This window comes from Papaver somniferum, chromosome 6 (genome assembly GCF_003573695.1).
Source record: "Papaver somniferum cultivar HN1 chromosome 6, ASM357369v1, whole genome shotgun sequence".
In the NCBI taxonomy this organism is placed as follows: domain Eukaryota; kingdom Viridiplantae; phylum Streptophyta; class Magnoliopsida; order Ranunculales; family Papaveraceae; genus Papaver; species Papaver somniferum.
In genome coordinates this window covers 23,292,236-23,364,324 of record NC_039363.1, presented here as the reverse complement: position 1 = coordinate 23,364,324, position 72,089 = coordinate 23,292,236, and the positions used below count along the sequence as shown (strand labels likewise).

At 37.1% G+C, this 72,089-nt stretch overlaps 4 protein-coding genes and 1 pseudogene across 8 annotated transcripts; 2 read left to right on the top strand and 3 right to left on the bottom strand.

The window, feature by feature from the left end:
- Positions 1–107: 107 nt before the first annotated feature.
- Positions 108–1,385, bottom strand: LOC113290650. The gene is made up of 2 exons (XM_026540232.1): positions 373–1,385; positions 108–219 (listed from the first exon to the last, which is right to left on the bottom strand). The coding sequence occupies exons 1-2, from the start codon at positions 1,383–1,385 to the stop codon at positions 108–110; spliced, it is 1,125 nt and encodes a 374-aa protein (XP_026396017.1).
- A 21,552-nt stretch (positions 1,386–22,937) lies between these two features.
- Positions 22,938–23,037, top strand: LOC113292059 (annotated as a pseudogene).
- Positions 23,038–33,376: 10,339 nt separating this feature from the next.
- Positions 33,377–36,607, top strand: LOC113287177 (ubiquitin domain-containing protein 1-like). Of its 2 annotated transcripts, none has more exons than XM_026535854.1 (4): positions 33,377–33,639; positions 34,624–34,764; positions 36,005–36,124; positions 36,234–36,607. In XM_026535854.1, exons 1-4 carry the CDS (start codon positions 33,603–33,605, stop codon positions 36,296–36,298), a joined length of 363 nt encoding a protein of 120 aa, XP_026391639.1. In that variant the 5' UTR covers positions 33,377–33,602; the 3' UTR covers positions 36,299–36,607. The 2 variants fall into 2 exon arrangements, with proteins under 2 accessions (XP_026391639.1, XP_026391640.1); XM_026535855.1 differs by having other exon boundaries at positions 33,379–33,639; positions 34,642–34,764.
- Positions 36,608–37,259: 652 nt separating this feature from the next.
- Positions 37,260–38,591, bottom strand: LOC113287176 (NEP1-interacting protein-like 2). Of its 2 annotated transcripts, none has more exons than XM_026535853.1 (2): positions 38,338–38,591; positions 37,260–38,037 (listed from the first exon to the last, which is right to left on the bottom strand). In XM_026535853.1, exons 1-2 carry the CDS (start codon positions 38,440–38,442, stop codon positions 37,429–37,431), a joined length of 714 nt encoding a protein of 237 aa, XP_026391638.1. In that variant the 5' UTR covers positions 38,443–38,591; the 3' UTR covers positions 37,260–37,428. The 2 variants fall into 2 exon arrangements, with proteins under 2 accessions (XP_026391638.1, XP_026391637.1); XM_026535852.1 differs by having other exon boundaries at positions 37,260–38,079; positions 38,338–38,587.
- Positions 38,592–38,783: 192 nt separating this feature from the next.
- Positions 38,784–43,749, bottom strand: LOC113287175. Of its 3 annotated transcripts, none has more exons than XM_026535851.1 (8): positions 43,564–43,749; positions 42,719–42,774; positions 42,525–42,649; positions 42,023–42,182; positions 41,006–41,427; positions 40,293–40,802; positions 39,849–39,930; positions 38,784–39,159 (listed from the first exon to the last, which is right to left on the bottom strand). In XM_026535851.1, the coding sequence occupies exons 1-8, from the start codon at positions 43,630–43,632 to the stop codon at positions 39,015–39,017; spliced, it is 1,569 nt and encodes a 522-aa protein (XP_026391636.1). In that variant the 5' UTR covers positions 43,633–43,749; the 3' UTR covers positions 38,784–39,014. The 3 variants fall into 3 exon arrangements, with proteins under 3 accessions (XP_026391636.1, XP_026391635.1, XP_026391634.1); XM_026535850.1 differs by lacking the exon at positions 43,564–43,749 and adding an exon at positions 43,209–43,335 and having other exon boundaries at positions 40,293–40,793; XM_026535849.1 differs by lacking the exon at positions 43,564–43,749 and adding an exon at positions 43,209–43,331.
- Between the last annotated feature and the right edge of the window lie 28,340 nt (positions 43,750–72,089).

Sequence of the window (72,089 nt, the reverse complement as noted above, 5' to 3'; positions counted from 1 at the left end):
TCGATCAAGTCACGTGGTAGATTCATAGATGAATAAGCTCCTGAAAACAGCATGCTCACTGAGCTCCCTGTATCCACTAGAATATGGTGTACACGAAACATGCCAATTCAAGCAGTTATAACAATATCATCATTTTGTGGAGCATATACACCTATCATGTATACTTCAGAGAACTCGATCTTTGTGCACCCAATCTCCCGAATTTCTGCTTCATTTCCACTGGAAAAATCGATATGATTTGTCAAGTACCATTATTTTAACTTCCTGAGCTTTCTCCTGCTCTCATCTTCCGATGCCCGCCTGGTCATTGAATGGATCCTGACGTGACTGACGTTAATCACATGAGCGTTAATCACATGTGTTGTGCCAAACTGTCCAGGGCCTTTTCCAAAATCCTTCTTCACGTACTCTTGTAGCTTTCCAGCGTCTATCATCCGCTGGACCTCAATCTGTAAGGCACGACAATTCTCAGTATTGTGACCATAGTCTTTATGGAACTTGCAGTATTTTCTCTTATCATGTTTATCACGTGTCTCTGCTGGCAAGGGACGAGGGGGGCTCAAATCCTTGCTGATTTTATCATACAACTCTATAAGTTGTATGTTCAATGGTGTCAGCTTCATATCATGATATTTCTGGAATCTAGTTTCCATTCGTTCACCTTGGTTCTTCTCTCGCTCTTCACCTCGATCATTGTGATGGCCGCTCGAAAGGTTCTTCGACTTGTCCTTCCTCCCATCATTTGGATGATTGGATGATCTGTTAACATGTCTCGTCTCTCGATCTTTGGAATCATCCTTCACTCGAGCATATTCTTCCACTCGATCATACAGTCCCTCCAGAATCTTTGGTGGTCTCTTGACCAAGGAACCGTACACACCTCTTTGATCATACTGGTATGTTTGCTTGTAAGCATCGATAACGATTTGATCGTTGGCACCATCTACATCTGATAATTCTTGCTTGAAGCATCGAGTAAACTTCCTGATGCTTTCCTCCTTTCGAATTCCTAGAAGGAACAAATCGTGGCATCCCTTCCGATCGCGTCTGTTGTACTTGTAGTGGGAGCAGAATTCTTCAACCAATTCATGGTAAGTACCGATCGACTGTGCAGGGAGTTTATTGAACAACTTTATTGCTTCTCCAGCCAGTGACTGTGGAAACAGATTGCACATCAACTCATCACTGTGCTGCCACAGAGTCATGGCAGTTTCATAGTGTAAAACATGTTGATCTTGATCATCTGTTTTCTCATCGAATTCTGGCGGCTTTGGAACTAGAAAATTCATTGGCAGACGGAATTCTCTGATATTCAGCTTGAAAGGGGCTCCTGCAGACCGATGCAAACGGTTTATCTTTTCTTCTCTGAACTGCTTTTTCGACATTACTTTCTTGATCATCTTGCAAAGGCGAGCTTATGTTATTGCGCTTATGTCACAATCTGAGGAACTGTCTTCCTGCTCATAATCTCGGTCTTCTGGAATATGAGCTTTAGATCTCATTCTTTTCCTTTTGGGTCCAATAGGCTCTCTTCTAGCTCTGCTTTTCTCCGAACGAGCATAGTAATCGTGCGAAAATTATTTCCCATCGTGCCGATCTCGAACCTCATCTTCGTCATTCCTGAGATGTTTTGAATGGTTGGTAGTTCTGGCCTCACTCTACTGAGTTGCGGCTGGTCGGGTCCCTGCTCACCGAGGTTTTACACGACTTCGTTTAGGTAAGTCTCCAGTGACCAACAGATTTTTCTGTGGTCGATCAAGATCGATCACCTATTTGTTTGGGTCTCCAGCTTGTAGGCTAATTCGATTTCCAAGTCGCTGCCATACAGAATGACCCCTATGCTTGTTCAGATTACTAGTCTTAGGTCGGGACTGGTTCTCACGTTCCAATATCAAGAGAGCGTTCTCCTTCTCAACTCGTTCAGTTGATTGCGCAACAGTTCTTCCTCTGTATTAGGAGTCGCGGTACGCCCATCTCGCAGGTCCTGTTGATCACCATTCCTCCTAGACGGGCTACCGAACACATGCCCTCTGTTTCCTCGAACTTGTGGGTTTTCCCCCATCAACATTCATTCCTTCGTCACCGATCATTGGTTGTTTCTCCCTTCTCCGATTCAGATCTGGAGTTCTGTCACGGAAACGATCTCGATCTCGTCCATGATCCAGGGATCTGTTATGAGCATGATATCGACCCTGCCTGTTTCCAGTGGGTATTGTTGGGGCTGAATGAACCTCAATTTCGTGCCTTTCAGCTTCGTCTCTCCTGTGTTGTTGGGAACGGATGTCAGAATCGTCCCTCCGTGCAGTCTGTCTGATTACTGCCATAACTCGATTTGGTAAAACACGATTATCTTTTCTCGAAAACCTTGGTCGGCGCTAATGTTTGTATGGTAAAATTACTTCTACCCCCAAACACGAATTTCTATGATAATTCTATTGAAGATTGGCCCGCTGCTTTGATTTCCAATTGAATTGTATGGGGGGAGGGGGTACCTGCAAAAAACCCTCCGATGCTAAAGTCAGTTTTCGGATTTTTCACAGGAGTTTTTTGTGAAAAGAATTGCATACCTTATTTGGTTGTAAAACATCCATTTATATGATTGGAAATTTCCGTTTCATTTCCTTAATTTCGATATTGGCATGAATGGCCATAATTGTCCCTGCATGCCTTCTATCATAACTATCCCAACATGCCTCCCTGCTATAATTCTCCTGCATGTCTGCATGACTGCATGGTTGCATGGCTATGGCATTGACATTCCCTGCATGCCTCCTAGAATATTCCTGAAACTTCTATTAGGGTTAAGGAATTAGCTAGGCAAAAGGGTGCAAAGAGTTAGCCCAATCAAGTAAGCGTTGAAATGTCGGGCCCAAAGGCAAGGCCCATACATTGGGGTGTGGATAACCTAAGGTGTAAGACAAGTGGGTGTAAGCAGACGGGGTGTAAACATCCTTAGAGTAAAAGAACTGGGCCCGAATATCTGGGGGCTACGGGATTATGCTACACCGCGATGCACTGAATAAAGAGAATGGTATTAAGTTATGACGCACTGCACCGAATAAGGATCACAGTATTATGTTATGACGCAACGCACTAGATTACTGTCAACTGGCCGGCCGGCGCCACCTGTCACCGCCGCCTGCCGCCGCCGGCAATGGTCGCCGACCACTGCTACTGCTCCGGCGACTGTGGGTTAACGCAACCTGGGAAGATGAAGTGACGGCACGCTGGCGTCACTTCTGCTGATGTCACGCTGACATCACGTGTGTGGGATCTGTCAGTGACGTCATGCCGACGTCACAGCTGCAGGTTCCTTCGCTGACGTCACTGATGCTGATGTCGGGCAATGATTGTGCAGATTTGGACATGTGGCAGCTTCGGGTTGGGTGGTGCCTTTTGACTGGGCAATGCTGTCGTGGAATCTTCCAGCCTAACTTGGAGTTCTTGCTCATGGGATTGTGAATTGAGTGCTTTCTCATAGCCCTAGTTTATTGTACATGGGTTTGCACATGGAGTATTTGTAAGGCATAGTTAACCATTCTTGGCTAGTCAAAGGAAACACCTTAAGCCCAATGAATCCTTTCTTAGCTAATGGGAGGAGATTTGTAGGTCTAAGTTAGCCCATTTTTTGTGTAGAATATTAGGGGTACAAACACCGGTGTTTGTAATTATCTCCCGTCAGTAGTAATTATTATCGTACAGTTGGTTATGCAGCAAGTTAAGGATAGTTGTTTCTATGCAATTCATATTATCCATTGTGAGAGGTAGTTGCTATCATTGGAGGTAGTCCATACTATCTAAACAAAGATGACGAACTACGACCATGCTTGATCCCTTCGAGCAACAGAGAGGGTACGTAGGCAGCCGTTATGCGGTTCAGCACATCCCTGCAAGGTTGTTCATATCATCTGGAAAGGGTTGATTGTTGTTGGCAGTTCATACCATCCATTCAGAGATGATTGCGAACTTGGAAATGTATATCGTTGGTAAGAGGTAGTTATAGTACTGGCCCTTCATACTACCTAGTGAAGGGGTGATAATAGTCTCTCCGAGATAATTCATACCATCTGATAAATGGACAACCTATAAGACAAGAGATGATTATTACTGGTCGAGATAATTCATATCATCTGTCTAGGCTTGTGAGTTAAGCAATGTTTATTGTCTGAGAGGTAACTCATATGACAAGAGAGGGATGGTTGCTGCATATAATAACAGTTCATACCATCGATTTAGTGATGATTGCTAACTCTTTGAGAAGCTCATATTATCTGAAAAAGACAGTCGGCTGAGCTTGAGAGAATACTGTGAATTGTCGGGCCATAAATGACACCTCGCCTACGGGTGGCAACCCGGAAGACCGTTTGTTTGATAACTGTGGAAAGTATAGGACTACCCGGTATTTGATTACCGTTTGTTTTATAACGGCGCGTCATGTCAGGCTTTAATTGTCACCCCACCTACGGGTGGTAACCCGTAAGACCGTTTGTTTGATAACGGTGGCTAGTATCGGACTACTCTGGCAAGAGATATTGTATTCTCACAGTAAAATGATGAATATCATTGGTTGGTTTCAGTGACTCGAATTATGAAACCATTTACGGTAGCGAAATTTGGAAGTCGTTTTTCTTTCCGAGTGGCGTATCGGGAGGTCGGATCTTGCCAAACGGGTCGGAACCCGACTCGTTGCGAGCGAAAATTTTCTGATCCATCACAATTTCTGTGGGAGACAAATTTATCTATTCAATAGACTTTTCTGTGTGAGACAGATTTGTTTATCAAGTCTTCGACTTTGGGTCGTAGCACTTAGTTGTGGGTGAGATCAGCTAGGGGAATCAAGTGTGCAGAATCCGGCATGCTTCAAGAGGCATAAGGAACGTGACTGTACCTTAATTAGTGTGAGATTGGTTAGGGCTCAACTACATTCCAGTCCGAAGTTAACTTGTAGTAGGCTAGAGCCTCTAGCGGCTTAATACAGTGTGATGTTCAAATCTGGACTAGGTCTCGGGGTTTTTATGCATCTGCGGTTTCCTCGTTAACAAAATTTCTGGTGTCTGTGTTATTTCTTTTCTGCATTATATTTTTATATAATTGAAATATCACAGGTTATGCGTAGTTCAATCAATTGGTGAATCCAACCTTTTGTTGTTGATTGAAATTGATTGACGCTTGGATATTGGTCTTTGGTACCATCCAAGTTATTTCTCACACTAATCCGGCTCACAGATTTCTATCTGTCCGATTGCAGATTGATTTGAGAAATTGAGATATAACTCTTGGATACATTTTCTTTGATTGAGTCTGACTGTTTAGTTGATTCTCTTGGAAATATATCGGAGTTAATTCATACAGATTTCCTAAACGAAATATTTGGTGTGGTTGTTAGACCCCCGGTTTTTCAATAGTAGTTTTGAATGTGAAAAAGAACTTCATCGATCAACCAAGGTCCATCAACAATCACTTCATCACGCTCAGCTTCATTATTTAATCTAACAAGCATAAGATCATGCCCCATAATCCTAATTTCTTTGTTTCTGTACTTTCCCCAAACAGAGTTAATTTCAGATCTTAGAACTCTCATTTTCATTTTACTCTTCTCCATTAATTTTCCTAGGATCCCATAAGGCCATCGATCAACATCTTCATTGATTTTTTGAGATGATCCAACTGTTCTTCTTTGAATCGTAGACATATCAATATTTGCACCCCTTAGTTGACGTGATGCTTTATTGATACGATCACCCTGAGTCGAAGACATATCTTCTATAGAGAAAAGGCTTTGAATAGTTTTTCCAATAGATATGTTTATATGATTCAGAACTATACACCTATTCTCTGAATTTATATTTTTACATATATTGAAGACTTGAATGAGTATGCTATGCACATTTATGGAGATTTTTTGATTTTGGGTAAGCACGTACAATATTTTTTGGGTACGGATATAAAAACGTATCTAGTTTGTAACCAATTTTAGAACTATAATCTTGGAGAGAAAGTCTTGAGGATTTCAAAGAATAAGGTAACTGAAAATCCAGCTGGTAACATTTGAATTGATTACTTAGATTACGGTGGTCAATTGTGTTGGAGAATTGCTCGGTCGAATTCACAAGTGTTGCTATCTCAAGCTTGTTGTCAAATTTAGTTGCCAAAACTATATCTTGATTTCTAGTCTATAATTAGTTAAGTCTCGGACTAGGATAGAAATATAGTTGAGAAACAGTGGATCACGACAGTCATCATTGCGCTCTATCGTTCGAAGGCGAAGATCAACCGAAGCTTTTAGAGAACTTCATAGACAAAAGGTAAGTGAAGACTGAACCACATATTTCTCAAGTTATATTCACTTTTCTATCATTGAGACGATGTCGCATAACTAATTAGACTATCATGCATATACAAGAATTTCGAGTCAAGTTTATCTTGATAATTAGTTCTCGAAATATAATGACTAAGCTTAATGAACATTTGTTTATACTTGAAGAATTTCGGTTAAGGACAATTTATTATTCGCGATCAAAATCATGATTCAAGTTTTATTATTCGAAAATATCCTGGAACAGTGATATATGTCATTGATGTTATTCGGGAATGTTTCGAATCGATTTAGAGAGAAATATAGAACTATTATATATTCGTATACAAGACAGTGTTATCAGTCTTACAAACTGGGAAAACTGTTACAAGTCTGAGCCATATTACATGTACTCGTACACGTAGCAGAGTAGCTATATGTCGACTTGCAGATTTGTGGTACGCATATCCTTATGCATATCATGTAAAAATCTATTCAACTCATGAACCGGATTGGTACCCATACCCGTATGCAAACCATAAGGGAACTGTGGTCACAGAACCAGTTTAGTATCCATACTGGTACACGTACCAGAAAAGTTTTGTGTTCCGTAACTCGGTTGTGTATCCAAATCGGTGCACGTACCAAAATAGTTCTGTGGACTCCGGAACCGGTCATAGTCTTAAGGTATCCATACTGGTACACGTACCTAAATAGTTCTGTAAACTTCGGAACTTGGTTTGGCTTATTAGCTTACAAACCGGTACACATACTGTGACTGACCTGACTCACGAACGGCTATGGTATTTGTACTTTGTACACCTACTAACCATGTCGATTATTTTCGAGTGCGACTAAATTATCTCTACGATATAATTAGCATTTGATCAATTCTCTAAAAAACACTACATGATTGTGACTTAAGGTTAATGTCTTAAGTGTTCATGAAAATGAATATTGAGCTTTTAAGTTCAAATCGGCTAGTTTCGGCTAATCACCTTGAACATAGTCTTTATACACGGTTCGCTTACGCGTTCACCTAGCCAGAGTGTATATCTTGTTTATATAAATCAGATTTAAAGATTTATCTAACGGTGGATATTGGTTGCTTGGTTCCAAAGCTATCTTAGCTTAAACCAAAAGCAATCTATTATGCTCTGAATGTCTACAAAAGGGTAACTTCAAGCAACTGGGATCTTTGAATCCCGAAAAAACTTTTTGGTGTGTCCTAGTTGTAACAAGAGTCATCCTCTTCCTAACCCTTTTAGGGTTTAGCGATTGCAAAGATTTCATAGGGATTCGTGAAGCCAGGTCCACTTATCTTTTCTTGATAACTCGAGTATCCTGATCTTGATCGATTGTTGAGCTGGTCACTTGATCAAGATAGATAGAAATCATCAAATTTATCTTTGTATCAAACTTTGTTGATTCCAAAAAATTTATACTTGTGAGGTGATAATAATCTAGGCTGCACTTTGGGTTGCATAAGTCCAGATTTTGAAGTTAGATAGACTTTTTCTATTGTTATCGATTTCCAAACCACCTTGATCAAAATCGTTTTGATCGTAAAGGAAATCATATATATGCTTAATTTATGGGAGGCAGGTTGGTTTAAAGTATTTTATTGAGTTGAAGCAACTCTTAGTTGGTGTGATGTCATCTAAGGGGATCAATTGCGCGGAGTCCTACTGGGATTCAAGAGAAGTAAGGAGCGCGAATGTAACTGAATTGTTGTGAGGGTTTAATGGTCTCAACTACATTCCAGTTTGAAGTTAATTGGTAGTAGGCTAGTGTCTGTAGAGGCTTAATACAGTTTGGTGTTCAATCTGGACTAGGTCTCAGGGTTTTTCTGCATTTGCGGTTTCCTCGTTAACAAAACTTATGGTGTATGTATTATTTCTTTTTCCGCATTATATACGTTATCTTTATAATTGAAATATCACAGGTTGTGCATTAATCAATCATAGTAAAATCATCCGACCTTATTTTGTTGGATACGACTTGATTGATTCTTGGACACTGATCTTCGGTACCGTCCAAGTAATATCTTCGTAATTAGGTTCACAGGCTTGGTTTTGTAAACGTTTTAATTGCAAGCGAATGAGAGATATAACTCTAGATACTATTCCTTGATTCAGTTGAACTCTCGGAGTTGTATTGGGTTTGTCCATATATATTTCCTAATAAAAAGTTGGTGGTGTATTGGTACCCTCGCATTTTCAAATTGACCGAGTTTTAGGGGCCAAAAAAATTTGAAATTTCTGGCCGAGTTGACTGATTTGGATAGGAGGTTGAAGATGAAGATCTAGAATGATATACGATTGAAAACAATTGGAAGCATGTACGGATGAAAGTTTTTTCAGAGTGATAGTCTGATTTGTTGGCTTTTTATGTTTGGTTGTAAGAAAAATACCTTCTGAACTACTAATTTGGATCATCATCGTCACGAACATGGTTAGCACCACTGTTGGCCACACCGCTGTTATTTTTCTAGATGCAATAATCATGCTTCCTTCCACCACTGGAAATCCCACAGAAAGATTGACAGATACTGCAGAATTCACAAATGCCTCGACCAAGTTAATTATGAAAATATAAAAAATTTGAGAACTATGAAAACTAGAGCAAAATTTTAAAAAGATATAAGATTAGACCATAGACAAATTCCACAACTATCTATAACATTTAGTAAAAGAAGAAAACTAAAATATCAAATAATGAAAATCGATTAATAAAAGTGGTAATTATATAAATGTCCCCTTTTTTAATGGACTTCACAATTACCCTTATCATCCAATAAATATACCCTCTCCATCTATAAGCCCATCAGGGATCCATTAAGATTTTTACTTCTTTCCATATTTGTCATTCGTTTTTTAATCCTTTTTTAGATCAATTCCAAATCCAAAATTTTTCTTTATTTTTACTCTCCTTCTCTTTCAACTCACCAGGCACCTCTGCAATTACCACCACCAGCTCTGTCGCCCTCGCCACCACCACCAAGTCCTCCACTATTAGCAGTAGATCTCACTATTATTGTGATCGATTTATCATTGATATATTATTAAGGTTTTAGAAAAAAAATATATCACCGACATAAATATCACAAATATCCTTTTAATTTCAGATTTCAAAATCAAACTACACCACCATCATCTTTATCGTAGCCACCAACACTAACACCACCATCATCTTTATCGTAGCCACCAACACTAACACCACCATCTTTATTTCTGCCGCCATCACTATTAGTTACTACCACCACCATCACCATCTCTATCTCGATCTCTACATTTACATCAAATATATCATTCTAACAAAACAAATTAATTTTTTTTCTATAAGAAAACAGAAAAACTTAGGTTTTCGGAAACCGACTTTAAAGATCCAGAATTCAAATCTTCAAGAACAAGCAAATTAAAAGATCCGGTCAAAGGTAAAACCAAATATGAGGGTGCACTAGTTTAGATTTCTTGTAACTTGTACTTTGTTAGGCTTTGATGTTTTTTGTTACTAATAGAAAAAGATCTCAAGTTGTTATTGTTGATGTGATACATGAAAAATGCTGCAAATATTGTTCCAGATCCATTTTATAGGTATGATTCTACGGTATTAACCTCCATGTTCGAAAGATCTCTGGACTTCAGTTTTTATGGGATCAACTACTGTTGTTGATGCCACCATTTATGGGATCAACTCTTGTTGTTGACCCCATTTATGGGATCAACTATTGTTGTTGACAACATTTTCTATGGGATCAACTACTGACTCCTATTTTTGACAACATTTCCTTAGATTAGTATAGTCATGTTTGTAGTTTAAATCATGTATGTTAAAAAAAATAGCTTAATTTCTTGTTGGTTTGTGTTTTGTGTATTGTTGTTCGATTGATGGTAGTGGTGGTGTTGTTGGATTGTTAAAGTTCTTCAAATGTTGAATTTGTGGTGCAATGGTAGCATAAATGACTCCACGTCGGATGATGCGCGTTCGACTCACGCCAAATTCACTCATTCATATATGTTGTTTTTTTTGCCAAACTCTGGGATCAACATCCATTGTTGGCACAACTGGATTGGAATACTTTTCAGTTAATTTGTGTTAAATTTGGTTGTTGACTCCATCCACTGGGATTAGCTTCCATTGTTGACACAAAAAAGCTGGATTATGTTTTCAGTTATTGTGTCAACTTTGGTTGTTGACCCCATTCATTGGGATCAACTTCCATTGTTGACACAACTGGCTGGAATGTATTTTTGTTATTTTGTATCAAATTGTGTTGTTGAATCCATTCACTGGGATCAACTTCGATTGTTGACACACAAAAAACTAGAATGTGTATTAGTAAAGTTTTTTTTGAACTTTTAATTTTTGGATCAACTTCGGTTATTGACACCAAATTTTGGTGGCGGTGGGTGGTGGCGGCAGCGGCAGTGGTAGTGGCAGAGGCGGTGGCGACAAATACGGTGACAGCATCGACAGTGGTGGTGGTAGTAGTGGAATATTAGTGGTGGTTGTAGCTAGTAAGTGGTGTTGGTGGTGGAGTGGTGCTGGTGGAATGGTGGTGGTGGTAGTAGTGGCTGTGAAATACTAATAGAAAAACAAATTTGTTACTGGATAAGGTTTGTAAATGAAACATAATTATAAGTGAGAGTATTAAAGTAATATATTTTTTAATTGATAAGGTTTTTAAATGATATGGGTATATTTATTGTTGTACAAGGGTATATTTGTTAGGTGTCAAAATTAGGGGTATTTATCAGAGTTGTATTGGCATTTTTTTCAGAATATACTCCGTGTAAATATACTTAACAAAGGTATCGTTATCACTCATTTTAATGTATTCTCATTCAGAAGAGAGTGAAGTCTAGCTTCTCTTTATGAATTGTTACCTTCGAGAACGGTCTCAAAAGTATCCAAAGATTCCTTAGAAGTTTCACAAGAGGAGACATGATGTTGAAGATCTTGACTCATTGCTTGTATTATGGCATTCAAGCCCTCAGAATTCTGTTTGGCAAGAGGTTTTTCTTCATTAGTATAGAACACTAAGCGTTTACACTCAGTTTCCGAATATTCCACTTTTGGTCGTTCATACCCTTCTTCGATTAATATCCAAGTATTAAAATCGCGTGATTGAAGAAAAGATCTCATAAAAAAATTCCACCACAGATAGTTTGCGCCATCAAATCTTAGGGGCAGGTTAATCATCCATATGATTCAAATCTTATAGGTTGGATCGCACCAAACACATATTGTTAGATCTTTTCGTGTTTGCCTGCTCTGATACCAATTGAAAAGACGAGGGTACCCAAATACACCACAAACTTTTAATTTCAACCTATAAGTACGAAACAAAGTATGATCCTCTATAGAGAATAGTCGATACAATACGACAACAAGGTATTCACTTGATAATAGTTACGATATAAAACCGATTGACTATAGGATCACTATCAAGTGTCTTGGATTAACGTACTGGTGTATTTACTATATTATAATAAACAATTATAATGCGGAAGTAAAGTAAATAACACACACAAGATTTTGTTAACGGGGAAACAACAAATGCAGAAAAACCCCGGGACCTAGTCCAATTTTGAATACTGGTGCATTTGAACTAAACCATTATACAAAGAACAAATCCAACTTCGAATAGTTGAGACTAAGTAAACTACCCCTATCCACTTAGTTCCCTCGGTATCCCTGCATCTTCGACCTTTTGGTCACGCACGTGAATCTCAAGAAAAAAATCACCATCTCAAGTCGCTTTAATCCTTTTGATCGTATTCCAAACAGTGAAGGAATTAATTCGGTTTGGTAACCACTCTAATCAATCTTTAAGAAAATATATGTTGCGTCACTGACAAAGGCTCTTATATTTAGTCTAATAAATTTCCTTGTCTGCTTAGATCAATCTGAATCTTAAGTACCAAAATAATCAATTTCCGGATTTACAATCAAACAATATATAAAACTCAAAGAGAAATAATAAAGTGATGCCAATCTTATCAACTAGATAATCACAAGTATATCAAAGATAAACAAGATCTAGTTGGATCGCATCCGATCAAAATGTGTGTACAAAATTCATAAGATATGAAAACTAATTAGATAAATTTCGTCTTCAAATCTTCGATTATCTTTAAAGTACCCGCACACAAAAAATTGAATCCTCTTGTGATCAATCGCGTACAGAACATAGTCCGTTAACAATGGATCATCACAATATGTCTTTAGATATAACAACAGTTCTAAAGATCCCGTCGATACTTTGATCTAGTTTGAGTGACCCTTATGTCAGAAGAGAAGGATCTCAAGAATAATTAAACTAGGTGCATTCAAAGTTTTAACAACCGTTAGTCAATCAATTCACCAATCAAAAACTAAAATAACAATGCAATTATCTGGATTCCCACCAACGATACTCGTAGAGATTCTTGATCCTACAGAAGTATTTAAACGAGCGGTCGTAAGAGATTTCGCCTAATTAGGCTACTTTCCTCTCCGGATAGACGGCTCCACCAGAAACAACACGAATGTTTGTCCGGCTCTTAAGATAATTTGCAGACTAAGGTTGTTTTAACAAGGAAATTCCAAAACCGAAAAATATTCTCAAGATATGCAATAAGTACCTTATTTCAGTTTTCTTATTTCCAATTAATGTCAAACAATATTTTCCAAATCTCTCTTAAAAAATTTCTATTATTAGTTTAGCACATTAACTAATAATCCTTTTCTGGAGCATATGCTTTAATTGCTAGTAACTAAAACATATAAAATCGAAAATCATAATTAATTGTTTTTCAATATTTCGGTTTGGGATCACCTTGAGCATCAAGGAATATATTTGAACAATTAAATGATAAGAGTTATGTACATGTTCAAATAATGTCGACATCTAGAATTTTCTTATCTTAGCAAACCTTAATTCTGATTCACACACAACATAAAGAAATATGTGAATTTTGGAAACTCGGTTTTTTTCTTGGGAGCGGTTATACCATGACTCCTAAACTAAGTTAGGACCGGTTAAACCATGACTCCCAATATAGGTTATGACCGGTTATACCTTGCATCCCAATACTAGTTAGGATCGGTTATACCATGTCACTAGTTATAGGTTATGACCGGTTATACCACGCTTCCCAAAACTAGTTAGAATATGTTATACCATGTCACACAATATAGGTTATGAGTGGCTTTACCTTGATTCTCAACATAAGTTAAGATTAGTTTTACCTTGTCATCTTGCATTGGTCATCCAAATATTATTCAATGAAAAACTGGACAAATACACATATGATTTTCTTAAACCAATGTAATAATACATAGTTTTCTATGGTGAAATCACACCTATATCCACACATAATCAAATAATTATGTACATAGATTATGTTGATGTCGTATTTACGAAGTTCAATATATAAGCATTATACTTCGTAATTCAATATAATTTCTTGATACTTTGATAATAATGCTAGGACAAAGTCTAATCACTAGAGTGTCATAAATATAGCTTCGCATGTTATGTTTTCAATATAAAGCGGCTTGAAGGATACGTTAGGAATGGAAATAAGTCATGTCAGTATTACTAACCTCAAGTGGAAGGATAACGCCTTCGTTGTAGTCGTTACTTCTTCACATTCTTCGGGTCTTCAGAGTAATACTTGTAAGTCTCAACATTCCTAGAGTTTCTAGTCTAACCTAAATGAAGTTGACTCTAGTAATTAATCAAGCGACTCTAGATAAGTTTTGATACTAAAATATGACAATTAAACTTGACATACCAACGCTTGATGGGTTCAACCGAGAAATGCTCTAACATACATGATGGCCCGTACACTAACATAGTTGGACTTGTCTGGTCCACTTGGCCACCATGACCGCCGGTTCCACCATTCTTTAACTCATATTTTGATTAATCCACTAGTTGGAAATTCCTCCATACACCTCCCAACCGGTCTTTACACCACCAATGGTCGTTCCTCATACCCATTGGTTGGTTAGTTTCTCTACCCATATTGGATAGTCCTCCATCTCTTGGATCCAAGGCTTCCTAAAATTAGGGTTTGATGATTCTAACCAAACCTGAGCATCAATAATTTTCATATTGAACACGTTATCAATATTTTAATTAAATATTTAATGCTAGGTCTTGCTACCAGCATTTTTGATGCTCGATTGTAGAAGAAACATTTTATTGGTCGACTTTCCACTTGGTTGATCATCCAATATTTCATTGGACGATTGTCCACTTGGTCGATCATCCAATATTTTAATATCTCTACTGTGTCATTCGACTACTCATGACATGATGGATCGAGGATGAGTATTCTGTAATAAATAAACAATATATTATTTCCTATCAAATACTTAACATATCAGAATACATATTGGTCCATGATCGAGAAATCTCATTAGACTGAAGTTCATCAATTTAAATCATTCGAGTATCATTGTTGCCTCAACTGGCACAATAATATGTCATAATTTATCAGACTAGACGTCTAGGCATCATTGTGGTCCCAGTAGACACCTTATGCTTAATCGATCATAAGATAAGTCACAGAGCATGTCACGTTCGACAATTATACTCGACTCATCAAAGCTAAGACTCACGGTCTAGCCAATTCAATTGACCAACTAAATACATGTCTGCCTTGCAAACTTCACATGAGATATTAATCATGTCACATACGGGATATTCACTTGGGTTTTGGTCTAGCGCGGCCTATAACATGCGTGATGTAACCATGCATCCAGATGAGAAATGTGAGTAATTCATGATGACAGTTGAATGAGTAAGTGAAGTAGTGGAGTACAATCAACCAAGTCTCCCACGTAATGCGAAACTGGTTTAACCATGATTTTCCACTTCCTTACTCTTCCGCTCTTCTTCAACTGTCAACTATGGAGATCAATGTATTGACTATTTCTGCAATAAATAGGTTAATCAAATTATGGCTTGACAATGGAACTCAATTCTAGCGATCAAGCTTAACTGATCAGAACTTACCATAATCCAATTTACAACAGTCTATCATTGTCAAACACACTGATGTGATTTGTAGATAGTGGTAAAAGTGGTTCGATTCTCAGACTTGTGAAGGATATTAATTAGACTTAAATTCTAATATTAAAATAGAAAACTCATTAAAAATTATAGCAAACTCAATCAAAGTTGATATCAATATTAAAAGAACACTGAGGCTAAGATTCCACTATTTTCCAAATTCAAAGTGATTTAATCCAATATTTATATTCATGCAATTTTCTTGTTCAATTTGATTCTTACTATTGCAACAAGTATATTTTCAAAAGCAATAATTGTAAATACCAAGCATGAAGCATCAAGAGTCTATAAACTAAGCATACTCCATCAAAATAGATCACAATCACTCAAATAAAAATCATATTCAATAATAATCCAAGGCAAATAATCATAATAATAATTGCAATAAATTAAATTAAATAGATTGTACCGCTTTTTGTTGGAAAAATAGCTTCCTCTATCGCCTCAGCAATGGGGTTTAGCTCCTCATATCAAAAACAGGTTCAAAATAATAAATCATGGCTCAAAAGGTGGTTTTATTGAAGAGAAAATATAAAATAGCAGATCTGCAACGGTGTATAGATGTTACAGAAGTCACCGTTACAGTTGGTGTTGCAATACTGAAGATATACGTTACTAATCAACTGTTACAGGATCAGAAATTTAAGACCCTAGAATACGACTGTCCTGCACAGCTTAATGTTCTTCAGCTGTTAAACAACGACACTGTTCTGCGAATGTTTCTCGTGCGTCAATGTTCTTCGCGTTCTTGAGCTGTGCAGCAGCAGCAGAAACAGAGTTTGGTAAAACTCTAATTTCTTCTTCTCTGGCTCTCCTTAGATCCCCAAACTCTCGACACCCCTTCTATATGACCCAAACAATCTATTTATATCAAAAATACCGATTAAATCTCTCCTAAATCTTCCAAAATCTCTTTCCTTCTCTTCAAGGCAAAGTTGCGGCAATTTCTTGTTTTAGAATTTCTACGCGTTTCTGAGCTTTCCTTTTTATTCTAAACTCTTCCTTAGATAGGTACAAATCTTTGGGAAGGTTTACAGCACTTTAATCTCTCTAAAATTCCCTAAAACAGGTCACACACGTGACTTTCCATATTTTCTGTTGTGATAAAAATCCGTCGATTGAGCCCAGTCTAATCGATTTCAACACCCATATCAGATTCCTAGACCCATAAGGAGTCTATCCTATGAAAATCAGAGGTTTAATCGACCTCAAACTCCTCCAAATCAGGAACCTTAAAATATGTTCTTCACTGCACCTACTTTCCCGCCAAAACTTGGTTTTTGAAATGTTGAAGATGGTTGCCCCTTATCCAGGGTAGGGGTGCGATTAGCAGCTACGTGGAAATGGGATGCCCCGTAGTAATTAAGTCACCCCTTATCCAAAGTGAGAGTCCGAATAGCAAATGTCCTCCGGGTGCTTTCCGACAACTTTTCGAGCCAATTTTTTCCAAAAATGTTTATTGGCCAAAAATACCTACAAATAAATAAAACACCATAATAAGTACAAAAATGAGCCTTCAATATATAGAATCGAGACAAATCGGACACAAAAATGTGTCTATCAAATACCCCCAAACCTATTATTTGCTAGTCCTCGAGAAAAAAAATAGAAATAAAATCCTAACTCACTGTCGCAGGCATCGTCGATTGCATTTAGCGTATGCAATAAGCCTTTAAACCCCTAGGTGTCCCTAGTGGCGGAGTGTTGTCTCCGCTTACCAGAGGTATACCCACAAAACCTTTATACTCCAGACCCTAGCTATCTACACAGAACCTTGGAAGGCACTAAAGAATCTCCTTGGTTGGCATACTTATTGACTACAGGAGGAAGTACCCTGATGCGAAATTCCAATTGTTGTACACGAGTTTGCACTCAAGCATACTAAAATTCATATGAAGTGACAGAGCTCTACTCAGATAGTCGCACTATGGACATCAATATCCGGAGTCAAAACTAATCACATGGATAGATCAAGAAGATGGATATAGAAAAACATAGATGGTTTTGATGTTTACTAGGTGAACGGTGTTTCTCATATCTGTCTGAAGGCCTCCGCCAAAATGAACCTATCCTAATGGACTGAGATATAGTCTGACTAATATCAACACACTGGCATATACAAGGGTACCAGTGGTCGATAATCCTAACTCTAGGTCAACACAACTGGCATATACAAGGGTTCCAGTGGTCGACTTTATTGAATTTATTCCAGTTGGTCTGATGGTCTGGTCTCTTTCTTTTTTTTTTTTTTTTGTATCTCAATCACTCTAATTCACCCTAGCATTGGTAACAACTTGAATCGTGAGCCCCACCTAATCACTTAGAGAAACATAGTTTAAAAACAAAAAAAATAAAAACAGAAGTGAAAAGGACTCAACGAGATATGGTGAAACTATCATGTTATTTCTAACACCTGAGCTCTGTGCTTTTATGAATAGACTCTTTAGATGTTGCCATCTAGTCAGATTGGTTCCTCAACTCCTACAACCAAAATGCTTCCATCCACTTAGATTGGTTAGTGCCATCCTTAATAGGGATAAATTTCTAGGCTCTGGAGTTTATTTATTGCAACGAAAAGGTAACAAAAAGTTCTACCCCACCCCCAAACTTAAATCTAACATTGTCCTCAATGTTTCTAATCAAAGAACAGTACCAAAAATATAAGTAACATGAGGAAATAGTAAAGAGAGAAGTCGGAAAGATAGTACCTGGGTGAAGTGTAACCAAAAACCTACAAATATATACAACATACAACAACGCCTCGAGGTCAATCAAGGTAAACAGGGTCCTCCAGAGGGACCTCCTCAACATCACCTGTAGGAAAAGGCTCTAAAAAGGGCTTCAATCGCTGACCGTTAACCTTCGAAGAACTACTACCATCTGGTGTCTCAATCTCAACAGCGCATGAGGAAAAACAGTACGGACCACAAAAGGACCGGTCCACCGAGAGCGCAACTTCCCGGGGAATAGATGCAAACGAGTGTCATACAGAAGAACTTTTTGACCTGGAGAAAATGACTTTCGTAAAATATTCCTATCATGCACAAGTTTCATTTTGTTCTTATACTCCTTAGCACTATCGTATGCATCTCTACGAATCTCGTCCAACTCATTGAGCTGGAGCTTTCTTTGAGCTCCTGCCTTGTCAAGTGAAAAGTTTAAGTTCTTAATAGCCCAATAGGCTCGATGCTCTAACTCAACAGGCAGGTGACATGCCTTGCCAAACACTAAACGATAAGGTGACATTCCAATGGGTGTCTTAAACGCAGTACGGTAAGCCCATAAGGCATCAGTAAGCCTCGACGACCAGTCTTTCCTATTTGGATTAACTGTTTTCTCTAGAATACGTTTAATTTCCCTATTGGAAACCTCTACCTGACCACTAGTCTGAGGGTGATATGGGGTTGCTACTTTATGGGTAATACCGTATTGTTTCATTAAAAGAGCAAACGGTCTATTACAAAAGTGTGAACCTCCATCACTAATTATAGCTCGCGGCGTACCAAAACGTGTAAGTATATTCTCTTTCAAAAACTGGACTACGACCCTGTGGTCATTCGTTTTACACGGAACCGCCTCAACCCACTTAGACACATCTATCTACAGCGACAAGTATGTAAAGATAACCAAACGAAATAGGAAATGGACCCATAAAATCAATGCCCCACACATCAAAGACCTCAATCACTAAAATAGGGTTCAAAGGCATCATATTTCTACGGGAAATGGTTCCTAACTTCTGGCAACGCTCACAAGAAACACAATGACTATGGGAATCTTTAAACAACGAAGGCCAGTAAAATCCACACTGCAAAATCTTAGCAGCAGTCTTCTTAGCACTAAAATGACCCCCACATGCATGTTCATGACAAAAGGAGATAATACTAGACTGGTCACTCTCAGATACACATCTCCTAATAATCTGGTCCGGACAATACTTAAACAGATAAGGATCGTCCCAAAAGAAATGCTTAACCTCGGCTAAAAACCTAGAACGATCTTGCTTACCCCAATGTTGAGGGGTTCGACCAGTAACAAGATAATTCACTATATTTGCATACCAAGGTGATTGGGAAACAGAACAATTGTTCATCAGGAAAGCTATCCCTTATAGGAAGGGAATCACTAGGGGAACTAACAACTAGCCTAGACAAGTGGTCTGCTACTACATTTTCTGCACCCTTTTTGTCTCTAATGTCTGGGGAAAATTCCTGTAACAATAGGATCCATCTAATCAATCTAGGTTTGGTATCCTTCTTAGATAAAAGGTATTTCAAAGCAGCATGATCTGTATAGATTATGATCTTAGAACCTAATAGGTAGGACCTAAACTTATCCAAGGCAAACACGATGGCTAAAAGTTCCTTCTCGGTAGTTGTGTAGTTCATTTGGGCATCATTCAGAGTTTTGCTAGCATAATAAATCACATGAAGTAATTTGTTTTCTCGTTGTCCTAAAACGACGCCTATAGCATAATCTGAAGAATCACACATAATCTCAAAGGGTAGGTTCCAGTTAGGTGCCTGGACTATCGGGGCAGTAGTGAGTAAAGTTTAAGCTTCTCAAAAGCCTCTAAACAAGCATCATCAAAGACAAACTTAACATCTTTTGCAAGCAAATTGCAAAGAGGTCTAGAAATCAAGCTAAAATCCTTAATGAATCGACGGTAAAAACCTGCATGCCCTAGGAATGACCTAATATCTTTTACGGTTTTTGGGACCTGTAAAGTCTTAATAAGGTCAACTTTGGCTTTGTCTACCTCTATACCCTTTGAAGAGACGATGTGCCCTAACACAATTCCTGATTTAACCATGAAATGGCATTTTTCCCAATTAAGCACTAAATTTTTTTCCTTACACCTAGTCAACACTAATGTCAAATGATGCAAGCACTCATCGAAAGATGAACCAAACACTGAAAAATCATCCATAAAGACCTCTAAGAACCGTTCTACCATATCAGAAAATATGCTCATCATACAACGCTGAAAAGTTGCAGGGGCATTACATAGCCCGAAAGGCATGCGTCTATACGCAAAGGTACCAAAGGGACAGGTAAAAGTGGTTTTCTCTTGGTCTTCTGGGGCAATAACGATCTGATTATAACCGGAGTAGCCATCTAAGAAGCAATAGTGACTATGTCCAGCTAATCGCTCTAGCATTTGGTCGATAAAAGGAAGGGGAAAGTGATCCTTCCTTGTGACCTTGTTCAATTTCCTATAGTCAATACACACACGCCATCCCGTGGTCACTCGGGTTGGGATTAATTCATTATTATCATTCTGGACTACAGTGATACCTGATTTCTTGGGGACAACCTGAACAGGGCTGACCCACTTACTGTCTGAAATTGGGTAAATAATACCCGCATCTAACAACTTAAGCACCTCTTTTCGAACTACCTCTTTCATGTTAGGGTTCAGTCGACGTTGCATCTCCCTAGAAGGTTTGGAGTCTTCCTCTAAATGAATCTGATGCATACACACAGTAGGACTTATACCCTTAATGTCTGCTATAGTCCACCCTAAAGCTTCCTTATTGTCTTGAAGTACATTTACTAGCCTACTTTCCTGATCACTATCCAAATCGGAAGCTACAATCACAGGTAAAGTCTCAGATGGGCCTAAAAACACATACTTTAGAGTATCGGGTAGTGGTTTAAGGTCCAACTTTGGGGGCTCTTCTAAAGAAGGAATTAGGGTAGTCTCAGAAACTGGTAACGGTTCGAACCTAGCTTTCCATCTATCAGTGTCTAACACAGGGGTAGAATCTAATAGAGCATTCACCTGTTCAATAGTGCTATCGTCGTCAAAATCTAAACCAAAATGGGATAGACAACTTTCTAATGGGTCTTCAGACAAATGTTTGGTAATGACTCCTGAACTAAGGCTTCTATCATGTTCACCTCTCAACACATGTGTCATCTAGCTCATGAGGTTGCTTACTGACATTAAAAATGTTCATCTCCATAGTCATATTACCAAAAGATAAACTCATCACACCATCACACATTTCGACAGTTAATGATCGCATTAGACGTAGCTAAAAATGGGCGACCTAAAATCACAGGTATCTGGTTCTCTGGGTCAGGGACAGGTTGGGTATCTAGGACCACGAAATCCACTGGATAAATAAACTTGTCGACCTCAATAAGAACATCCTCGATAACACCTCGAGGGATTTTAACAGACCTATCAGCTAACTGCAGTGTCATCTGAGTAGGTTTCATTTCACCAAGTCCTAGCTGTAAGTATACATGGAATGGCAGTAAGTTCACACTGGCTCCTAAGTCAAGTAAAGCTTTTTCTACCCGGAAGTTACCTATTGTGCAAGCAATGGTAGGAGAACCTGGGTCTTTGTACTTTGGAGTTGTGGTGTTCTGAATGATTGAACTTACGTGACTAGCTAAAAAGGCTTTCTTATGGACGCTAAGTTTTCGCTTTCGCGTACACATATCCTTAAGGAACTTGGCATAAGCAGGAATTTGCCTAATTGCATCTAATAAGGGAAGGTTTATGGTAACTTGCTTAAAAACCTCCACTATGTCATTAAAGTTCGATTCCTTCTTTGTTGGTACTAATAGCTGAGGAATGGGGCTCTAGGCATAAAATCAGACCTTTCAGGAACCGAATTCACATCATCAGAAACTTTATCAGTCTCTTCAGCTACTGGTCCTGAGAGGTGAGATCTGAGGGGTGAACTACAGTATGTTCACTATCGGGCATGGTTACCTTATTGTCTACAACTCTACCACTTCTAAGGGTTCTAACAACATTCAATTGATTCGATGGTTTTGCACCTAATTCATGAACTCCTCTAGGGTTGGGTTGTGTTTGACTAGGAAACTTACCTTTTTCTCTCAAAGAATCACTTATCACCAACCTGGGTTTTTAACTCGGAAATAGCCTGACTATTTTCTTGTCCTATCCTGTTACTAGCTTGTAGACTCTGTTCTACGGATAACTGAAATTTTGCAGTTTGCTGAGTTAACAAGGCGAGAGATTCCTCTAAACTTAGGATTTTCTTATCTGACTGATTCTGAAACTGAGCTAGTCCTGAAGGATTCTTAGTATAGCCAAAACCTGGGGGAGCATTAGAATTACTAAACTGACCTTGACTTTGGCCCTTAGACCACGAAAGGTTCGGATGGTTTCTCCAACCAGGATTATAGGTTTCTGAATATGGGTCAATCTTTTGACGGTTATCAAATCTAGTGTTATTATAAAGAGCATTGGCCTTCTCTTCAATATTCTGGCCTTCCCAAAAAGGCTCCACTCTACCACTAGTCTGGCCCACTTCTAAGGCTTCTAACCTTTTTGCTATAGCAGCAATTTTGGCATCTGATTCATAGCCTCCTTCTACCCTATTAACGTTTCCTCTACTTAAAAGAATTGTTTTCTGGGGTGCCCTACTATTTTCCCATTGCTGGGTTTTTTCGGCGATTTCATTAAAAAATTCCATCGCCGCATCAACAGTTTGGTTTTCAAATCCACCAGTGCATAGAGACTCAACCATGGTCGTTGTGGAATAATCTAAACCCTCATAAAGGATCTGAACTAGCCTAACCTTTTCTAAACCATGATGAGGACACTGGGATAATAAATCATTAAACCTTTCCAAATACCTATATAAAGATTCTCCCTCTTATTGTGAAAATGTGCATATTTGCGTCCTAATAGACGATGTTTTGTGCCTAGGGAAAAACTTATTGAAAAAGGCAGATGTAAGTTTTTCATATGTCTCAATTGACTCGGAGTCCAAACTATACAGCCACGACTTGGCCTTATCTTTTAGGGAAAATGGGAATAACCTAAGTTTCAAAGCATCATCATCTAAGCCTCTAATTCTTAGAGTACTACAAATTTCCTCAAAATCCCTAACATGGTAATAAGGGTTTTCATTTTCTTTCCCTAAAAAGATTGGGAGCATCTGTAAGGTCCCGGGTTTCAGTTCATAGGGTGCCTCCGTTTCAGCTAACTTAATACACGAAGGACGAGTAGTCCTAGTTGGATTCAACAAAGCTTTCAAAGTTGTCATTTCTGGCGCTATCGGAGCAACATGGATTATCTCCTCAGTCAAAGGACGTTCAAAAACAGACTCTTCAAAAGTCGTACTTTATAGATTAAGGAAATCGAGACGCTTCGAACTACTAGGTTTCTCTTTAACAAATCTACCTAGTGCGTCTCTTTTACGTTCAGGCATACAATAGAATTTTCTAAATTGGAAGGGTAATCAAACACAGATCAAGGCCGACTCAACCAAATCAAACCTATTGATTTCTAGCAAACAAAAAGCATGATGGCTCCACTTAGATTTTTTCTAGACCATCTTCTAATCCTTCGAACGGGAATTCGTTACAATTTAAGCAAACCCCTCTGGAATCAATCCTAGTTAACGTAAGTTGAATAGAGGCGACGGAAGCTCGGTGGAGCTTTGATACCCAAGGCCTCACCGGTATTACAAGGCGGCGCAGTCACGCATTTAACTTACAGAAACCGTCAAGAACTTCGAAGTATGCTTAAAAGAGTAACCAATATTTTTCGAATGACATTCCTGTTAAGCTCGTTACCCTATCGGTCTCGTTCTAGTCAAAATTTTAGGCTTAGGTTCGCGTAGGTTACGTGTTCCTAAAGCGGGCAAGAAGAGAACGGTGATGAAATCCGAACCCTTATCTTGTATGGCTAGGCCTTGCCCTTTACTAGAAAAATAAATGTCTGTATTCAGTCCTCAACATATATGCATACGAAGGAGTCCAGTAACTCGCTGACAGGGGATTCGCGAGTGTTTAGAATCTTACCTCCCGTTCCAGACAGGGGATGAATCGGTTGTAGCTGACTCGGGCCACTGACTCCGATGTCTAGTGTACGAACCCAAGGTGCAGAGACAATATCGTAATCGTCCTCTTGCAAACAGTTTATATTTAAAGTACCCTTTCGTAGGGTAATAAAAAAAAATAATGTCCCAAAGTCCAAAAGTCCAAGAAAAAGATAAAGAAAAATTACAAAAATAATAAACCCTAATACAGTTTTTTTTTTTTTAAAAAAAAAGAAAATAAACAAACTCTAAACTAAAATTATCTAAAATAAAATTGTCTTCTTTTCTGTTCTTTTTGCTTTAATCTTTAGCTCCAAGTCTTTATGAAATCACCAAACTCTTTGGCTCAATTTTCTTTATGATCCAGAACCTGTAGACACAAGATAAATACCCAAAAATATAAAAAAATAAAAATAAAATAAAATAAAAATAAAAATAGAATCTAAAACCCTAAAAACAAGTCCGCGTCGGCGCGCCAAAAATTGATGTGATTTGTAGATAGTGGTAAAAGTGGTTTGATTCTCAGACTTGTGAAGGATATTAATTAGACTTAAAAATTTTAATATTAAAATAGAAAACTCCCTAAAGATTATAGCAAACTCAATCAAAGTTGATATCAATATTAAAAGAACACTGAGGCTAAGATTCCACTATTTTTCAAATTCAAAGTGATTTAATCCAATATTTACATTCATGCAATTTTGTTGTTCAATTTGATTCTTACTATTGCAACAAGTAGATTTTCAAAAGCAATAATTGTAAATACCAAGCATGAAGCATCAAGAGTCTATAAACTAAGCATACTCCATCAAAATATATCACAATCACTCAAATAAAAATCATGTTCAATAATAATCCAAGGCAAATAATCATAATAACAATTGCAATAAATTAAATTAAATAGATTGTACCGCTTTTTGTTGGAAAAATAGCTTCCTCTATCGCCTCAGCAATGGGGTTTAGCTGTTCATATCAAAAGCAGGTTCAAAATAATAAATCATGGCTCAAAAGGTGGTTTTATTGAAGAGAATATATAAAACAGCAGATCTGCAACGGTGTATAGATGTTACAGAAGTCACCGTTACAGTTGGTGTTGCAATACTGAAGATATACGTTACTAATCAACTGTTACAGGATTAGAAATTTAAGACCCTAGAATACGAATTTCCTGCACAGTTTAATGTTCTTCAGCTGTTAAACAACGACACTGTTCTGTGACTGTTTCCCGTGCGTCAATGTTCTTCGCGTTCTTGAGCTGTGCAGCAGCAGCAGCAGTAGAAACATAGTTTGGTTAAACTCTGATTTCTTCTTCTCTAGCTCTCCTTAGGTCCCCAAACTCTCGACACCCCTTCTATATGACCCAAACAATCTATTTGTATCAAAAATACCGATTAAATCTCTCCCAAATCTTCCAAAATCTCTTTCCTTCTCTTCACGGCAAAGTTGCGGCAGTTTCTTGTTTTAGAATTTCCACGCATTTCTGAGCTTTCCTTTTTATTCTAAACTCTTCCTTAGATAGATACAAATCTTTGGCAAGGTTTACAACACTTTAATCTCTCTAAAATTCCCTAAAACAGGTCACACACGTGACTTTCCATATTTTCTGTTGTGATAAAAATCTGTTGATTGAGCCCAGTCTAATCGATTTCAAGACCCATATCAGATACCTAGACCCATAAGGAGTCTATCCTATGAAAATCATAGGTTTAATCGACCTCAAACTCCTCCAAATCAGGAACCCTAAAATATGTTCTTCACTGCACCTACTTTCCTGCCAAAACTTGGTTTTTGAAATGTTGAAGATGGTTTCCCCTTATCCAGGGTAGGGGTGCGATTAGCAGCTGCCTGGAAATGGGATGCTCCTTAGTAATTAGGTTACTTCTTATCCAAAGTGAGAGTTCGAATAGCAAATGTCCTCTGGGTGCTTTCCGACAACTTTTCGAGCCAATTTTTTCCAAAAATGTTTATTGACCAAAAATACATACAAATAAATAAAACACCATAATAAGTACAAAAATGAGCCCTATCAATATATAGAATCGAGACAAATCGGACACAAAAATGTGTCTATCACACACATAACCCTCCAACATGCAGAACTTAACGCATCTACAATCCATCAATTTGCATTGATCTCACACATTCTCAGCTTCCCTCCTACATATCGACTCTTATCCTTCCTTATGACCGAATTGACTCTGGAATGGTCATTTCCTTAGCTTAGGTCGGAGTCTTACAAATTGATCTCTCGAATTCAGGTACTCCCGTGAAGTACATCCATTAAAGGTTTAGACAATTTGGTTAATTGAGGGTTCGCCTGTCGCATAACTCTCCACTTTTACTCAAAGAACATCAAATTGTTTTTACTGATCAACAGATTGGAAACTTCAGCGGGAAATTAATCTCTCAGTTGCAATCCAATTTGTCAAAGATAGGTGAGGCTAAGTTACCAATCCCAACCCTAACCCAAACAATGCTAGCACCACCATTACTGTTGATACTCATGTCACTTATCCCATTCCAAACAATGGTACTACTGATACCACCCCTACAATCAACAATATCGGTGGCCATGTTGAAACCAATATCGGTACTATCAACAATCCTCTCTTCGCCAGAACTCTTGAATAAATAAAAAATGATCCTTCTTCATTTCCAATATCATGAAGACGCAAGAAACCCTTTCCAGTACTCAAGGAGATAAGGCTGCAACATATAACAAGCTTCTTACTTATCTGGAGACCTTGACGGAGAAATTGTCGTCTGATCAACGTCGACATGAGAAAGGAAAAGCTAAGGAAATTTTCTCAACCGTTGATCATGAAATATCCCAAACCCATGTACTGAAAGATGATAAAGTCCACAATGTTGCAGATAATCCACCAGCTAAGGATCAATCAAGTTTCATCACTCGTGAATATTTGGTGCACTTTTTGGAGGATCTTAGAAAAGATTGGACATTATCGGTCCACCGTGACCAACCTCCATATCCTTCTGATGTGCAGAGAGTTCCTCTTCCCAAAGGTTATACTTCGCTAACATTCACGCTTTATGATTGAACATTCAACGCTCGAAAACATGTTTCACGATTCCTTGAGTCACTAAGAGAACATGAATACAATCACGTCGTCCATCTAAAAGATTTGTCGAAATCTCTGACAGGCAGGAGGTACACATGGTACAACAATAACAACGCATCAGGGAGCATTGCAAATTTGTGTGAAATGGTAAATGCGTTTTACATAAAATACTTCTTCGTTTCATAACAAGCCACACTCTCTGATTTATGAAGGATTTTTAGAGGAACAATGAACACCCCAATGATTATGTGAAAAGATTCAGGGTCCAAGTCTTGGATTGTCATGATCCAAATGTCACCGAACAATAACTCATATACGAGTGTATCAATGGAATGATCTCAGTCTACAGAGCCTTATTGGAAAATCTTCGTTTCACAACCTTCTCGGAACTTCATAAAGCAAATAAGCAATCAACAACCACTGCACATGCTTTGCTGGGAAGGGAAAAACCTACAAGGACCGAAGAACCTCGTGATACTTACGGCAACATGCGCCTTGTTAACAAGAAGTACAATCTCCGATTTTCCATGAACGTTGTTATCGAAGGAAGTAGGAGGAAGAGCACCTGTCTAGAAGTACATCATCCAAAGTGTACATCCCCAGCACCCCAAGCTCCACAAACACGAAGTAATGATAACCAAGTCCAAACTGCACCAGCTCCGACTCAACGTCGTCAGCAAAAAGCAAGAGATGATCAGACAGAATCAAATTTCCCTCTTCCCATGGAAGAATTAATTGGGTTTCTAGAGGTATGGATTCAATGTGGTGCGACCAAATTGTCACCTCTCAGAAAGAAACTAACCGAAAAGGAGATGGAGAATCCTAAGTATTTCTGCTTCCATCAATTTTTCAGTCATGCCACGAGTGACTGCAAGGAGATGAAACGTATTTTTAAGGAGAAAGTTGAATCATGAGAACTACATCTGGGATTGAATGGGTACATAGGAACCCTCTTGCAATCATGGCATTCACTCTCTTCGATGAACCTGTCAGTGAAGCAGTTCAATCCTTGATGGAGCATGTAAGTAAATTTGTTAGAGCACTGTTCGGTCGAACTCACAAGCGTTGTTATCTCAAGCTTGTTTGTCAAGTTTAATTGCCAAAATTATAAGTCTTGATTTCTAGTCTACTTATATCTAAGTCTCGGATTAGGAGAGAGAGAGTAGTTGAGCATTACACTTCACGACGTTCATCGATTGAAGACGAAGAACTACTAAGGGGAGCTTGTGGAACTCATCAAAAAAGGTATATGGAGACTTGAACTCATCTATCACTCAAAAGTATATCTACTTTATCTCATATTTGAGACAAAAGTCGTATAGCTATATAGACTTCAATTATGCACATTTGATATTTCGAGTTGAGTTTAACTCCTTACATATTTCTCGAAATATGTGTTGGTAAGCTTTCGCTTTAACCAAGTTCATATTATATTCCTGACGAAAGTCAAAATATGATCATGTGAAAATCTCCTGGTAACATCTTACATGATATGTGTGAGACAGTCATTTGATGTAGACTCAGAATGTTTCGTATTGATCATTCGATCACTTGAAAATTTCTTTGAAGCTAATAGTTTGTGTGAGCCAACTATTGTCGTCTTCCGAGAATGTTTCAATGGTTAAAATGAGAGTTTATAACAATTAGATATAAGCACATATGTGTACTTGCATATGCGTAATCCAAGTCCGGGAACCATGGTATGCATACCATATACGTACTGATTGGTTTAGTAGAGGTCCGGGAACTAAGTACGCATACCGGTACGCATACTGGCGTGAGGTTCAAGTTCCGGGACTTTACGGAGTTTGGTGGTATGCGTACCCGTTCGCATACTTGCTAACCCAAACTTAGTCCGGCCACTAGGGTATGCGTACCCGTTTTCATATTTGAGTGGATTATGTTCTAAAATCGGTTTGTTCATGAACGAATACATTTATATAATAAGAAATGCAATCTTTTGCAAACCATGGCTGTAATGTTCATGACTTGATTTGAGTGAATCAAAATGGATTTTGCTTCAATTGTGTCGTGTATACTTCTATGAGAATATAAACAATTGAACAACTCTGGAACTAGTTTCATTTGAGTCATTTGAACTAGTTATGGTTAAGATGAATATAGTTGATATGAATGTGTTAATATGGCTAACTTCGGCTAACTATTGTTGAGCCAATAAAGGTGTACACATTTAGGTACGTTTACTCATATCTAAATGAAGTCACTTTTCATTTGTGTAGAACAAGCTAAGTTCAATCTAACGGTTGAAAGATATTAGCTTGAGTCTAATCGGGTTTTCATCTAACGGTGAATATTGAATATTTTGTTACCAAGGTAACATTGATTGCAAACCCTGATTTGAAGACCATATAAGGGAGAACTCTAGCAACTGGGAAACCTAATCCACACACCTCATGTGTGATACTAGTTGCGACTAGAGTCGATTCTCCATTAACCTTAGGTTTTTCCAAAACCCTGTAGGTTAACGACTTGAAGACTTCATTGGGATTGTGAAGCCATACCCAACTATTTCCTTTGTAATTGCGTGTTATGATCTTGCCCGTTTCTATCTTATTGAGTATCATCTTCTCTAAGATTTGCTCGATATTTAATCTCCGATAGGCAAGATAAAAAGTAGTCACAAACATATTCATCTCATCGTTTGTGATTTCACAATATTTTGTTTCGTTTCCATACGATTAAGATTATTATGAGGTGATTGATATTTTTCGGTTGTTCTTCGGGAATATAAGTATGGTATATCAATTGGTTCCTGTTCACCTTGATTTATCAAAAGACGGAACAGAACTCATAGGTATATATGTGGGAGACAGATTTGTCTATTCAATAAACTTTTCTGTGTGAGACAGATTGGTTTATCAAGTCTTCGACTTTGAGTCGTAGCAACTCTTAGTTGTGGGTGAGATCAGCTAAGGGAATCAAGCGCGTAGAGTCCTGCTGGATTCAGAGACGTAAGAAGCACAACTGTACCTTGATCAGTGTGAGATTGGTTAGGGCTCAACTACATTCCAGTCTGAAGTTAACTTGGAGTAGGCTAGTGTCTGTAGCGGCTTAATACAGTGTAGTGTTCAAATCTGGACTAGGTCCCGGGGTTTTTCCGCATTTGCGGTTTCCTCGTTAACAAAACTTCTGGTGTCTGTGTTATTTCTTTTCCGCATTATATTTGTTTATATAATTGAAATATCACAGGTTGTGCATAAGTTCAATCAATTGTGAATCCAACCTTTGGTTGTTGATTAAACTGATTGACACTTGGATATTGGCTTTTGATACCGTCCAAGTTATTTCTTATATTCAATCGGGCTCGCAAATTCCTATTTGTTTGATTGCAGATTGAATTGAGAAATTGAGATATAACTCTTTGATATAGTTTTCTTAAGATTTAGTCTGACTATCTAGTTGATTCTCTTGAAAGTATATTGGAGTTAGTCCATACAGATTGGTAAGCGAAATATTGGGTTTGGTTGTTAGACCCCCGCTTTTTCAGAATTACTATATTTATCGAAGGTACAAAGGAAAGACATCTTCACTGCTCTTAACCAATCTTGTCGAGAAAATGTTTATCCTCACAGAAGGTGCCTCATGAACCATCATCCACGGACAAAGAGATGTACGACTGAAGACTGCTTACTACAGCTAATCTCAAAGGAAACGAATTTGGGAGAACGTTGATTGATGTTGGTACTGCTGTCAACATTGTTCCACTGAAGACCCTCAAAGCTGCATGGATCAATGATAGGTGTACTATTTGCACTAGTTTGGGACCTTAATTCATTGCTTTATTTGTTTGAACACCTATATAAGAGAGATTTATTCACTTCAGTTTTGGATAGTACTTTTTGGAGAAGGAGAAAATCTAGGGCTTGGAGTTCCGATTGATATCACGATTTTTACTGTTTGCTATTTGATTTTTTTCATATTATTTTTCATGGGTTTTGAGAAATCCATGAGTAGTTAAACTTTCAATTGGTTAAGGATAAAACCCTAAGTCACGAACACTTTTTTCAAAATATACAATAATATAATTATTCATCCTCTCAAATAAAGTTCGAATTCTACTATGCATAACAATTGTTTGATTGTTTTCAAATAATATGATTAGTTGTTTTGATTATTTAAGTTGCATACTACATATCATATCAACTTGTCTACAACTAATTAGGATACTTAAATAATTTTATCAAGAGCCCTAATAATTAGTAGTGATTTGTGATTACTAATGGTGTGAATTGTGAAGGACATCACAAGTAAAATTTGACCTAGGTTGAATATGCCACGATTGCGTTTGTATTGTCTATGATTAACTCGTCTTATAAAACTTAAGGTAATGCTCTCCCACACTGCCGCGCAGGAAAGAACTATAAGCTAGCAAATTGGTGGACGTTGGATTATGCATCCGACGGAAAAAATTGCACATGAGTAATATTTGGTATATTCTTACAGCTGTCAAAGAATTTCTAATTACAAGCTAGTCCTTATCATATTTTACATTTAATAATAAGTATAGTTTAGTGTTAATCCAATCATTTCTGAAACTTTTGAGGAAACTGGTTTACCGCTTAAAATCACGCATCATAAAATCGTTGGTTTTAGAACCCCTTGAAGTGAATGTGAAAATTCAAACATGATTAAGGATTCCAATTTAGTAAGCGTAGTTGTTGATGGGTTTTCTTTGCCCACTTTATCATCAGTAAGCAAACTCAAACATGAGCAAGAAAAAAAAATACATGATCACAAATTTTGCACTCTAAATATTAAAATTAAAATTTGTGATTTGTTCTTCCTTAACAAGAATATATGATCATCAAAATCTTAAAATCACATAGGAACTACTTCATGTAAGTAGAAGCACCACAAAAAAACTGCCTCCTCCAACATCTCGTCGACCGTCATAATAAACTCCCTTCGCATCATCGTTACCGTTATCTTCAGTTTCACCGGCGCCAACAAAGCTCTCGTCATCATCAAATTAAAGAGACGCAGAGGAAACTAGACTAAGTTTTAAATTTATCTAAGTTTGCATATGAGGATAGAGAATTATACTTTTAAAGGATATTATGTTCCATTTTTTTTCAAATGTTTGCTTCACATTCAATTGTGAAATCGGGAAAGACGAAGATGACAAAGTGGGAGTATTCTCTGATTTATGTTTATACATGATAAGGATTTATTTGTAATTAAGTTTTATATGACAGCTAGCTTATGATCCAAGGGTTGACTTTTTATGATCCAAGGGTTGAAACGTTGTTAGGTTATAAATCTACCACGCGTTGTCGTGCGAGATAGCATTATTTCCTCAAATTGAATCTATTAGCAATTAGCACTAGGTTATTTGGTGGAAAATAATTTGTGTATCAGCGATTGCAATATGTGTTGATATTAGGAGGCGTAATGAAGTACTACACCGATTGGGGGATATTTTGGAGTTATTGGTAAGAGAGAGATTGAATGATGAAATTAGAGTTTGATTGAATAATATGTACAGTGATGGACGGTGAATTCTTTAACCAACTTTCTCCACTGGTATTTTCTTAAACATTTTATTCCTACTGTTTTAGTTTAAATTAATTTTGAACCATAAAAATTCCCTCAGTTTATTTAAGTTTTCATCCATAAAAATACTAAACAATTCTGAGGGCAGTGTCGAAAAAAGCACCTGAAGACTGTCCGTCCGGATCCTTCACCAATACGGTACAAGCTGAGCTAGAAAAATCACCATCGCTACGCACTAGTATCCCGGACTATCCACAAATGCAAGACTGCTAATAGGGATACCATTTTATTTTGGGACGTACCCAATATGCATACAGGACAAAAATTTGCCTTTAGAACCACAGTAGTACCTCCATCAGCAGCCTTGATAATTTGCAACAAATTTGGCATCGAAATTGACAGTCTAGGACTCTCTAGTGAGTTGTAATCCCTCAAAAGAATTTAAAAGTTAAAGAGCAGTGATACACGTAAAGTGAGTAAAAAGTGGTCACAGTTAGCTGTCGTTGAGCTAAGCCGTCATTACTAGTATTTACTATTTAGTGTGATAAGAGAGAGAAAAAAACATATACTGCACTCTATAAAACCATCCTTAAATATAAATTAATACTTGCCCCAGAGAATTTTCTTCTTTCATTTCATTCTCTCTTTGCTCGACTTCCAAAGACCAAAACGAAAACTTCACTTTCTCTTTCTTCTTCTTCTTCTGTACAGGATAAAGAAAAGAGTTTGCTGGATTTCTTTATGATTAAAATCCATCATTCTAGTGTCAAAATTGTTAACTCACCTCTATTTTTCATCTTGATCTTGACTGAGTTACACCAATAAACAAAATGGGTTGTGCTGGATCATCTCAAGCTAAACAAGACGGTAATTACTTTTTCATATCTCTCGTTCTTTCTATCTATCCATCCATGTTTCTACACTTACAGTCTGTGATACTTGGTTTTAGGTTTTCTCTGAAATTCTTTTTATGGTTATGAAATCTGGTTATTCAAGATTAGTGTTATTGATGCTAATTAGACAATTAGGTTAATCTTTTTTTTCATTGTATAACATGCATGGATTTTAGGGTTGTTTAATGGATTTTGTACTGAACTGGTTTCTGTAATTTGATTCTTTATTGTTCTCGAATGTGTTGAGGTTTCAGTCTAATTTTTTACATCGTTTTGTTTCTTGAACCAAACTACCATATGATGAATAATGATTGGTCCTGTGCTGTTATGTGAATGATTAGAGTTTCTGATTTAGTTGATTAGGGATTCCATTAAGAGAATTCTCACATAAGAAATGATCAATTTATTAGCATTATTTATTTTTATATGTGCCACTCATTTCGGCTAGCAGTCTTCGGAAATTAGAGGATCTTAACCCTAGTTCAGAGGATAATATATAATTCTGGTTCCGTTGATCATTAATTTGATGGAAGATGTTCTAACAATGGCTTATGGGTACTTCTAATGATATACATTCTATCTTAAGCTAATTAAAGGAAATAAATAACTCCAAGTTTACAGAAATGGTTTCATTGGTCTGCATATATGCAGGTTGTAGTGCGTCCGCATTATTATAGCTGTTTTATTCTCTTGTTAAATTATCTTATAAAAATCTTGTCTCCAAGTTCATTAATCTCGTGAGCTGTAGGCTGTAACATTTGTATGCTTATTGTTTGATGCATAATTATTATCATCCTCAACTTGAATCCTGCCCAGTTAACAGAAAGTTAAGTTGCTTTCAAAACCTAAACTGCGATGTTCTGCTTTCTCAAGCATGAAATTTCTTTTTGTGGAGGCTTTGTATGCATGGCGTGCTGGCGCCACCTATTTTCAAGTTACACTTTTCATTCATGTACAGTGTTTTTGATGATCCCAGAGGGTGTTAGAAAGATTCGCAAGCCAAAGCCTTGGAAGCATTCACAACCTATAACAATTGCACAACTTACTCAGATGCGTGATGAGTTCTGGGACACAGCTCCTCACTATGGTGGCCAGAAAGGTAGGCGCTCTTTTTTAAACGTTCTAGTAGTTGAATTTTATCTTTGTGGATCATAATTGACAGTAGGCATGGTGATATTATCACTTGATGAATCAATGTGTCCATTAGTGATGTTTCGTGTTAGTACACAACACAAGTGAGAAGACCTATAAAATAGGAAGTTTTTTGTTCTTTCAATTTCTCTTCCCTGTACTTTTTCTTAAATTAATCTTCATTAAGACGAAAGATCAATAGTTACTAGTCAGACTTTAACATGATGATCCAGATATTCATTTTATCTTCTGTTAAGAATGTGCAACAGCTTTCAAATTGTTTGGACGTCAGTGAAAGTGTAAGCATTAATTGTGTATTTACCTGTGTTACAATGATACGCCTAAAAAGTATCGATACGTATTTGCACGGATACACGTAATAATACTCCAATACTTCAAGATACAACTCAGTTAGAAAACTTTGACTAAATATTAGATATCAACAGCTGTTAAGATAAATCGCAATACCTTAATATTAGAAAATTTAGATATTTTACTAGATTCTATGAGAAGTTTTAACTATAGTGACAAAATATTAGTTCCAAATCTGTCCACTGATCTTTCTCTAGACTTTCTTCCTTCTTATCCAGACTTTTTCTCTCCAGTGTGGTTAATCATACATATTATATGCATATAATCTTTCAAATTCACTACTTATATATCTATGTTAAGCTGATATTTATATTGTGTGTGCCGTATCCACGTATTTTAGTTTTTTAAGTTGTCGTATTGAAGTAACGTACTGGATACAGGAAACCGATACCGTGTCCATATCGTTGTAAGGTATTTACGTATGTCTTTATGTATGTGTTGAAGTGTACATGCCTTTCCAACATTTGTTTGCTCTTTAATGTTCTTGAGCTACTAAAAGTAGTTTTTAACAGCCACATGTGTTTTCACTCATTGCACGCCCTAGTTAGATCGATTTGCAGTTGGTTGTGTCTAGTCTACATATATAAAAATCCCTGGCATCAACTCTAATTCTAGTGGCGACCTTAGAGCTGTTGCATGACCAAACATGTTATATACTTCGCTTGAAAGTGTTCACTTGTATTTTGGCATGCCACATGCTGGTTTTCACTGAAATCTACTGATTCACTGATAGAGTTATGATGTAGTTCGGTATCCATGAATGATGGTTCTCTTCATTCCGAAAAGTTTTATCAATGGACACAGACCTAATGGCTGTCAGCTTTGCTGTTATTTAGAGATTTGGGATGCTCTCCGAGGTGCAGCTGAAGCTGATGTGAGTCTTGCACAAGTGATTGTGGACAGTGCTGGTGTCATTGTTACAACTTCTGACTTAACAACCTGTTATGATGAAAGAGGTATTGTGTAAATCTTTCATAATCCTTTCATTTCTATTCTCAACTTTCTGCTCCTTCAAAATCGTTGTAATTCTGTACATAACCTAAAGAGATTTAATGCCTATTGCAGGTGCTAAGTATGAACTGCCGAAGTATGTTTTGAGCGAGCCATCCAATTTGATTCGGGAGAACTGAGAAAGATAATAAAAAGACATCATGCTTCAGTAAAAGATCATGTAAATCATGTAAATTGCTGCCATTCCGTTTTCATACCTTTTGCTGAAGGTGGCTAATATCTGTTTAGTACTTGCACTCCTTTGATAGGAATTCACATCTCCACATCTCAATATTGTGCCGGTAGTTATCTTTTAACATGGAATCAAGGAAAAGCAGGATCTTGTGTTCCTTGAGGTAACTAGATTCTGTTTCTTAAAGAAAACATAGTAGTTTGTATACTGTACTGAAAACATCAATGCAATCTCATTTACAAATTTTACAAGTTAAGTCCTGTGTGTTGATACTCATATTTGGCAGTACAGCGGGATAAATTACAAAAATGTTTGAATCTTGGATGAAGTTCCATTCAATCTCCCTATGCCCTTTAGTTTTTTGTAGTATCGAATCCCTTGAATGATCTTTTGGCCGAAAATACCTTCATTGTAGGCAGTGTTTAAGGTGGTGGTAGTCGGGCCGATAATTGGGTGGTGTCTGTTGGTGGTTGGAGGTATTGTTTTCAATGTTTTGAAATTGCTCACTTCCTCTACTTATTTAGTTATTTATGTGCTTTGGTGGTATAACCGGGTACAAATTTCCCACCGCTCAACTTTCTTGAGACTTCCCCTTCTTTTAAATGATATTACACCGAGAAGGGAAGTATGTTACATCAAGAGTTAACTGGTAGGCTAACCAGTTGCGTGGAGAAGTCCACCATTCACACTCTTGGACCATTTTTATTCTAGCTCTATTAGCAAGAGAAAAATGTTCACTCTTCCCTTGGATTTTTTACCATCTTGGACCATTTTTATTCTAGCTCTATTAGCAAGAGAAAAATGTTCACTCTTCCCTTGGATTTTTTACAATGGATTCTCGAATGGTGTTAAGAGTGATCTGAAATGTGGTTATCGACTTACTGTTATACCAACCAATTAGAACAAGCTAAGACACCCCAAATTATTGATATATAGATGCCTCATGAAGAGTAAGAGTTCAGTATAAAGTTGAACAACACAAGTAGCAATATCACAAGATCCATAACTTGGTACCAGTCGTAGTAAAGTTGCGATATATTCTTGGCAGTTAAGAACTTCCTCTGCTGGACGATTACATTAGTAAAGAGTAAAAGCCATCCTTTGAAATTCCACGTTTCTTAAAAGTGAGATAAGATCATCTGCACTTGTATCATCTGGAGTAACACCGCTACTGCTCTGTCTATAGGAATTGGTATTGTTATTCATGGGCAAGTTATTATCCCTGTCCGGCTTGCTGAGTGCAGATCTGCATATTGGGCACTGACCATGACTCTTAACCCAAGGAATGATGCACTCTTCATGGAACATATGATTGCAAGGAGTGACCAACACCTCCGTATTTGGAACAAAGTCTTCTATACAGATCACACATCCTTTAATACTGTCATCATCCTGCTCCTTGGAACTGAAAATACCACCACCAGTGTCTCTGTAGTATAAACACCATTTTCTTTTAGTAGGAGGATTGTAGATCATCTTCTTTAACTTATTTCGATCTTGGCGTTGTTCTTCTTGAGTTACACTGGATTCTACTTGCTGTGGAGGGAGCTCCATGGGCCACTGGTTTACCGCCCCCATCGTGGGAGGGAAGTCTTGAATGAACTGTCTTAGCCTAGGATTTAGTGTATGTGCCATCTCTCCTGGTACCAAGATCACTCGCCTATGAGATGAGGATCCACTTGGAAACTGAAATACCGCTCCATGTTGAAGAGAATGTTTAGAGAACAGCTTTTGTCCACAAAATCACCAAGGAAGATTAAATGAGGGTCTTGTACACACGCTAAATCCGTTTGTGATGGAAATTTAAAAAGAAAAAAGAAAAAAAAAACTATGTGGCACCTGGACTTCCCTTCAGGTGCGGAGGTTATAGATGGATAGACAAGGAAAAATTATCAAAATTTGGTCTATGTGATCAAAATTATCACCTGTGTACTTCTTTCAGGTGTAAATACATGCAGTTCAGGGGTTAAAGAGATGATAACTCACCGCCGGCCCGTTAAGTGATGCTTGGAACATCCTGTTATTGTTAGACATACGGCTGCTCCCAGGACTCCAGTTTCTGGAATTGAATCTATTGTCCGAGCTACTCATTTTCTTTCTCGGAAGAGATGATCACCAGCAGCAGTATACCCGCTTAAATTATCACCAGCTTCATCATGGCCAGATATTCGACCTGTTCCAATGGAGTGGTGGTGGCGTTGTATAAAGCCTTCACTTTGTTCTTTCCTAGTCTCAGAATAAAGCGATTCTTTCCTTTTGCTTATTCCCTTTTGTGTGCGCATCATAAAGTGGAGATTCTTATATACTCTTTGTTGGCCATAATAAAAATGATAACAAAAGAAGAAAGTAACCTAATATTATCCAAGGAAGGAATTGAATATGTCATCTCCATTAGACCATAAAAATCGGAAAAGGAATTTCAGTAACGGTAATAAAATAACCAACAAAAAAATCTGCTCATAGATTCATGTAACTTCTACACTATTTAGTTTCTCAAATTCATAATTTCGCATTTCCTCAAAGCGTTTAACTTTCACGACACTAAAAGGTTTAAAATCACATTGCCGAAATTAACTTTCACGACACTAAAAGGTTTAAAATCACATTGCCGAAATTCAATTTTACACCAGAAAGATTCTGATACACTAAACCAGACCAACTTGTCAAGCCTTTTTGAAAAAAGAGAGAATGTTGCCCTGTTTAGCATCCTTCACAGCACCCTTTCCAGTTTTCTTGGCTCCAGCTTTGCTCACTGGATTAGATTGAGCAATACTTCCCAGTGCAGGGGACTTCTTCGCAGCTAGAGGCCTGCAATCACAAAAGGCTGTTAGTCATCTAAAAGAAACAACCCAATCATATAAAAAAAAATGAAAAAAAAAAGACGCAAACTAAAAGGTCGAGGTGTCTTTCGAATACGTATTACATTCATGTTAAACTTTCAGTTGCCGAAATATAGAAACATACAGAAACACCTTGGAGTTGTAAGGGGCAGACGAGCAATACAATAATGGGAACCGGAAAATTCATGTTAAATCTCCAGTTGTCAAAATATAGAAACCATATAGCTGCTTCCAGCAATATAACTTTCGCAATCCTAAGAACCTAAAGTTGAACCATGCAGAAACAAACACCTCGGTGGCAGTACAACAAAGGGACCTGGAAAACATAGTTTCATTGACACCTAAAATAAAATGCAAATCTGGGGTACAAAAAATACAATGTCTCTCTCAGTCACATTATCAAACGTAGGAGGTTCCAGGTCAAAAATATGCGTCTTTGGTGATTTCAGTCACACAGTTGTAGGGGCATCGAAGCATTTGGACACTAAAATTCATGATAAAATACACTATTAACGCTTTAACATACCGAAACCTCATATCACAAGCCTTACATTCCAAATTGCATGGGAAGAAGCATCCCAAATATGGCGCAATATGAGAAAGTTATCTTGAAAGGCAATAAATGAATATCGTTGTATTTAGGAATAGAATAATGACCTGTTTTCGGGGCTAACAGTGGTTGTGCTCTTGTCATTGCTCTTGGTATTGTTGTCCTCCCCATCCCAAACTACCTCCGACACTGACACAAAAATCAAAGAAATCGTATGCTCATCAGAACTTTTAAATACTAGTTAACCCAATGACTCTAAACCAAGTTTAATTTTGAATAGATCAGATAACATAAATCGGTCCTTTAAGTAACAGTTACATGCTTCTCAAGATCTTCGATGAGTTAGCCATATAGATGCATCTTGAGGAAGTCCAATATCCTCGTAGATATCTCAAGGAAGCACACCACGTATAAAAAATCAGCAGTAAATACAATATTACCATCATGAATCTCCTTTTTTCTAAAAATTATATTCTCGTCATGAATCAAGTTAGAACAGAACTAAATCCCAAAAGCATAAGTGTTTTGATCCAAGAAGACTTTAGTCTCACCTTCTCTTCCACGCTCATCGATCCTTGTCTTAAGCACCTTTTTCCTTTTGGGTGAATTTGGAGTAGCTTTCGTTGCTGCATTCTTTTTATTTACACCATCCAAATCAATACAACTTTCAGTCTTGTTTGGAAATGAAATCCCAGTTGAACTGCTCTTGGTTATATTAGAATCTTGCTTTGGAAGCACGCAAGAATCTCTTTCAGCTGCTTTCTCTTGCTTAATCTCATTAAGGTCTTCTTTCTGCACGTCAAAATCCAAATGGTTTTTCTCGAGAGCCAAGTTTGCAGTTTTTTTGAAATTCGAATCCAACTGCTTTCTCGGCGGATCCGGAGAAGCTAGATTGACAGCACCTTCACAATCCTCTTCATCAGAGTAATCAAGCACAACCCGTCTTTTTCTGCTGAGTTCCCCGTTAGAGGATCGCCTACGGTTCACAATTTGATCATCATCATCATCGCTGCTTATAGCTTCAACTGCTTCACGAGGACGTACTTGAGCTTCTGAGGTAACTAAGTTTCAAATCCAGGCAGAGTCAGCAAAAAGTTAGGGACCATAAGAAGGAAAATTAATTACACATTACCTGATGAAAATTTTACACATTACCAGATGAAAATTTTAAATGAACAGAAACAAGCTTTAAGACTGCAGACTACAAGAGGATATAAGCATGTTGGGATATAAATGTGGATACATGATTCAAGCATAAACCCACCTACAGGACATGGAACAGCTTCATCAGTTGAAGGTGGTGAGCAGGGTTTTGATTTTGCCCGACCCCACAAATTAGCTAATGATCCACCAGATCCTGAAGAGGTTTTCTCACTCTGACTTTTCGTTTTATTAGCAGGAGGTACAACTTCTTTTTCTCTGCCTGAATCAGTTTTGCCAGCCAGAATATTGACGCTTGACCCAGTATTTTTAACTTCTACGACTGATGCCACGACAGTAGAAGACTGTCCAGTTTTCAGGGTTTCTTGCTTTACTAGCTGTAATTTTGAAGAGCTTATAGTTTGGTTTGATGTATTACTCCTGTCTGGTACTGTAACTGGTGCTCTCTTGGGCTGTGGGGGAGCGACACCTATAGATGATTCATTCAAATTGCGCTTGACATAGGAGTTCAAAACACCACAGAACCTGAAGAGATATAGAGTTGTAGTAATCAGGATTATAGGTGTCATGTTAGTAGAGTTAATGCGATACGTTAAAATGAACACACTGGAGCAACATAATTATTAATTATAGAAGCATGAAAATAAAAACTTGCAGTGATCTAATCTTTAGCTTAGTGTTTTTTAATGAACAAAAAAAAAATATATGTATATATAAACACAATTTTAGGGTTGCAAAGACAACCTATATCACCATTACAACTAAAATAACAGGCAACATCAGTCACAATTAAAAATATAGGGTGTGTAAACAGAACCTATGACCATTACAATTACAAACACAAGCAACAACCTGTCACCGCTCTGACTAGCCTTTCTAGTCAGAGCATGAGGAAGTTTTGAACAATGGTACTAATAATTCAGGAACTCAACGACAAAAGCAAAATGAAAAGTTCTGATTGTTTCCTAACCCTGCATTAACTTCAATAAATGAGAATCTTTATATTCCAATAAAAAAAAGAAGGAATAATCAAGAATCCAACTTAAGATGTAGGGTTCTGACAGCGGGTTCCTGATAACGTGCAGAATTACGAAAACAACAATAGGGATGAAAGTGATACCTGTTGTCTCTCAAACAATTTTCTGCAGAGTTGGGTTGGTCAAAGAGCTCTTCTGACTGTATAAATTCTGCACTCCAAATCGCAGCAGGGTCTTTTGGGATGCATGCTTGCACGCTATAGACCTGAACTGAATAACTATCTTCAAACTCATCTTTGATGTCTGCAATAGATGTTAAGGAAAACATGCATAACTGAAGGCCCAAGTAAACCGCAAATTGCTTTTCCAAAAACAAAGTAGATAAATTTGGTGATCAACAGGATTATTTAACCTTTTAAAAGTACCCTAGATTATCAATAATTTCTAGACGCAATGTATAAGTATAACTATCCTTATGCAGGTTTCTGAGGAATTAAAAAAAATCCTAAGCAGAAATCAGAAGAGCTCTATATTATTTGTAATTGATTCAATATGGATTCCTACAAAAAAATGAGATAAATAGTTGACTTCTTATGTTGTTCTAAGCACATGACTATGTTCCCAAAGTAGCACGGATTCTCTGACCTGAAAGTTTGGGTGCAGAAACAAGCCTTATACGGTAAACCGTAGGATTTTTCTTTAACCAGCCAGACAAAGTGTAAATTACTTCCATCTCATTTCCATGCTTTTCAGCGAACTCCTGAAGCAACCTAAATATAACAAGCAGTATAAGTAGCTGAACAAAAAAAAAAGTAAACTGAGATGAAATCAGTTCTTACCTCTTTGCATCATTGGATGATACTGAAAAATTCCGACTAAGCCACTTGTATGATACCTGGCCATGCAATTCATATCTTAGTTAACAAAATGATGCTAAATACCTATGAGCCCATATAGCAGAATTTCCAACAAATGATGCTTCACAACAACATAGAATGCTTACTGATGAAAGAAACACAAAATCTCATGCAAAATCCCAAGGTATGACATTTAATAGAGAATTAAAGAGAAATGTTTTATAGAGTTATCCCTAATTACAGCTATACAAATTTGATAGGATACAGAAATTTTATACAGGAATTCATTGTTAAGATAATCAAAGTCCCAAATATACTGAGTCAACCATAGAGAATTTTGTGACGTCTTTAACGCAGTGCTGTATCAGCCTATTCGTTCAGTATTATGATTACAACTGCCCATCATTCGGCTAATTAATCAAACTTTCAAAATCATGCTCAGAAACTATTGTTCATAAACTTATAATACTACCAAATGAAACCCTAATTTGATTGACATGCCCAAATAAATGATGACACCGAGATCCATCGATGTAATAACAGTGATGAGACCAAATTGGTTCATCTTGAACTGTATTCCTTGAAAGATATCATCAATTTAGTTATTTGCCCTAAATTCTCCTCTATAAAAACCCTACAACAACAAGTTGTTCAGAATCCTAAAATTATATATAAATCCACAAAATTCGCACAGAAATGATTCTGCGGCACCATCGGTATACTTAATTTAAACTTTAACATCTAACCAATAATAAAAAAAAGAAGACAAAACTTTGATAATAATAATATATAACCCTCGAAAGATATTTGAAGATTTATATTTTTACCACTTGAAGTTTATCAGAAACAAGAGCTTCGATCTCACTTAGAACATCTAGGGTTTCGCCACCCATCATCTTCCTCGACAATCAGCTAGTGATCTTCAACTGATGCTACCAAAAATGCTGCCGCGCAAAAGGAGAGCCCACAATTTAATGGGATTATCTTTCCCGCCTTTTTCTGAAATTTGGGGATTGTTTCAGGGGGTTTATTGAGTGACCTTTTAGATAATATAAAATGAATTTTATGGTAACCCGAGTTGACAGTTGGTATTGACACGTTAGCTATTTGGGTAAATTTAGTCGCCTGTTTTTTTTACCTGACTTGATTGGGGTATACACGGATTAATCGGAGTATACCGAATGTGACAAAACCTGAGTTATTTAAAAGTAAAACAGGACACTTCTTAATCATGTATTTTTTAAATGGTTAATATACCCTTGTTTAATTAATACTGAAAATTCTGATTAGGTTAATTAATTGAGTTTAGATTAAAATTTTGAAAATAAGAATTCAGTAGATTAAACCTTTTGTCTTATGAGTTCGATTTCGATCAACATTTTCAATTCTGAAAATGTGATAAAGTCGGCAAGGTCGAAGATTGAAGAAGGTGCCGACTAACTTTGGCCGGCAATGTCGACGTTTGAATAAGGTGCTAACTAAGTATAGCCGGCATGGTCTGCGGATGAAAAGACTGTCAACTATTTCTGGCCGGAAAGGTCTATGAATGAAGAATATGCCGACTACTTTGGGCCAGTTATCTTATGGTCCGCATATAAACATTTCGTACACTGCCAGCTATCATATTGTCGGCTTATAAATATTTCTTACCCTGCCGGCTGACTAATAGTCGGCACACAAATAATTTCTAACATTGCCGGTTGTCTAATAGTCGGCAATGTAATCTTGCCGACCTTTAGTTATACCCAATAGAAAACATGGTATGGGAAGATGTAATTCACTTTTTTTTTTTGGTAAAATGAAATTTTATTGTTAAATATTGTTGTGACCTGTTGCCAAGAGATCACATATATGAGGTTCAAAGTTTACATAACTTTCAAAACGTGCAGAATTTTTTCTTGCATCTTTAGCAATAATATCTGCAGCTTGATTATCTTTCCTAGGAACTGAAATAAAATCACAAAACAAAAACTTGGAGATGAGGTATTGTATCTCATTTATTAAGTTCTTATTCTCCCATTGAATAAGCAAATTACTACTCTTAATAGACTCTATTACTAGTTTGGCATCCGCTCCAGTTTGAATGCTTGAGAAGTTCTTCTCCAGTGCCCAAAATAAAGCTTCGCAAACTGCCATACACTCTGCTTCTTCTGGATTCAGTGCTCCATCTTACTAGTTCCCTTTGATTCCAAGGCATGTACCTGAATAATCATGTATTACAATACCAATACCATATTGATTAGTATTCTGATCAAAGGAGCCATCTACATTAAGTTTGAAAATACCATTAGGGGGTGGCTTCCAGTTAGAGTTAAGATTAGAAATGATATGAGTGGGTGCATTAGATATATTATAAGTGCGCAAATGAGAAGCTAAATGATAAGAAATTTTATGCAAAGAAGAGATAGAGTTGAGTTTTACTCCCAGGAATACCATATCACATCTATCCTTCCATAAAATTACATATGCTTATCATAAGCAAGAAAAGCTTACTGTCTTCTGGTGCATTGTTGTCGGGATCAAACCAACTTAATACCCGTTCAGAGATAGAATTGAAACTTTCAGAGATAGCATCAATATTAATGTTCACACCCTTCCATACTTCTTTAGCGTGCTTGCAATGAAAAATAATATGCTCCATGTTTTCCACAGTATCGATCTCCGCAAATATCACATTGAGTGTCCAAAGAAGAATTATATTGAGCTCTCTTGCTCTTTGTTATATTGAGACCCCTTATACATTTCCAAGAGAACAATTTAATTCTCTGAGCAGCTGAGCAGTTCCACAGATTCTTCCAGACTTTAGGATTAATACTAATACCATTTATCTGAATATCACTGTTATTGAGAGTTAAAAGTGTATAGGTGCTTTTAACTGATAATTTACCATCTTTAGAGGGAGGCCAAATCATTACATCTTCTTTGTTGATATCAATAAAAAGAGCTTAAATCTTCATTGAAGTAGCAGCATCAAATAACTTATTAAGGAGATCAATATTCCAAAGACTTGAATTTGGTAAGTATAGTTGTTCTACAACATCATAAAACCTGTATAGATCATTAATAAGAGTAAGAGGTTGAGACATACCAGGTATCCATCTGTCTAGCCATATTTTTGTATTCTTTCCATTATTTATCTCCACTAAGTAGTTATCTTTTATTATCTTTAATCCCTTTGTAATGCCATTCCAAGTATAAGAGCAATTTGCTGTGGAAATATTTTGATGAAGTAAGTCACCACCTTTGAAGTATTTACTACCCATAACTTGAGACATTAAGCTATTTGAATCAGTGAAAATCCTCCATGCAAGCTTAGTAAGAAGTGCCAGATTAAGTTTCTCCAAATCTCTAAATGCCAGAACACCAAACTCCTTAGGTTTACAAATGCTTATCCAAGCAATTGGATTAGAACCCCTGTATTTGTTGTAGTCCCAAAAGAATTTCCTTTCAATTGAAGTTAATTGTTGTATGAGAGCATTAGGCAGTTTGAAAGTGCCTATTTGATAAACTGGAACTGAATTAAGTACATGCTACACCATAGTCCCTCTACCTGCTTGAGAAAGAAAAGAACTAGACCAAGAAGAGAATCTGTTCTCGAAGCTTTCTTTAATTGATTTAAAAGACTCTTGTTTTGAATGGACAATAATAAGGGGTGAACCCAAATATTTTTCCTCAGAACTCATAACTTTAACGCCAAGTAATTGTATTAATACTGAAGCAACTTCTGGATTGGTTTTCCTGCTAAAATGCATTGCAGACTTCTCAAAATTGTTTACCTATCCAGACTGTGAGCTAAAATCATGAAGTAACTTCAATAAATTATTTTTAGCTAAAATGTAATTTGCTTGAGTAAAGATCAAGCAATCATCTGCAAAAAGTAGATGATTACTGGCTGGTAACATAGCAGTCACTTTAATACCAATAATTGACTTATCCTGTTGAGCATTAGTGAGATGTCTAGATAAGTATTCCATTGATAGAATGAATAGATAAGGTGAAAGAGGATCACCTTGTCTTATACCTCTTGTGGGGTGGAATTCTTCACATGGAGATCCATTCAGCAAGACAGATAATGAAGTAGTACTTATGCATTAAAAAATAATACCTCTTGTGGGGTGGAATTTCCTTAGATAAGATGTAATTCACTTTATTCATGCAAATTTTATTACTACATTGGTTGAAACATAAAATCTAACTCCTTGTCGATGGAACAACGAATGCACTTAACATGTGCATCAAGCCTTTGAACCCTTAGGCGATCCTAGTGGACGAGTTATAGTCTCGTGAGGGTTTGCATAGAGATCTACCCACAAAACCTACACTAAAACCATCAATCTTCGATGGAATAATCCGAGTCCCATTCAACCGACATGAAGTCCGGAGCATACTCGAGAATTTTGAATACCATGAATTGATAGCTTGCATCGAATACAAATGCTTCCCCCTTTTCCTCTAAGTAGCGCGCTTTGACGACTTCATGCTACAAAAACAGAACACAAACTTACTTTGTTAGTGGTGTTTAGTAGGAAGATCAAACAACATAGATCACGTAAAATAAACCACAAAAATACTTACAAATTGTTCAATGGACAATCCAAAGTGGCTAGCGTTCAAAATCGGCTTTTGGATAGCTAACAAAGCAAGTATAACATTTTCGATGACTAGGTGCCTATCATGAATTTGTTGAACACTTCTTCCATTAGGATTCCCAAACTCTTGCTTGTGTTTGTTGTATACCCTAGCCCAAAAGGTTTCGCATCCACCCTTACAGAGGAGTGATTTCTAACCCGAGTTTTCGCATACCATGCTCTGGTGATGGATAGATCTTCATTTGAATCAAATGATGTCATTGTTGTATGTAGAGGTATTGGGAGATTTAGATGGAGTGTATGATGGTATGAGATTTGGAGAGTATATGCAAATAGGTGTGTGTTGTTTTGTAGAGAGAACTAGTGTATTTGTAGGATGGTTCCAAAATTTGGCCGTTATGCTAGTCAATCAATGCAGTTGTACTTGCAAAAATTTGAATACTCGCCAGCGAGGTTTTTGTTTCCCCAATATGCCGACTAAGTTTAGCCGGCAGGGTCGTGATTTTCTTACCCTGTCGACCTTATGATTTTAGGCACCAGGAGTTCATTCTCTTTTGTATAAGAGTCGGCGAGGTATTTGGTCATTAGCGTGCCGACTTTTATATAGTCGACAAGATCGTAATTTTATAATCCTGTCGACCTTATGATTTTAGGGCATCAGGAAAAGGTATTTTCTGTACCAGATAGTCGGCAGGGTCGATAATTTAATACCTTGCCGGTGGTACAACATTCGGTTAGGTATCAATTTGCTTACTTGACGACCCTAATAACTACACCATTGAAGCTGTCAGGGACGACAGTCTGGCAATTCACAACCTTACCGGCCCTGGTTTAGTCGGAAATGTAACGTAACAAAACCCTGCCGGCGGAATTATTGAAACTTAACATAGCTAAAAACAACATTCATTCAACAACTAGAAATCCAACATTCATCCAAAATACGAAAACATACGTCCCATAAACCTTAAAAAAAACATATGTCCAACCATTAACCTTACCATTTGTCTACCACAACATAAAGAAATAAACTAGAAATGCATTCATTTACCAGCACGACCACGACCACGACCCCGTTTAGCATTTTCACGACCACCACCACTACCACCACCACCACCACCACCACCACGGGTACGAGCTCTCTTTTTGTCAGCATTCACCTTGGCTTGTGCTTCCCTCTTTAGTTCAGCATTAGCTTGCTCCCACAATTCGTCGGCATCCTCATTGTCAACATTGCTAGCATAGTCAATGTGCTTAGTTTGCTCTTGAATCAACAAAGGCTTCCCTCTTTCTCGCGTGCAACACATCATCTTCACAAGGATCTTCAAATGCTCCTTCGATTTTCAATTAAACAACAAACAATTAATAGACTAATTCGATAGTGTAATCTTAAAACAATAAGAACAACTCTAAAACACTTACAAATTTTTAAGACATGTTGTTGGGTCTTTCGGTGGAATCTTCTTATTATGACCCGGTTGTTCAACAGCCCATTCCCTAATCACAGTAGGACGAGCAAAACCCAAGTACCACGGCATATAATTTTCATGATCTTCATGACCTTCGGTCACCTCATCCAAAAGACTCCTATCAATTTTATGCTTTTGTCTTTCCCTACAATGAGATGTACCTGGTGCTAGAGCGTAATGGACGCCAATACTTTTTTGGGACGTGGTGCACGATTCCCTGACCACTTTAAAGAACGGCTCAACATCGAAATGGGGTTCTTCTTGGACGTAACCCACTTGTCGCATTACTCGATGTGGATTGTACATTGAAAATCCATGGGGTACAACAAGGGACCGTAGTACAATGCAACATAATTTCTCCTTTGGATTAAATCTTCATTTCTAGCAACTCGATACGGATCAAATATTACCTCATCCGCAGTCAATTTATCCAAGGCGATTCGCATTTTGATAAGCTGTTGCGGCATATCCTTATCTTGACCACCCTTAAAAATGTATTTCTGTTCTCTTGGCTTATCAACCGCAAGCTTCTCATTCAATTTGACGTAGGGGTTGGCTTTCATTAAAGTAGGAAAGTGCTCATATATCCAAACCTATGCAAACACAAAGTTTACTAAGAATCTTACATTACGAGCATTTTGCAAATATAAATGATTTAGACAATTTCATCATCATCATCATCATTACCTCCTCCAATAGGTGGCATGTCTTGATCACCATCATCATTATCATCATTGTTACCTCCTCTAGCAGCCGGAGTTCTTTCAACATCATCATCATCATTACCTCTTCTACCAGATGGAATTGATTGGTCTTCATCTGGAGTTTCATCTGAATCATTTGGTTCAGGTGGTTGTTGAGAATCATTCCGTCTACGGATCTTGAGCGTTCTCGGCTCAACCAATGCCCCTCGATGTGTTGTAGTCAAGAGTTTGTCACCAACACGAGAAGGTCTTGAAGGAGGAGTAACAGTTTTCTTCCTTCCTTTGCCAACCTGAACAAGAATAATCAAGAAAAGATTTATAAGTCGGCAGGGTCGACATATATAACCAATTCAGCAGAACAATGGTCGGAAGGGCCGACTAATAATATACATGCCAGCTAAACTATAGTCGGCAGGGTCCTATTCAAATAACCTGCCGTATTATAACAAATATGAACACAGTAGATACGAGGATTTTCCACATAATTAGTCGACAAGTTCCATAACCCATACATTTCCGGCTAAAAAACAGCCGGCAGGGTGGTATCCAAATACCATTCCGAATTTAAGCATCAGGAACCATTATTTTCAAAACAAACTGCCGGCATGGTATTTGAGTTATAACCCACCGACTATAAAAAAAAAAAAATCGTCGGCAAGCTATTAGGTTGAATACCATGCCGACTCTGTAAAAATCAGTTACATGTATTCAACAGCCGGCAAGATCTTCAACCTAAGAGCTTGCCGACTAATCCTAAATATGAAAAGTCGGAATGGTCGTGGAACAAACACCTTGCCGGCTGAATAAGTGCAAATTCACAAATTCGATTTTGCTGACCTAATTTGACATGCAAACATGAAATTTAAGTACTGGAGTGAGTTTAAGTAGGCCCTTACTTTCTTAATCGCGTCATTTCTTCGGTTTCAGCGGTGTTGATATCTTCTTCTTCGACGATTTTTTTCTTCACCTTCTTTTGAACTAAATTTGCAATTCCAGGGTTGTATTCATTGGGTTTTCTATTTGCTCCTTTCATACGACTAGGCCTCGCCCGTGGTGGCTCCATGTTTGAAGATTAATCAGAATTTTCGAATTGACGATTACGACGAATTAATCGACGAGTTTTCAATGGTGGGGGATGGAGAAGCCGTCAAGGTAGAGGTGGAGGAGAAGGAGAAGAGAAGAAGATGAAATAGAAAAATGAAAACTGATTTAGGGTAATAAGAATTATAAAGGGTAAGGATAGTTTTGTAACTTCACCCATGTTCGTCCTCCCCTTAGTAAGAGCATTATGTCCATTTAAATCTGGGTATACCCCAATTTGGCCAGTTTTTTTAGGTGGTGAAGATAACTTTCACAAGTACTTTCAACCGTCCGAGTGGATTTCAACAACAACAACAATAATTTCAGCCGCAACAACAACAACAACCTCAAAATCAGGGGTCCAATATGGAAGAGTTGCTGAAATCTTTTATGCAAAGAATGGATGGTGCGGTTAAGGACTTGCAAACTCAAGTTGGTTCCATGGATATTGAGTTGAACCAATTGAAAGCACAAAATAGTAGGAAACTTCCTTCTCAACCTCTTAACCAAAGAGTCCTATTACATTGAGAAGTGGTACACAACTTGTGCAACCTGAAATTATTGATGTGGGTGATATGGAGACTCAGAAGGAACATGTTTTGGAGGAAACGAATGATGATTGTCCCCAAAATTCTGGGTACCTATTTCTAACTTTAAAACTCCTATATTCTACTTATGTTCCTTCTTTACCTTTCCCTCGTAGGTTTGCTAATTCGAAGGAGGCGGAACTAGAAAAGGAGATTTTAGACATCTTCAATAAGCTTCATGGAAACATTCCACTCATTGATGCTATCAAGCAAGTACCCAAGTATGCGAAGGTTTTGAAGGACTTTTGTACCAAGAAGAAAAAGCTTGTAACGACTCTCAAGCTCGTCAACTCTATTTGACTGGTCTAGCGATGATCAAGAGACGAATTTACCGCTAATGACTCGATTAGCTAACATAGATTTTAATTAATAGAAATTAATCTAACAATGGTCTAGATACGAAACTAGTATCATTGAATAGGTCTCGAAAAGTTGTGCGAAATGGATTACTCGAATGTGTCATTCGGATACCGCACGAAGAAGATATCATCGGATAAGTATGAAGGGCATATTAGTTTTTTCGCAAATAGACCGATATGGCTGACCTTAGAGCTTCTCTAATGGAATGTGTGTGGGGGAAAAAGTCTTCATCCACGTAGGATACAAATTCATATTTCCTAAAATCTTTCTCCAACCCTAACCTCTTCAACAAGCATGGAGATTACATGGCATATTTTTTATAGACATCCTCTAGCTCGACCTCTTGTTTTAGAGGTTCACCAAGAGGATTTATAACTATCCTAGTCAGCTTTTTAAAATTAAAAACAGATCTTGGCATAAGCAGGCATCTGCCTAATTGCTTCTAACAATGGAATGTTGATGTTCACCTGCTTAAATGTTTCCATTATCTCGTTGAAAGTCGACTCCTTATTTGTTGGGGCTAACAAATGTGGATATGGGGCTCTAGGCAAATAAGTAGTCCTATCAGGAATTTCTTGGGACTCCTTAGAAATTGTTTCAGTTTCCTCAGCTATGGGCTCCTCTTGGGAAGTAGAAGGTGAAACTACAGTATGTCCACTAGGCATGGCTACCTTATTGTCTACCGTTTTACCGCTCCTAAGAGTTGTTATAGAGTTCACATAGTTTGATGATTGCTCACCAACTAAAGATATTTGATGGACTCTTCTAGCATTAGGCTGTGGTTGACCAGGGAACTTTCCATCCGCTCTTTCTCTTAAAGACTCAGCAATTAGACCAACCTGGCTTTTTAACTCGAAAATAGCCTGAGAGTTAGCCTGAACCATCTTTTTATTTTCATCTAGACCTTGAGCAACTGATTGCTGAAATTCTATAGTGTTCCAAGTTAACAAGGCGAGAGACTCTTCTAAACTCGTGATTTTCTTATATGAAGGAATCTGAAACTGTGTTGGTCCTGAAAGATTCTTAGCATAGCTAAAACCCGGGGGAATAACCTGAGGGTTACTAGACTGACCTTGACTATGGCCCTTAGACTAAGAAAGTTTTGGATGGTTTCTCCAACCAGGGTTACAAGTTTCTGAATATGGGTCAAACTTCTGATGGTTCTCAAATCTAGTGTTATTATAAATAGCATGGGCTTGTTCTTCAGTAGTCCGTCCTTCCCAAAAAAGGCTCCACTCTACCACTAGTTCGACTCAATTCTAAAACTTCTAACCTTTTAGCTATGGCTGCTATTTTGGTATCTGATTCAAAAGATCCCTCAACCCTATTAACAGTTCCTCTACTTAGAAGAATGGTTTTCTTGGGCTCCCTACTATTTTCCCATTGGTAGGTATTTTCGGCGATTTCATTCAAAAATGTCTTCGCCTGATCAACATCTTCATTCTCAAACCCACTTGTGCATAAAGACTCAACCATGGTTGTTGTCGAATAATCTAAACCCTCATAAAGGATTTGAACTAGCCTAACCTTCTCTAAACCATGGTGAGGACATTGAGATAACAAGTCATTGAACCTTTCCAAATACCTATATAGAGATTCTCCCTCTTCTTGAGCAAAAGTACAGATTTGCGTCTTAATAGACGATGTTTTGTGCCTAGGGAAAAACTTCTGTAAAAAGGCATATGTAAGTTGGTCATAGGTTTCAGTTGACTCAGAAGGAAAACTATACAACCAAGATTTGACTTTATCTTTCATGGAAAGGGGGAATAACCTAAGTTTCAAATCATCATCATCTAGGTTTTTAATTTTCAGAGTGCTACAGATTTCCTCGAAATCCCTAACATGAAAATAGGGGTTTTCACTCTCTCTCCCTAAAAATACTGGGAGCATCTGTAAGGTCCCAGGTTTCAGTTCATAATTTGCCTCAGTTGCAGCTAACTTGATACATGAGGGATGAGAGGTCCTAGTTGGGTTCAACAAAGCTTTCAAAGTTGTCATTTCTGGCACTACCAAAGGACTATGAGTATTTTCTTCACTAAGTTTCAAGTTTTCAAAGCTGAAATTTCCAAAGACATGGCTCTCAAAAGAAGAGTCTTCGAGCTCCCCGCCTTCACAAGAAGAACTACTAGGTTTTTCACTAATTAAACGACCTAGAGTATCTCTTTTCCAAGCCCGTTCTCTGATGACCTCGGGCATACACTAGAAAAACAAAATTAAAAAGAAAAATCCTAAAAGGAAAGGAAGTTCTATGCAAACACAAACACGGCTGACTCCACCACAACAAACCTACTGATTTCTAGCAAACAAAAAGCATGATGGCTCCACTTAGATTGTTTCTAGACCAGCTTTTAATCCTTCGAAAGGGAATTCGTTACAATTTAAGCAAACCCCTATGGAATCAATCTGAGTTAACGTAAGTTGAATAGAGACAAGGGAAGCTCAATGGAGTTTTGACACCCAGACCTTACTGGCAAAACATTCACTTGGGTTACAAGGCGGCACGCTCAACTTACATTAACCATCATGAACTTAGAAAGTATGCTTAAAAGAGCAACCTATATTTCTCGAACGACTTTCCAATTAAGCTCGTTACCCTATAGGTCTCGTTGTAGTCAAATTTTAAGGCTTAGGTTCGCGATTGGTATCGTTTTCCTAAAGTGGGCAAGAAGAGAATGGTGATGAAATCCGAACCTATATCTTGTATGGCCAGTCCTTACCCTTTACTAGAAAATTATACCGTTTTCAATTCCTCGACATATAATCACACGAAAGAAGACAATAAACCCGCTGATAGGGGATTCACGGGTGTTTAGACAAACTTACCTCCCGTTCCATACGGGGATGAACAGCTGAAGTCGACTCGGGCCACCGACTCCAATGTCAGTGTGGGAACCCGAGGGGCCGAGGTAATATCGTAATTGCCGTCCTTCTCTGCAAACGGTTTAATATTTAATATACTACTCTTCCGTAGGGTTTAAAAATAAAAGAATGTCCAAATGTCCAAGTCCAAAGTCCAACGAGGAAAGTGCAGAAATAAAATTACAAAAAATATAGAATATCCTAATACAATCTCTAAAAACTAAAAAAAAAAAAAAATATATAAAGATTAAAAACAAAATCTAATAAAATTCTCTCTCTTTTTATTTTTTTAATTTTTAATTCTTTCTTCTTTTCGCTTTGTCCTTTGACTCCAAATCTTTAAGTAATCACCAACAACTTTGGCAACTTCTTTCTCTTTCGCCCCAAAATCCAAAAATATGTAATAAAAAGACAAATACCCAAAAACGTAAAATAGAACAAATAAAATAAAATAAATCTAAAATTTAAATCTAAAATTCTAAACCTAAAAACAAGTCCGCGTCGGCGACACAAAAATTGATGGTATTTTTCAATGATGTTGTAGTAAAAGGTTCGTTGAGACTTGTGAAGGTTCGATTTTTAAACTTAATAAAACTAAGAATATAGCAAACTCAAATATAAAAAGGTGTTTGTGGAAATTATGGAGAGGATGGGGATAGGAATTCACCATTGGACGATATTAGTGCCAAGCATAGAACATCAAAACACTAAAGCAAGCATACTCTATCAAGAGAAAATACACCTAACTAATCAAAATCATATAAACAATTTTTAGTTCAATGCAAAAATCATAATTGAGTTGTTATAACTAATTAAAAAAAGAAATGTATCACTTTTACCGAAAAACGGCTTCCTCCATAGCCCTAAGGATTGGGTTTAGCTCATCATGATGGAAACACGTTCAAAATTCGATTTCATTGCTCCAAATGTGCTTACAAAGATGAATATGTAAGAAAAGAGGGATTTGTAACGCTGTAACGCCGTTACTATTACAAACTGTGACTGTTACAAAGAAATGGTACTTTTAATTCGACGTTGGCACTGTTGAACTGTCGCTGAAAGACTGTCGCAAAACCGAGAAAAGGCCACGGTTTATAAACGACAGTCTTTAGCAGCTATATGTTCTTGATGTTCTTCACAGATACAGCAGCAGAAATATTCGCTGCAACTCACGATTCTCCACTCTATTCTTCACCAAAAACCTCTGTCACATCTCACTGCTATCCCAGCACCTATTTATAACCCAAATCACTTCAAATCTCTCGAGTAATTGCAAAATATTTTTGATTATTCTCCATGCAAGATACGGTATATTTTTTCCTTTTTTCACCTCTTCACGCGCCTTACAGCTGCACACTCTCCTTACTATATATGACACGCTCCAAGCTATTGTTGGAGTCAACAAACATGCTCAGAAATCGTTCAAACTCATGCAATCTCGTGAAATAACTCTCCCATGCACGGACTGCCCTGTTTTCTTCTCGCAGAAATTCCAGCCAAACTGGATCGAATCTAACACCTCTACCATCCCTGTCTAACCCATAGAAACATACCCAATCAATTCCAGCCTTTTAGTCTCCCCGCAACAAGCTCAAATAGCCAACCGTAATTCTGCCAGTTGAGAATTGTTGTTTTTTTCCCGCCAAAACCAGAAATTTGAAATGATGAAGATGGTGTCCCCCTAACCACTGCTGGGTGCGAATAGCAGGAAGACACCCCTTATCATTTGAGTGCCCCTTAACCAATAGTGAGAGTTTGTATAACACCTGTCCTCCGGGTGCCAAAATCAACTTTTCGAGCTGAATTTTCCAACAAAGTTTATTTTCAAAAATACCTAAAAATACACAAAAACACAATATTAGTACGAAAATCGAGTTCTAACACTATAAAAATTGAGGACAACTTAGACACAAAAATGTATCTATCACGGTCTTGCAAAAGAAACTCCCACCCAAATGCAAGGATCCAGGTAGTTTCGCTATACCTGTAGAGATTAGTAATACAAGGATTGGAAAGGATATGCTTGACTTAGGAGCATCCGTGAATATCATGCCGACATCTATTTATGAGTCTTTAAATTTGTGTCCATTGAAACCAACTAATGTTGTTGAAAAAGCGGGGGTCTAACAACACCACCCAATATTTCGCTTAGCAATCTGTATGGACTAACTCCGAAATAATTTCTAGAGAATCAACTAGACAGTCAGACTCAATCTAGGTAAAAGTATCTCAAGGAGTTAATATCTCTCTTTTGTTTTGATTTACTCGAGCTAATAGAAATCAGCGAGTCTTTAATCAAACACAAGGAATAACTTGGATGGTACCAAAGACCAATATCCAAGGATCAATCAATGACAATCAACAACCAAAGGTTAGATTACTTTAATTGATGATCTAACGCACAACCTGTATTATTTCAATTATAAAGATAAAACAATATAATGCGGAAATTGAAATAACACAGATACCAGAAATTTTGTTAACGAGGAAACCGCAAATACAGAAAACCCTGGGACCTAGTCCAGATTGAACACACATTGTATTAAGCAGCTACAGACACTAGCCTACTCCAAGCTAACTTCGGACTGAACTGTAGTTGAACCCCAATCAGTCTCCCACTGATCCAAGGTACAGTTGTACTTTTACGCCTCTGATCCCAGCAGGATACTGCGCACTTGATTCCCTTAGCTGATCTCACCCACAACTAAGAGTTGCTACGACCCAAAACCGCAGGCTTCGACAATAATTTTTTTTGTCTCCCACAGACAAGTCTATCAAAGAATCAATTTGTCTCCCACAAATAAACCCTAAAGGTTTTGTTTCGTCTTTTGATAATAATCAAGGTGAACAAGAACCAATTGATAATCTCGTCTTATATTCCTGAAGAACGGCCTAGAGTTATCAATCACCTCACAATAATCTTAATCGTATGGTAGCGAAACAAGATGTTGCAGAATCACAAACAATGAGACGAAGATGTTTGTGATTACTTTTTATATCTTGCCTATCGGAGATATCAATCTCAAGCCAATCAATATGATTGTACTCGTACGATAGAAGATGCAAGATCAGATCACACAACTACGATAAAAGTAGTATCGGTCTGGCTTCACAATCCCAATGAAGTCGTTAAGTCGTTAATCTGGTTTTAGAAGAAGAAAACCAAACGTTAAAGGAGAGTCAACTCTAGCACGCAAACTAGTATGACACGTAAGGTGTGGGGATTAGTTTTGCACAATACTAGATGTCTCCTTTATATAGTCTTTTAAATCAGGGCTTGCAATCAATGTTAGCTTAGTAACAAAGCATTCAATATTCATCGTTAGATGAAAACCTGATTTAGATTTAAGCTAATATTTCTCAACCGTTAGATCGAAAACTAAGCTTGTTACACACACTTGACAATGCACGCTTCTAGGTTTAACCGTACCCAAACGTATGCACTTGTTGGTTCAACAATAGTTAACCAAAAGGTTAGCCATATGAGAATTTCATATCAACCATGTTCTTCTTCACCATAACTAGTTCAAATGACTTCAAATGAACTAGTTAGAGAGTTGTTCAATTGCAAGGAAATCTCATGTACTACATAGGACACAATTGAAGCAAAGATGATTTGATTCACTTGAATCGGTTCATGAACTTTTATAGCCACGGTTTGCAAAACGCATTCCTTAGTCTTTTTAAGTTTAAGTTCAGAAATCATCTTCAGATATATAACCTTCTCAAGTTCGCAGACTAGGTTCACGGACTTAAGTTACCGGGCTGAGTTTACAAACTCCGGTAAAAATTCTCGGGTTTGAGAACTTCGTCGGTTCGCGGACTTGGCTTCACGCAAGTAGTTTGTCAACTCTAGCAAAAATTCTCGGGTTTGAGAACTTCAAAAGTTCGCGGAATGAGTTCGCGGACTTGGCTCACGCCATTCTTCCGGTTCTCTTGATCAACAAAGTTCGCAAACTTTGGTTCAAGGAATAGGACTTATACATAAATATGTTTCCACAACAATGCTTATGTCCACCATTGGTTATGTAATCTAAACTCTCATTTCAATCAATGAAACATTCTTAGAGGATGTTATATAGTTGTTACACCATTTCTCGTCAAAGGAATTTTCAAGATGATTGAAACATATTATGACTTTCGTCATATGGTAAAGATAAACTTGATTGAAGCGAAAAGCTTACCAACACATATTTCGAGATATAGATAGGCGAGGTATACTCGGCTCGAAATACCAAATGTGTGTAATACAAGTCTATATATATAACATACGACTTCTTGTCTCAAAGAGTATGAGATAGAGTAGATAGACTTTTGAGTGACAGATAAGTTCAAGTCTTCACATACCTTTTTGTCGAGAAGTTCCACCGGTTCCTTGAGTAGTTTTTCCATTTGTATGATGAATCGCCATGAAGTCCTTGAACTCAAATACACTTTCTATCCTAATCCGAGACTTAGCTATAATAGGCTAGAAATCAAGACTTATAGTTTTGATCACTAACGTTGACAAACATGCTTGAGATAGCAATGCATGCGAATTCGACCGAGCAATGCTCTAACAATTTTGTTAGAACTTGCGGATCGTATTAATGTCTACCCAAGGGGTATTATTGAGGATGTCTGTGACGGATCAGAAACATTTTGCTCATGACGGGTCGGGTTACAGCCCGCTTGGCAAGCTCCGACTCCCTGAAACGCCACTCAAGTAAAAGAAAATTATGTTCATTGATAAAATCCATATCTCAGTAAAAAACAATCGTTTCTTACCGAACAACAAACTTGAGATCCTGCTGAACAGAAGTCTCATATGTCTCAAGGTTAGAATTTTATGAGCATGTCCCATACCATAATACTCATAAAATTCCACAAGAGTTCCAATTCACAAAAATAAAATAAAATAAGAGTCGGCCAGTTGCCAAAATAAGAGACGGCCAATTGCCGAAAATAACAGGACGGCCAGTTGCCAAAATTCACAGACGGCCAGTTGCCAAAGATTCACAGACGCCAGTTGCCAAAATTCACAGACGGCCAATTGCCAAAAAATTCACATACGACCGATTGCCAAAAATTAACAGACGACCAGTTGCCAAAATTCACAGACGACCAATTGCCAAAAAATTCACATACGACCGATTGCCAAAAATAACAGATGGCCAGTTGCCAACGTCAAGGTAGTTCTGGTTACCAGCCACCATTAGCCAGTTGCCAATGATATATACTTGCGAAGGTTACAATCATCTCTGAATAGTGGTATAAACTGCAAAGCAGTAACCAAGACTTTCAGATGATATGAACAACCTTGTAGAGTTGTGCTGAACCGCATAACGGCTGCCTACGTACTCTCTCCGTTGCTTGAAGGGCGACCGTAGTTCGTCATCTTTATATAGTATGAACTACCCATAATGGTAGCAACTATCTCTCACTAGATACTATCAAGTAAACTGATCCCAATTATAGCAGAATACCAAATTTACACACTTAATCTGTATCCTAGTATATAATTTACACATATATTTTTGTAAAATCAAGAGATGTAATTAACAAGAAAACATATTCGGAGAGTGGTGCTAGGATATGTCCTGAATACAGATCCTACGAGACACAAATTTCTAAATGAAGATCTCTTACACAACTGACATTAAATTGAATAAACAGAGATACTGGGTGCAGCAAAACAAAACACGAGACCTTAAATTTAACTTAGTCAAGAATCAACATAGCTTAACTGAATACACTTAAGTTTGTAACTATTGGGTCGGCATTAACAAGCTAGCTAGAGTGACAGTTTCTGATAGTTACCAAAATACTAATTAAGCTCATTTTTACATCTCATTTCTCATAAGCTAAATCGAGACTGAATCAACCTATACAGTTTCGCATTTGCATTCACTAGAAATTCCCATCAAAACCCATTAAGTACTGGACTACACTATAATATAGTTATGCTAAACTCTTGTACCATACAGTTGGGGATAACAAAGAACTAATCATCTAGCTAATTATTAAGACTGCCTCCTAATTCCATAACAAAGAACCAGTCATAGTGGAAATGTACACCACTTGAAATTTATATCAAGATCATACCATAATCTGTAGATAGGCTACTTTCCATTACTTGCACACAAGAAGAAAGATATGTAAACGATAGAAATCCAAGACCACTTGTCTATTGTATATAGAAATAAGGATTTCCACAAACCTAACTGTTGATGCAGTAAGAGTGGAGTGATCAAAGGAATATACGAGACTCATCTATAATACCGGAGTCTCAACAAGAAATGACATTCATATACCAGAGTGCTAGACAGTATAAGCATTGTATACATATATTTTGAAAATGTAATTTGCCGGATTCCAAACCATAGCCCATAAGTTTAATTTTCTAGCATGCATATTTAATGTACCAACTATTGTAAACATTTGTACAGTATCTCACTGTCATCTAACCACATTAACACTTGTAGTAATGTAATGTACAAAAGAAACTAATGCTAGATTCATTTTCAATTTCAAAGTCAACACAACACCAGAGTGATCAAAATCACATACCCATCCCACTGTCAAATCCATGCATTTCCGAGTCACTAATAGCTATTTCGCATACGCACAATTTCATAATTCAGGCATTTCTATGAACACTATTTATGTGCTACAATTTTAACCACGTGTTATATCTATGCAAACCAATTTAAGAGGTTCCACGCTGAATCCAAAATTGACTACTATAATTTCATTTTCAAGCGCACAAAAAGCCACAAGATATTAGTATAGACTATGGAACTACAGCATCGACACATGAGTATTATTTACAAACGTATAAGAGGAACAAAAATGATAATAAAATGATAATTAGGACGACGGTTTCATGAAAATACTTGTATATCGAATGAAGCTATTCTGGTCTAGAAACTCATTTATATTCTGTCAATCGTCATTAATAACATGTTCCTTTTCACAAAGAAAATTCGGAAATTAAATTGACAAGAACGTACCCTGAATATGCAAGAATCAACAGCACTTCAAAATGAGTATATAAGAGAGGCAATGAAATTAGACCAGGCGACTTTCAGAACCATTATCACACAACTAGGATCAACAAGTTATTCACCAACAGCATCAAAACACCTTCACCCAATTTCCTTTAGGATATACAACTTCTTGGGACTTTTGCCAAACAGGTAATGGAGTGTTGGTGTTAGCAAAGAGACGTCCCTTTTTTAATTCCCCCTTACATGGATTCTCCAGTACGTTCAAGTCCGGGTCCCCAACTCATATATAAGAAATTGAACTCACTACCACCACTGAATACATATTAAGTAATTTGTAACAAACCCATGCAAGTCCTTAACACGAATCTGCCATTGCTAACAGATTTTGGGGGAAAAGCCCCAAATTGATATGAACCCTAGTTTTTATCAATTTCAGTTCAAGAAAGAGTTCACATTGAAATATCTAATCAAGCCAGATTCTCAGGTTGATGAACAGAAATTCCTCTTCCCATTTCTAACCCAACAAAGATACATGAACGCCTTCAGCAGCTAGATGTGGTTGCACCTCTATAGAGAGTACTAACTTTTCGTGATCTCCGTCAATTTTTTTCTGAATTTTTAGAGGATGAGGGAAATCACCCGAGAGAAAAGAAAGGGAAAAAAGAAAAGGGAAAGAAGAAGATAAAACCCGAGTACCCAGTTTCTCCCTGCCTTTCTAGATTTATTTTTCATAAATTTACGTAGGTTCCCTAGCTACACGCGTGCATTATGCATGGATGGTTGTGAAAGCACCCAGAATTCAGATTAGTACAAACTCACCATTAAGAAACTCTCTTATAATTATGGCACCATTAAGAAACCATCTCTTATAATTATGGCACCAAAATTGTTAAAGGCACAAGGACATTTCCTATTCAGTCAACCTGAAAGTGTTTATAACACTTGAGTGTTTTGAATTCTAAGAATTCTGAATTCAGAATTCAACTAACGGGTCTGTCAAACCAGAGAAAAAAGGAGCGGAGTGTGACAATGTCCTTGTACAGGTGAATCAACTAGTGTTTCCAGTTGATTTTTGTGTTCTAGAAATGGATGATGTCTCAGATGCATCGATACCCCTGCTGCTTGGGAGACTTTTCATGAAGACGGCTAAAACCGTCATTGATGTGGACGAGGGAATACTCACGATAAAGTTTGATGATGACATAATTCGCTTCAATATGTTTGAAGTCATGCGGCGTCCTAGTGATGTTCATCGGGCGTCCATAATGTATGGGACCCTAGCTAAGGCGTTGCAACACAAGGAGATAGTCGGGCTGACGACTTTAAATCAAGCGCTACATGGGAGGCAACCCATGGGATGAGTATTTCTTGTCTTATTTTTATTTTTTGTTCTTGTCTTGTTTATAGCTTTTTACAGTCTTGTATTTATTTTTTCTGATTTCTTGTCGCATTTCATATATGATTTTCCACCTTGACTCCACTTGGATGACTCAATTTCCATTGAGGACAATGTAAAGTTTAAATGTGGGGGATTGGTTAAGCTTGCATTGTAAAATTTTCAATTTTTTTTCTTCAGTTTTTTTTTTTTTTGTAAATAGTGCATGAAAATTCTAACTTGTAGTTAGTTTAGAGTCACATATGTTAGAGCATTGCTAGGTCGAACTCGCAAGCGTTTCTATCTCAAGCTTGTTTGTCAAGTTTAGGTGATCAAAACTATAAGTCTTGATTTCTAGTCTACTTATAGTTATGTCTCGGATTAGGATAGAATATGTAGTTGAGCTTTAGACTTCACGGCGTTCATCGATTGAAGATGAAGTTCTATTGAGGAGAGCTTTGATGAACTTCATCAACAAAAGGTATGTGGAGACTAAAACTTATCTGTCACTCAGAAGTCTATTATATTATATCTCCTAATAAGACTAAGTCGTATATAGCTATATAGATTTTTATATTATACACATTTGATATTTCGAGCTGAGATTAACTCGGTTATCTATTTCTCGAAATATGTGTTGGAAGCTTTTTGCTTTAGCTATGTTCATCATATTATTGACGAGTTTAGTTGGAAACAATTTATTTATTGGAAACTAAATAATAAGTCAAAAGATGATCATGTGAAAATCGCCTTAAAACATCGTACATGATTTGTGTGAGATAATCATTTGTGTCGAATCGGAAAGTTTCGTATTGATCATTCGATCACTTGAAAATTACTTATAAGCTAATAGTTTGTGCGAGACAGCTATTGTCGTCTTCTAAGGATGTTTCAATGATTGAAATGGGAGTTTAGAACAAATTATTACCAGTATGCAAACTGTTGTGGTATGATTCAGTTCCGGAAACCTTGTCTGCATACCAGTATGCGAATGGTTTTAATTATTAAAGTTCGGGAACCAAGTTTTCATACCAGTATGCGAACGGTTCTACCTGAGTTAAGATCCAGGACAGCAGTATGCACACCGGTTGTAAACTGTTGGACAAGACCAAAGTCGGGAAGCTATAATTTGCGTACCCGTTTGCAAATTTAGTGGTTAAAGTTCTAAAACCGGTTAAATATTTTTTCATACTCATGAACAAATGCATTTATGAATTAAGGAATTCAATCTTTGCAAACCGTGGCTTAATGTTCATGAATTCACTCTCATGAATCAATCCGATTTTGATTCAATTAGTTCACATATATTTCTGTGAAATAGTGAACAATTGAATAACCCCATTTGAAACACAATTAGACTCATTTGATTATGTTTCATGTTTGATTGATTATCATATTTGATCTAGAAGTGTTAGATGGATGTGGTTAAGACAAAAGTGTTCATATGGCTAACTTCGGTTAACTATTATTGAGCCAACGCAATACACGTTTAGGTACGGTTACCCATATCTAAATGTTAGAGCATAGCTCGGTTGAACCCACCAAGCGTTGGTATGTCAAGTTTGGTTGTCATATTTTAGTGAGCCAAAACTCATTTTAGGAGTCGCTTGATTATGTACTAGAGTCAAATTCGTATAGGTTAGCTTGAAAGTATTAGGATATGAGACATTACAAGTATTGCGAAGACTTGAAGAAGTGAAGAAGTAAGGAGCTACAACGACAACATCATCCTTCCACTTGAGGTTAGTGATATTTGACTTGAACTGTTTCATTCCATAACGTATCTTTCAAGTCGTTCATATTGAAACAAAACTGCGAAGCATGAATAATTATACTCTAGTTAGACATAGTATTAAGGAATACAAACGAGGTTTATTGCTTAACCATTAAACTTTGTAGATAAGACATCGACATAATCGTTTGAATGCTATTGTGTTTATGTATGAGTATAAAGTGAAGATTTCATCCTAGGAAACAATGTTTTACATTTGTTTTAAGGAAGTAAATTCATGAACTTGTTTTGTGAATCGAAAGAGAAATCGCCAGGCATTATTGGTATTGTTATTCATTGCATATCTTTTGATCTACCAATATGTGTGATTATTATAACCGCTCATGACTTGTTTATGTTCTTGGTAAAACTATTCACAAAGGCCTGACTTTTGTATTGGTATGACTTTTATTAGTGAAATCGATTTTAAGTAATCATTTGAGATGGTATGATCAATTTAGTGTTATTGGTATGACCAACTATGGGTAAAGGGAAACCGATCCTAGTAAGAGGTGCAACCTATCACATAGGGGAATCGATCCTTGTATGACGTGCAACACGTTTTTAGGCAAAGAGGAACCGATCCTATGAACATGTGCAACCGAATACAAGTTTATACCATAAATATGTGGGAAACGATCTATGGACATGTGCAACAAGGGGAAACCGATCCTATGAACATGTGCAATCGGCCACAAGAAATCTCAACCCAATCTGAGCACGTTTTGTGTTTTTAACACAAAAATTTATCAAAAATATCTTTTCGAATTTTCTATTATTCTAAAAATATTAGAGATATATATTTGGTTTATATGAAAACGTAAAAAGATATTGACATACTTTGAACATGTGCAATAACGCTTATCTTTTATTGTTCAAAGATATCCTTAATATCTAAAGGAAGTAAATCCCGGATCGAATAAAATAAATTGAGAATCTTTTATTTAAGGTTTTTAATTTTATTTTTGGAAAATGAAAATTAGTAATGTGCATTTACTAGTTGGATTTTCTAAGAGATTTTCGGTCATTATTTGGACAAAGCATTTCCAGGAATTAAGGAAACAGAATCTAGAATATATTGCGTATTTTGAGAATATTTTCGGTTTTGGAAATTCCTTGGTGTCCAAAATTCCTTGGTATATAAATATGAAAGTTTGCATTTCGAGCAAACTAATCCTCAGAGACAGCAAAACTATCTCAGTTGTGCTGCTACCGGTGAAGCCGCCTATTCGGAGAGGAGAGTAACCTAATTAGGAAAAATCTCTTACGGCCGCTCATTTTAAAGACTTCTTTGGGGTTGAGAAGCTCTATTAGTACCGTTGGTGGGAAACTAGATAATTGTGGTTTATCTTTTGTTTTCGATTGATTTGATTGACTAACGGTGGTTAAACTTTGATTGCACCTAGTTTGTTTATGCTTGAGAATCTTCTCTTCTGATATAAGATTTACTCAAACTAGATCGAAGTTTCGACGGGGATTTTTAGACTGTTTGTAGATCTAAAGACGTCTTGTGACAATCCATTGTTAATAGACTCCGTTCTGTGCGTGATTGATCACAAGAGATTCAAGTTGATTGTGTGCAAGTATTTATTGAAGATCTAAGAATATTTGAAGACAAAGAAGACTTTGGAGATTTCTGATTTGGGTTCATAATCTTTGGTGTGCACAATACTTGTTTCGGTTAAAGAGGATCCAACTATAATCGGTTTATCCTTGTGGTAGATTAGATTGATTAGTTGTGTAGATCAGCATCAATACAATTCTTTGTGATTACAAGTATTGATTGCAAAATCTTAACAGTTACTTTGGTAGTTGATAATAAGATAGATCTAAGAACCTGACAAAGGAGTTTATTGAGATAAACAGAAGAGCCTTTTGTCGAACTCTCATCACTTGGTTGAAAAGAGTTGATACCAAACAGATTTGTTGTTCCTTTAATGTTTAGAATACGAACCAAAGGAATTGTTCCAAGTACGTGACTTATTACAGGTCGTAGGCGTGGGAACTAGGTGAACTATAGGTTTAGTTGCTTGGTCTCAACTATACAAAGTTGGTTTGATTTTGTATAGCGGCTTAGTCCTGGAAGTATTCAATTCTAGACAAGGTCCCGGGGTTTTTCTGCATTTGCGGTTTCCTCGTTAACAAAATCTTATTGTGTCATTTACTTTTATTTTCCGTAATTATAATTGTTGTTATTATAATTTAAAGTAAATTACACAAATGTTAATTCCTATTTACTTGATAAGTAATCCTATTGTGTTTGGTTAAGTCCGAACCTTTTTATTAAGTAAACATACTTCATTGTTGCATTATCTCGATTTTGTATCCGTAGTCAATCACACAAGTTATCTTGTTGTTATTGTCTCGATCTCGTATCCATAGACGATCACACGAAGTTTGAACCGATTTGTTATATTGTTTCGACTCAGTCCATAGACAATCACTTTCGGAGAAAGAACTTATAGGTGGAAAAGTTTTAGTTTGAGGTATATTTGGGCACCCTTGTCTTTTCACTAAATAAAATTATATTTCATTTGTGGGTAACAAGCTAAGACCATCTAAAGGTGGAGAGATATTGCTTTGGTTTTAAGCAGACTTAGCTTGAATCTTAAATCAGGTTTTCATCTTAGCTTTGTTACTAAGGGAGAATTCTAAGCTATCTTAGCTATCTTAACAAAGACTATATAAAAATAGTTAAATCTTATTGAATGCTTTGTTACTAAGTGTTAGATCATAGCTCAGTTGAACCCACCAACCATTGGTATGTCAAGTTTGGTTGTCATATTTTAGTGAATCAAAATTCATCTAAGAATCGCTTGATTACGTACTAGAGACAACTTCATATAGGTTAGACTAGAAAGTCTAGGAATATGAGACATACAAGTATTACTCGAAGACCTGAAGAACGTGAAGAAGTAACGAGCTACAACGACGACATCATCCTTCCTCTTGAGTTTAGTAATTTTGACTTGAACTGTTTCATTACTATCGTATCTTTCAAGTCGTGATAAATTGAAAACATAACTGCGAAATTGTAATGAATATTTTACTCTAGTAGTGAGACATGATCACATGATCATAGTATTAAGGAATTAGACTACGAAGTATAAAGCTTATCTTTTGGACTTCGTAGATATGACATGGACATAATCTTATGAATGCTATTGTGATTATGTGTATGGGTAAAGGTGAAGATTTCATCCTAGAAAACAATCTTTCACATTTTTTTAAAGGAAGTACATTCATGAACTTGTTTTACGAATCAAAAGGTAAATCGCTAGGCTTATTGGTATTGTCATTCATTGCATATCTTTGGATTACCAATATGTGTGAGATGGTACAACCGATCGTAACTTTATTACGTATCTTGGTACAACTAATCATAATGCCTGACTTATGATTTGGTATGACTAGTTTTGATTAGTGTAACCAATATTAAGTGAAAATGCGGGGGTCTAACAACCACACCTAACAATTCGTTTGGCAATCTGAGAGTACTTACTCCAATATACTTTCTAGAGAATCAACTAGACAGTCAGACTCAATCTCGAATAAAGTATATCAAAGAGTTTAATATCTTTAACTCTTAATTCAATCCGTAATCAGCAAATAGAAATCTGCAAGCCCGATTGAATATAAGAGGAGTAAACTAGAGCGACACCAAAAACCAATGTTCAAGGATCAATCAATCTCAATCAACAACCAAAGGTTGGATTTCCTAATTGATCGATACAACGCACAACCTGTGATATTTCAATTACAAATATAATACGGAAAAGAAATAACACAGACACTAGAATTTAGTTAATGAGAAAATCGCAAATACAGAAAAACCTTGGGACCTAGTCCAGTTTGAACACCACACTGTATTAAGCCGCTACAGACACTAGCCTACTACCAATTAATTTCGGACTGGATTGTAGTTGAACCATAACCAATCTCACACTGATTCAAGGTACAGTTGCGCTCCTTACGTCTCTGATCCCAGCAGGATACTACGCCCTTGATTCCCTTAGCGGATCTCACCCACAACTAAGAGTTGCTACGACCCAAAGTCGAAGACTTGATAGACAAATCTGTCTCACACAGAAAAGTCTATAGGATTGAATAAATATGTCTCCCACAAAAATACCCAAGAGTTTTTGTTCCGTATTTTGATAAATCAAGGTGAATAGGAACCAATTGATAGACCAGACTTATATTCCCGAAGAACAGCCTAGTATTATCAATCACTTCACAATAAACTTAATCGACTAGCGAAACAAGTTATTGTGGAATCAAAAACGATGAGACGAAGTTTGTTTGTGATTACTTTTCTATCTTGCATATCGGAGATATAAAATCTCGAGCCAATTATTTCAATTGCACTCAACATGATAGAAACAACAAGATCAGATTATGCAACTACAAAGATAATAGTTGGGTCTGGCTTCACAATACCAATGAAGTCTTCAAGTCGTTAACCTATAGGGCCTCGAGAAGAAACCTAAGGTTAAAGGAGAATCGACTCTTGTTATGCAACTAGGAACACACAGGAGGTGTGGGGATTAGGTTTCCCAGTTGCTAGAGTTCTCCTTTATATAGTTTTCAAATCAGGGTTTGCAATCCAAGTTACCTTGGTAACAAAGCATTCAATATTCACCGTTAGATGAAAAACCTGATTCAACCAAACTAATATCTTTCAACCGTTAGATCGAACTTAGCTTGTTACACACAAATGGAATGTACCCTCATTTAGGTTTATGTAACCGTACCTAAACGTGTACACCATGTTGGTTCACAAATAGTTAACCGAGGTTAGGCATATGATTACTCTCATATCAACTTTATTCATCTTAACCATAACTAGTTCAAATGACTCAAATGAAACTAGCTAAAGAGTTGTTCAATTGTTTAGAAAACACAATTGAAATCAAATCGGTTTGATTCACTTGAATCAATCATGAACATTATAGCCACGGTTTGCAAAGATTGCATTCCTTATGATTTAAATGTTTAAGTTCATGGACTTGACCGATTTGACAAAGTAACCAGCTTCTGTATGCGTACGGGTATGCGTACTTAAGCAACCGGTTTTTGAGTTTGTAAAGTTTCCAAACTCAGAAGAAATTTTCGGTTTAAAAACTTCCGCCAGTATGCGTACGGGTACGCATACTTAAGGTGACTAGTTAAGAGTTTTGCCAAAACCAAACTCTTCCGCCAGTATGCATACAAGTACGCATACTTAACCTGTCTCCTTCACCAATTTCGTATACACACATATGCATACTCTTGGCTTCAAGTTTATGGACTTATACACTAATGTGAGAACACACTATATATGCTTATATCCAAATATGGTTACATCTTCAACTCTTTATTTCAATCATTGAAACATTCTACTATAATGTCAATAGCCGTTTTCACACACTATTAGCATCAAAGAAATTTTCAAGATATTGAAATAATCATTATTGAAACCTTCCAAGTCTTACACCAAATGATTGTATCACACAAACTATGTAAGATGTTACTCGGAAATTTTCTCATGATATAAGATGAACTTGGTCGAAGCGAAAGATTACCAACACATATTTCGAGAAATCTGTACGCGAGATATACTCAGCTCGAAAATCTCAAATGTGTATAGAGAAAACTATATTGTAATATGACATATGTCTCAATATAGGAGATAGTAGAAATACACTTTCCAAGTGATAGATAAGTTCAAGTCTCCACATACCTTTTGTCGAAGAAGTTCCACAAGCTCCCCTTAGTAGTTTTTCGTCTTCAAGAGATGAACATCGAGAGATTTAAGCTAAACTACACTATCTATGTCCTAGTCCAAGACATCTACAAATAGGCTAGAAATCAAGACTTATAGTTTTGATCACTAACATTGACAAACATGCTTGAGATAGCAACGCATGCGAGTTGAACCGAGCAATGCTCTAACAATCTCCCCCTTTGTCAATTTTAGTGACAAAACTATCAATACATATGGATTACAAAAAAGATAAAAAAATGTAGCTTTTTATCCACATGCTTGATCTCCTTGGCATCTTCAACGCGACTCGAAATCTTCGTCACTTCCAAGTACTCCATGATCCTAAAGGTTGTAAGTTCAACATCACAATTGTTGAAGATCCGTATCTATAACAATGAGAAAACAAAATGCTCTCAATCATTGTTATACAGTGTCATAGTATTATTGTACAACATCAAAGTTCAATTGTATCACAACTTTGACACTAACACTATGGTGATATGCATCACTCCCTCTTAGTCAATACATATCTCAACATGAAAACCACTCCCCCTTACATAATGATTCGTAAACCATATGTATTTGTAGTGTGAAATACACATTAATTCCCCCCCTTTTTGACAAAAAAATTGGCAAAGGTACAAAAATTAGTGGGATCCTAATGAAATTTCCAGGGAGATACATCATGACCAAAAGGTGTATTATCATACCAGCAAATTTAGATGCAATCATAAAGCCGAAGCTAAATGCATTCATCAACGAGTTAATGTGGATACAAGATTACCCCTAAAAATTCACAGCCGCACTCCCTACAAAGATTTGGCAATTAAGCACAAGTTCAGAAGAACTCTCCCCCATAAAATGTCATCCCCGAAGGAACAACAAAGGCGACCTTACTTTCATAAGAAAAGAAGGATTTCTTATAAACACTAGGATACGAGATAAAAATATATCTACTAGAAACAAATGTAAACATGACTTAACACTATTCAGGAGTTTCAAACTCAATTTCCCAAAAGATCGAGATAAAAGTAGCGGCAAGAGTTATGAGGAGCTAATGAGCTAGAACAACACCAATAGACTGCAGCAAGTGCTGAAACATGGCAGTGTCTAATGGGTTGGTGAGAATATCAGCCAACTGTTATTCAGAAGGCACAAATTCCATAGTGATGATACTGTCTTCATAAAGATCTCGAATAAAATGGTACCTGATGTCTATGTGCTTAGTTCTTGAGTGCTCAACAGGATTATCAGTAATGCGAATCGCACTTGAGTTATCACAAAAGATCTTCATTATTCCATAATCAATTCCATAATCAGCAAGCATTCGTTTCATCCATAGAAGTTGAGCACAACATGACCCAGTAGCAATGTATTCTGCTTCAGATGTTGAAAGAGATTATGAATTTTGTTTCTTGCTATGCCAAGCTACAAGATTCATTCCAACATAGTAGAATCCTCCTGATGTACTCTTTCTGTCTTCCACATATCCTGCCCAATCTGCATCTGAATAGGCAGTAAGATCAGTGTTAGTATTAAAAGTGTAAGAAAGACCATACCCGGCAATGTGACTGATGCAATGTATGATCCTCTTTGTGGCAGAAAGATGAGATTCCTTTGGATTTGCCTGAAACCTAGCACAGGAACCACCACTAAAAGCAATATCAGGTCTCGTAGCAGTGAGATACAAAAGACTTCCAATAATAGATCGATAAAGTTTTTGATCCACATTTACACCTTTCTCATCTCTATGTAGTTTACCCATGGTAGGCATAGGAGTGAGTTTTGGAGTTGACTTATCAAGACCAAACCTTGAGACAAGATTTT

Coding starts and splice junctions, on each gene's coding strand:
- LOC113290650 (XM_026540232.1), bottom strand. CDS start 1,385: ATGTCGAAAAAGCAGTTCAGAGAAGAAAAGATAAACCGTTTGCATCGG. Junction 220..372: donor TTTGGAAAAGGCCCTGGACA/GTTTGGCACAAC, acceptor CGATTTTTCCAG/TGGAAATGAAGCAGAAATTC.
- LOC113287177 (XM_026535854.1), top strand. CDS start 33,603: ATGGGTTGTGCTGGATCATCTCAAGCTAAACAAGACG. Junction 34,765..36,004: donor TCACTATGGTGGCCAGAAAG/GTAGGCGCTCTT, acceptor GCTGTTATTTAG/AGATTTGGGATGCTCTCCGA. Junction 36,125..36,233: donor AACCTGTTATGATGAAAGAG/GTATTGTGTAAA, acceptor TGCCTATTGCAG/GTGCTAAGTATGAACTGCCG.
- LOC113287176 (XM_026535852.1), bottom strand. CDS start 38,442: ATGAGTAGCTCGGACAATAGATTCAATTCCAGAAACTGGAGTCCTGGG. Junction 38,080..38,337: donor CATCACTTAACGGGCCGGCG/GTGAGTTATCAT, acceptor TGTGGACAAAAG/CTGTTCTCTAAACATTCTCT.
- LOC113287175 (XM_026535849.1), bottom strand. CDS start 43,301: ATGAACCAATTTGGTCTCATCACTGTTATTACATCGATGGATCTCGGT. Junction 40,803..41,005: donor AGCTGTTCCATGTCCTGTAG/GTGGGTTTATGC, acceptor TTTGAAACTTAG/TTACCTCAGAAGCTCAAGTA. Junction 39,931..40,292: donor CGATGAGCGTGGAAGAGAAG/GTGAGACTAAAG, acceptor TTTTTGTGTCAG/TGTCGGAGGTAGTTTGGGAT.